Source organism: Rhyacophila brunnea, unplaced genomic scaffold, assembly GCF_057557595.1.
Source record: "Rhyacophila brunnea isolate RB1 unplaced genomic scaffold, BYU_Rbru_1.0 scaffold_17, whole genome shotgun sequence".
Taxonomy (NCBI): Eukaryota; Metazoa; Arthropoda; class Insecta; order Trichoptera; family Rhyacophilidae; genus Rhyacophila; species Rhyacophila brunnea.
The window spans coordinates 25,463,505-25,527,221 of NW_028232827.1; the positions used below are offsets into that span (position 1 = coordinate 25,463,505).

At 33.1% G+C, this 63,717-nt stretch overlaps 2 protein-coding genes across 4 annotated transcripts; one reads left to right on the top strand and one right to left on the bottom strand.

Annotated features, from left to right (window-relative positions):
• Positions 1–500: 500 nt before the first annotated feature.
• Frl (formin-like protein) lies at positions 501–42,407 on the top strand. Of its 3 annotated transcripts, XR_015070403.1 has the most exons (17): positions 501–802; positions 8,242–8,412; positions 11,051–11,130; positions 18,646–18,785; positions 21,425–21,645; positions 21,874–22,122; positions 23,361–23,504; positions 24,886–25,002; positions 25,433–25,561; positions 26,023–26,134; positions 26,248–26,600; positions 28,861–29,068; positions 29,720–30,292; positions 31,807–32,087; positions 32,761–32,874; positions 34,245–34,387; positions 41,257–42,407. XR_015070403.1 is itself a non-coding variant. In XM_085944938.1 (16 exons), the coding sequence occupies exons 1-16, from the start codon at positions 641–643 to the stop codon at positions 41,467–41,469; spliced, it is 3,267 nt and encodes a 1,088-aa protein (XP_085801064.1). In that variant the 5' UTR covers positions 501–640; the 3' UTR covers positions 41,470–42,407. The 3 variants fall into 3 exon arrangements, 2 of the variants coding, with proteins under 2 accessions (XP_085801064.1, XP_085801065.1); XM_085944938.1 differs by lacking the exon at positions 34,245–34,387; XM_085944939.1 differs by lacking the exons at positions 11,051–11,130; positions 34,245–34,387.
• A 4,146-nt stretch (positions 42,408–46,553) lies between these two features.
• On the bottom strand, positions 46,554–54,222 carry Ppcdc (phosphopantothenoylcysteine decarboxylase). Its single transcript, XM_085944953.1, has 4 exons — positions 53,996–54,222; positions 52,050–52,200; positions 49,691–49,894; positions 46,554–48,935 (listed from the first exon to the last, which is right to left on the bottom strand). The coding sequence occupies exons 2-4, from the start codon at positions 52,176–52,178 to the stop codon at positions 48,684–48,686; spliced, it is 585 nt and encodes a 194-aa protein (XP_085801079.1). The 5' UTR covers positions 52,179–52,200; positions 53,996–54,222; the 3' UTR covers positions 46,554–48,683.
• Positions 54,223–63,717: the final 9,495 nt, after the last annotated feature.

Below are 63,717 nucleotides of genomic sequence, written 5' to 3' on the forward strand. Positions count from 1 at the left end.
ATAGTTAATTAAGGAACTATAAAAACCATTAAAATACAAAGCCACGGGCTTACCAAAAAACAAAGACTTTTATTTAATCTAATTTTGTGAATCCTGAGTTTAACCAATACCCTGAGCTAGCCCAGAACTCGGGATATCTCAGTACCTACTATCTATTATCTTGAAACTTCAACAAAAATAGAATTTAATAAAAGTTTTCCTAAAGTATATTTTCGAAATAAAAGGAAAACCGCGCGAAATTTCAAATCAAGTTGTTATTTTAAATCCTGTTCCAACACTTCACTGATTGAAAATTGCACAAAACGTATTTATAATTAACAGAACGTCTAAACAATAATAAAACTGCATTAAAATGAATATCTAACAATTTTACGCACAACTTTTGATTAGATTTTATATGAAGGAAAAAATAATTAATGACCAGTGAGCAGTGACTGCAAACGCAACCTTCTGATGTCATATTTAAATTTGACAACGATGGTCGATGAGTCAGCCTCTCCTCATTCGGTTAGTTGGCGAGCGAGACGTTGGACCTGTTGCTTATTCCGCTGTCTAGTGTCTATGGGCAATCGCAAGTCGCGGACTTATAATGCGATCGTATTCGGTATTGTTTTGATGTGATCTGTTTAATTGTGCCACCATGGGGTTGATCAGTTCCAGGACGGAAACCCCTCCTATATTGGATATTGTGCCCTTGTCCTGTAATAAAAATTACCATGTCCGCCAAGGCTCGGCGAGGAGCCGCGCCAAACAGCCGATGCCAGACCCTACGGAACTTGACAAACGTTTCGTCAAAGTTTTGGTATGTATTAGCGTTGAAAATGTAAACAAATATGATCAATCGATATGTCCAAATGTCAGTCATTGTTTACGTTTCATATATTAGCGTCTGAATAGCCGCGATATTAGAAAATCATCAGATCTGTCGCTTGTAGTTATGACAAAACAACAAAAAAAAAGTACGTGGGCACCCATAAAAACAAATTAATTCGGCAGTCATTTTCTGTGTGCACCGAATGTTATTTTATTATCATACCCATATCAATGTTTCATTTTGTTTTATCACCAAATGCATACTGGCTGAATTGTTTTACTCAAACGATAATAAATTATGAAATATGTCCATTTTTGACATTTCATTCATGTACCAAAGTAGGTACCTAACATAGGTACGTGCTCGGATGACATTAAATTGACAACAAAAAATGTTTTGGAAATAGACAATTTATTTATGTAGGTATGTACCGATACCGATAAAATAAACAGAAAATGGAACAATTTAAATGTAGTTTTTATTAAATAAACAAACAGCGTAAAGCTTGTATTAACAATATGTCTTACGTATGCCTACCGATAATTTTCTGGCTTTTGTCTGTTGTTAAATAAGATATAAACATAAAAATCAAATAGGTACAAATTAAATAAAAATAAATAAAATAGTATGGACTCGTGGAGAACATTTTTACGAGAATTGATTTTTAGTCATTCTCACGGCCATTTCGGCATGAATTAAAAAGGGTGAATGTCATCAGATAATATGCTTGCCTAAAATACACAATTGTAAAACAAGGTTATGGTAGACTTGAATCCAAGATTTTCCCTACACTAGCCGGATACTCAACCGACGAGCAACAATATTAGGTACCTTATACATATTGTGCAACTTTCAAATCATCCTTTTTTCTATATTATAATGTCTTATAATGGAGCAGTCATAATGATATGCGGATCCAGGGGGCGTGGGAGGGGATGTAGGTCGAGCACAAAAATGTTGTACATCGATGCTTTATAATAATTATAATACCACTGTTTGATCGTTTAAAATCACCCTTTCTTTGTGAATATATTTCTTGTGAATTAAGTAGGTACACTGGGTTTTTTGATTGACTCATTGAATGAATGGCTAGCAAACAATTCTCTTTAAACAGGATTGTTAAAATAATTCCACACTGAAGAAGTCCATATTATGCACCATCGTAGAAATAATGAACTTATTTTATTCAAACTGCCCATTGAAAAGAATAACAAACACACTTAGATAATGATCAATGTGTTAATATCAATACCTACAGTTAAGTAGATAGTAACGCCAAGTAAGGGGCAGCAATTTGCTCTTGCATATTTGGCTTATCCTGAAAATTTGATATTATGCCATGCTAGTTATAGCTAGATACTTAGCTAGTTTAGCCACGCATGATTGTCGCGATAGTTTATTAAAACACGCACTATAGTAGCCAGTAAATCCATGCATGTGCATACAACATAAGGACGGAACTGCAAAATGGTAACTTTTCAGTAAGTAGTACGATTTTAATCACAACGTTAATTTAAATGCTGGAATCGTATTTTTTAGTTATGCCTATAAAAGAGTGATTGAATTTTAGTTTTTTTTTCTCGATATCATCGTTTCAATATCTTTAAATTATTTAATAACAAGCAATTAAGTTAAAATAGCCAGAAACACTGTTCCGACCTTTTACATAGGTGGTGTCGATCTGTGTAATATTATAAAACACAGAAGCCAGAAGATCTACTTACAAGTTTCAAATATCTACATTTCCTGGATTTTTTTTTCAAGTGCATAATACGTATTATTATCAATTTGTATTGCCATGTCTAATTTGTATCTTACATTCAAGGTCTGTGGTTATTTTTGGAGTATTAATAGTGTTTTTTTTTCTTTTTTTAATAATTAACACGTTCACCGACAGTCCAGAATTTGAGGCACCACTTTGCTAATTTTCGATCAAAGTCCTAAATGTGAATCACCAACATAGTTTGACAGCTATAATCGTCATTTTTATTATTTTAATGAAGAAATTGAATAATTCTAGGATATAACTTATTTTGGTTCTTGTCGGTTTACACGAAGCCAGTGACAAACAAATTTTGAAAATAGCCAGTATACTGGATTATTTGTTAGGTTAGGTTTTCATTCTTGAATTCATGAATTTTGTCAAAATCGGCTATGAAAATTGGTGCAGTTTCCGCCTGGCTTACTTTAAACCGATGTGTATCCTTATTTTCAATATAACAATGTGGAAAATGTTGCTACTGCTGCACACTGTTATGGTCTATCATCAGAGCTTAGGGTAAGCGCATGGTCTCACCACTTCTTCTGGCTTCTGCTATTTGAGACCAGCGTGTAGATTGCTTTTGTAGCATTGTTGCAAGGAGAGGAATGGTCGATGATATGAACACAATATGAGGAGTAAAATTTATTAAGGCTATACCTCAGTTGAGGCATGGTCTAAAAAGATCGTGGCTAGGCGATGCGTGGATTGCGGGTCGCGGGTGCAAATGACGCATGCCGAAATAAATATAATTTGTCATATAAATCCAACATGCATCCATTTAATGCTCTGTTTATTGTTCTATTAGTAACAATAATAATATATTCATTGACATGTTTTCTTTTTCAAGTAAATGGGCAACGTTTTTAGTAATCTTTACAAGATTTAAGAATTAATACCCCCGTCGCCATCACGAAACAGATTGACGTATTCACAACTCGACGTTCTCTCTCTAATATTTGCAAAATTGTTTGCTAACTATTCTGACATTTATTATTCTTGTGAGTATGGTGTTTATAAATTTGTAATAATAAATAATTTTTATGATCATCGTTTATTTAGTTAAGTGGCAAACTTTAATCTTTGCCAGTAAAATTGTTGTTTATTTTGTCATTGACTTACTAATGGAAAAATAATAGATAGGGAGCCCCTGAATTCAGGGGCTCCCAATCTAGGATGCACACACCCCCAGGGGGTACTAGATTCTTACTTTCAACCAAGAAAGATTCCATATTCCTGTAAGTATTTAGTGTAAACACAATACCTACTATAAATTTGAAAATAGAAACAGAAATTCTAATGGATTCAAGCTCAAATTCCATCAAGTACCTTCAGTCGATAGTATTAAAACAGAAATATTAAAAATCATATTATTGTAGTACACGTAAAAATAAGTTTATGGATTCTGGAATATTGGGTGGACTAGTCCGATATCTGTGGTATGGGATTTTTTTTTGCTAAAAAATGCTCTCCAATTTGATTCGAAACATTTTTTTTGACGGTATAGGCTTCTGATGTGCTTCTGATGCATCACAACACGACACGTCAGTCTAGTATGAATCTGGCGTTAGCAGCAATCTGTAGAACTAAAATCCCCCATCATTCACGTACATATTTAGACCCGACCCTCGCTTCTGTCTTTTACACCACTACGTAAATTTTATTTTATGATTATTTTTAATGTGTTTTCTTCATCCTGATAAAAATACCTATTAATATATATGTGGCAGCGGGGTCACAGGTTAGTTGACTGTTCTAAAAGGAGACTGAGTCTCGAAAAAGATTGGTCTTCTTTTAAAAGTCTGTGACTCAGATAAAAGCATTTAAATAAAACCTGTTGGCATCTTTTCGTGGGGGATTTTCATTACAATCGGTGTCTACAATATCGTAGTAATCGTGTTTCACAAAAAAACACTGTAAAAAAATCTTGTGTTACCTTAGAAATACGGCATGCCTGACCGATTACAAACAAACCTGATACAATCGTTCTCACGTAGCAATCAATGGTGCATTACACCTTGACCAGTTGTACTTATCAAACGGAATGACTAATCAATGCTATTTTCTTCAATACTATTAATTTTTATCAATGTCCACCTATATATTATGCTAGCTGTCAAATTTAATTCACAAGATGTGCAAGAATTTATGAATAGCTTATCAATTCTCAGGTTACAAATAATATTGTTTACTTGGATATTAATTTTATCTTTATTCTAGATAATTAATTTAAATTAAACATAGTATCATAGGGTTACTTACTGCCGAAAGTTGTTAAGTCTCGAAATCATGTTATGGAGTATGGAGCAATTTGAAAGTTTGACATGTCCTCTAAAACAGGCATAATGCTATTTTTTTGGTGCTTTATGTGCATGTTCTATATATCGGATGACCTTGATTTTTTTTCTAGCATACATTTTTATTTAGACACATAATCTGTTGTTAACTCTAAATACCTAAATTATTGACTTACCAACTTTTGGCAGCAACCCCACGGTTGTACTAATTCCTCTTAATTTAATAATAATCAGAACCGATTTCGTCCGCTTCAAAGGGACATTGTCAAGTGATACAGAATATAGAATAGTACAAATATATTTAATTTTTGACACTTTTACATTTTATAAAGGTGGATGCGAAACTGACATCAAAAGGAGAATTGGAATGGCAAAAATACTATGTCGAAACTGTAACCAATCTGGGAGAGCAAAAACATTACGAAAATGACTAAATCAGTCATCAGCAAACTACAGATATGAGACGCTCTAATTTTTTGTCATGTCCACAAGTAAGATAGTAACTTGAAAAACCAACGATATTTGATCAGGTCCAACGTTGGAAAGGATGAGGAAGAGCTCTCTACAGATAGACAGACTAAATCAATCAGCCAGATCATCTGTGTTATGGTCTTCAGTCCAAACAAGAAGAAATTTCATACAAATTAAGGAATATTTTGAAAAATTTGTCACTTTTTAAGTCATTTATTAACAGCTTGTTTTTTCCTAATATAAAGTTGGCCATGGAGATAACCAGATTGACTCCAGACCATTGGACTTCTCAGTTCTTAACCGAACTCGGTGATTTTTTCCTCCAAGCTCTGTCAGCTTGGCCTCCGACTTGCTTACGTGGCGAATTGCTGGATGTCAATCATACCCTCTGGTAGTGTTCCCATATGTCGGGCTGAAAGGGAAGAGGTTCTCCAATTTGGTCCGACCCTCAGTTGGACTGATCGGCTATTGTGAATCAGCTTTCAAAAAGTTTGCAGCATTTTACAGCAAGCAAATAGGTCTTTTCTCATTTAGGTGTGACCGTAATATATTATATCGGAATAGGGATCACGTGCATTGCATTCTAGTGCATGATAAGTTGCTCCTGGGACACTCAAAACATTGAAAGGTTTCTAACGTTTGGTATATGCTGAAGTGTAGAAACATGGTGAATGATGGAGGGAAAAGCATGTCATTTATCAAAAAAGATAATTTATTTGAAGTTGCATCAATATTCTCATAGTGAAATAAGTGATTATCAGTTAAGAAAAATTTAGAAACGCTATTCTGGCATATTCTAGTAGTTTCACTATATTGTGTACAGTAAGATAACACCATAGATTGATTACTACACCGTATTATAATATTATGTTGAATTTGAGGAAAGTTCCCTAACCATGCAATGCGTATAGATAAAAAAATATAAATGTTGCTATATTGTTTAATAATTAATAATAGAAATGACTACTTATCAGTGTGTTAGTCACGACAGGATGTAAGAGCTTTGTTTTCGATATTTTGCACATAACTAGTTCCCCGTTTTTGATATTTATATAATATCGTTAAAACCCATAGTCACGTTGGTGTGATTGACGTTATTACCTACTTCATTTTATCAACCACAAGATTTATTTTACTGCATCAGAGTTTCTCAAACTTATATCATGCTAGTACCGACCCTTTTAGAGGCACACCACACTTTTATGCCTATGAGTCCTTTTTTAATGTTTTCAGCAGTCAATTGAAAGTAGATTTAAGACATTTTTCTAGCTTTTACCGACTGTCACTTAAAAATTTCTCTTCGCTATTAGATTAGAATTTTTTTTAACATATTGCTAGGTACCTGCAATCAACAGTGAGATTTAGTGGAAAATGTTGATTTTGAAATTAGTATGCAATCGATTGTTGAAAGCTATACCTGCCTACATAATGAATCACTGAGATTTAAAAAAAATGTAATATCTCTGAGCCGAGCTAACTCGTCAAAGTATGTATGTCGCATCAGGTCATGAACGAGTTAACTCGTGCATTCTTGGAAACGTCATAACTTCTGAATAAACTTTTTGTGTATATTTTCTTAACAATATTTATCATTTTAGTGTGAAAATATTCATGATAAACTCCAGAAACATTTCTCAATATGTAAAATTGACCTGGGCATCTATTCTATACACAAGACTGCTTTCGGCCGCTATCTAGCGTAGGAAAGTATCCAAGAATTAGCACTTATTGTAACAATTACAATAAGTTAGTTGTAATTGTTACAATAAGTGCTATGTTTTAACAGCACCTCTCATGGCTGTGATAAATTTTAAAGTGAGATAATACAGTTTTGACAGTTCAGACGGCTAACTTATTGTAATTGTTACAATAAGTGTTAATATTTCGATACTTTCCTACCCTAGTTAGCTGTCGTAAAGGCCGAAAGCAGTCTTGTGTATAGAATAGATGCGCTGTACTATATCTCGCTCTAAAAGTTAACACAGCGACGAGAGGGACTGTTATAAGATTGCACTTTTTGACAGTTCAGACAGTTAACTTGTTGTAATAATTAACTGCCTGAATACATAAAGTGATAAATGCGATATATTTATCACATGTAGCTCTTTTTGGATATGAAGTGATATGTTAGAATAGGCTGAGGTGTTTTAAAATTATGTATACAGTACACTCTCAGTAATCCGACAACTACTATAATCCGCCGTTATTTTTACTAGTGAAAGCACAAAATCAAGCTCTATAATTCGCCGGTATTCGATTGTCAAATTCAGTAGTCCGTCACATACAAGTATACAACACAGATGAGACGGGTTTATTTTGGAAACTCCTCCTTCGTAAAACGTACATTCATCGCGAAGAAAGTAATGTACCAAGGAGGAAAGTGCCCAAGGACTGCATCACAATTATGCCGTGCTCGAATGATATTATTTATATACTATGATTTACTATATTTGGTTAATAAACTTAGTTTATAAATATGTATAATTTAGTAAATAGGTACCTACTTGATTTTGATTATAATTAAAACCGTAATTTGCTAGTACAAATTTCTCAATAAAACTGTTTTTACGAAATACCTGTTTTAATTTTTACCATATTTTGTATGTATGCACTATAATCCGCCGCTTTTACTAATTTTACTGAATGCATATGGTCCTTGTGAGACAAGTCAAAGTAAACGACCTAAATTTTAAGCTAGAAACATATAATATACCAGACTGATGACATTTTGACACCACTAGTTGCATGCTAATAATTCAACAAAGTAATTCATAGAAAATTAATTTGTTTGTTTGATCAGTTACCATTGAGTTATTAAGAAAACAATATGTTGTCTCCAGAAATTAATGTATTTACATTGAATTGACTCATTGTTTATTTTTCCGTACTTTGTTTTCCAGGCGTCGATGGACTTGCCCGCAGACAAAGCCAAGCTACTCCGAAGTTACGACAACGAAAAAAAATGGGAGATCATCTGCGACCAGGACATGGTCCAGGCAAAAGGATCTCCCGCACATTACCTCAACAAGCTGAAGACGTACCTCGATCCGAAGGCCTCAAGAAGCCATCGGGTATGTGAAACACAAATTTGCCCCAATTCCCAATTCTTTGTTCATTGTGGGTTGTTGAGAAATAATGATGTGGATTATAACTAATAGTCTAGGGCCCAGATACATAGAATGTCGACATTATATTAAATCGAAATAAAGATGAAAGCCATGCATGTATCAAAATAAATGACAGATGCAGAAATCTTAATTAGCAACTCAACACTTCATTCCACGATCAACAATGTTGCTATTTTTTAATTTTACTTGATAATTACTAAGTAATATATTTTAAAATTATATAATGGTTTAAGTATGAAAACTGTACAGTATAAAATGCATATTTATTAATTCATATAATTTATATTAATAATTAGATAATTGCTGTCTTTTCTTATTCATAAATATTTTTATTGACATGGCAATGAAATTCATATACTATTAAGATGTTTCCACAATCGATATCAATCTAATGTCTACAGTGGGCGGCTCTCGTGGTGCAGTGCGTAAGGCGCTTGCCTTCCATCCGAGAGTTCCTGGGTTTGATTCCCGGTCAGGACACACAATATTTATGTGTTTTTCTCAAAGCCTGGGTGTTTGTGATTGTTCAAAATTACTAACAACCACCTTGTACGAAAAAGCAAGGACATGGTTATTAATAATTCTATAAGAAAAAAAATGTCTACAGTGTGAATAATAGTTATAATAAGACGTACCTATTTAATTCTGCTAATCTTTCGTGTTTGCATTTATAATCGGTACCTATACTTAAATTAATTTTCTTTTGTCAGAAATAAGTAACGATTGAAAAATTGTGTTTATTTCATTTGGATAAAATATGAAGGCTGTCATATTTGCAGGTTATCCATTTATATGTAATTTGCGTGTGCGCATACTCATTCTCTATTAAATACTTTAACACTATGTACAAATAACGGCTATAATAGTGTTTAGGTCATCAGTGATATTCTATGCATCTCGGCCTAATAGTAGTGAATTACATCACATAACGCAATAATAACATTATAATCAGAGCTCATCCCTAATTTTTTTTAAGGTTATCCATTAACTCAACAAAACCAATAGGTATACTTAACGTACCTGGTTTTTTCTCAAAAAGTAGTTGCCTATCAAAAGTGTTGAAGACACCCTTCTTCTGACAGATGCAGCCTTCTGTAGTTTCCCTATCAAAATCACTGAAGCAAGTCCCAGTTTGTTCTAAGTCCTATTTTTCTATACAACAACCTTCAAACTCCTACACACTACTCAGTTTGTATGAAAATTAGTGAACCAAGGGTCCTTTTTTTGTTTCACTTTCATATAATGTTTAAGGCTCCATCTCTATGGATAAGGGTTTTTTTCTTTGATAATATCTTAGCTGGTGTCTCTAATGGTTCCATGAATAAACAGAACATGAATAAACAGAACGTGATAAAACAGAACATGAAGAAACAGAATGGTGACAAAACAGAACAGTGACAAGCGATAAATATAACTATGACCTTTCAGGAAAAATATAACATTTAATATTGAAATTATCATATCTCTATACCAGTGTTCCCCAACCGGTGGTCCGCGGCCTGGTGCCGGGCCGTAAACAGTATGCCAAATTTCAAGAAATTCGCCGTACAAAAATATTAAATATAGGATTTTTTTCGCCTGCACGTTTACTTGTATTTTTAGTTTTTGTTAAATAATAATAATTGGTAGGATGATGAGACACGATGGTCAACTGTTTTCATTTTGGAATGGACCGTTTAGAAAGTGAATTTTACAATAAATAAATATTCATTTTATGGTTTTACAGAGATTTGCAAAGGATATAATCCATCTCATATTTACCGCCTATTCATATATTTTTTTTGTTTCATCTAAAATTTATTTTTTGCATCCGTTTCTAGTGGTTAGAAACATGTTTACTTTAAAATTATTTCAGTTGCATTTTTGAATTGAAATAACACACGCTTAGTTATTCGTCCTTTCCGGAATGATTTTTTCCTTTTTTTACCGGTCTGCAGGTGTAAAAAGGTTGGGGAACACTGCTCTATACTATACTATGTTGTATAGATTTTTAATAACACAGGTTTTCAATACGCTGTAAAAAATCAAATTATATAATTTCTGCATTCCTAATCACTGGAAAGCTTCCATTAAACTAATTCTGTGAATTATTAATCTCATTATAGAATAAATTGAGATTTTTACGCCGAATGGCCAACATGCAGTGATTATATATATTAAATATTTATATATATTTTGTTTATAAACCTAAGTTTTATAAGTATTTAATTAATAAATAGAAACAACAAAAATGAATGTTTTATTTTTCCCCTGGCTGTTCTGTTTTATCATGTTCTGTTTTGTCCGGTTACCGTCTCTATTATTATTTCAAGATGTCATTGTTAGAAGAAGTATATGTACTTGTATCCCTTTAATCATCAGCTTTACAAATAGTTTATAAGAAATTATCAGTAGATTTATTAATTATTATAATATTTAGATTAGCCTTATTGATGAAAGTGGCAAATTGTTTTCATCTCACCCTATTGTAAGCAGCTAAACCCATTAACGCTTGTCTATATGCTGTTTGTCTGTTTTTGTTTTGACCCCATGTCCTGTGTGTCGCTTCGGCGTGTGTCCCGTCCACTACTCGCTGTTGCAGAAAAGAAAAATGGTCGGGGAGTCCACTTCCACACAGGTCTTGAGAGATTTGGAAATTTCACTGCGCACCAATCATATTGAGTGAGTACCCCCATACGCAGTCGCCTGCTTACCGTCTCCTCATATGATGTCTAATAGATTACTTTATTAAAAATCACCTGTTTTGCTGGAAAGGAAAAGGGGCGTAATCCACACAAATCAAATTTTAGAGGAGGCACTACGACATTTTTGTTATGGTTTTCGGTCAAAGTTAAAATACAAAATAGATGTCACCTTAAAATGCATGATAATTAATAATTTGGTTTATATATTCCTAATCTGATATTAATTATTGAGTTAATTATAAACAAAAAAATGACAAAAATTATGGTTAAGTCGTTTTTCCCATGTGACTTCCTTCTTTTTTTTTAATTGTTAGCTAAATTTAGATACTAAACCGGCATTTGCAGCTTATATCCTTTGGACACAATGTGTATTTAGTCATCTACAATGTTATTATGCAATAAAACCTATTTTGAAAAAACTGAGGGTTACACCCTTTTTCCTTTCTACAGTCAATATCTTTTGTGTTTTACGAGAATGCTACTGTGTCGTGGTGGAAGGTAATTTTCTCTGGCGATTATCAACGAAATGGGCCGAGGGATCAATAGAATATATCAGACACGTCGATCGCACCATATTTAGGTCCATAGGAATTGAGTTGTAAAAATGAAAAAAAGCATCTATGATATTATTGAGATTTTGAAATTGAAGCATTTTAGCCATTACTATTTTTATTTCCTTAACCTGCTTACGAAAAATCAAATTATTCATTGCACAGCAATTAGCCATTACTATTTTTATTTCCTTAACCTACTTACGAAAAATCAAATTATTCATTGCACAGCAAGGGAGCGTTGATGATGATGGAGTACAGGGCTAGATTTTCAATAGGGCTTTTAAGATTTTCGAAACACTGAGAATACCTGCTACTAATTTCCAAGAAAAATTATTCTTTACCAATATCGATTTAGAATACCTGCGCTCTAATGTCAATAGAATTGGAAATACTAAAAATAATAGATTTGGATCAAATAAGTTATTACTATACGAAACAAAAAGACCGTTAAACTATTTTTTAAATTAAAAATTCATAAGATGCAATAAAGAATGTAACATTCTTTATTGCATATACCTACATAATTTGGAAACATGAATTTTTATACACCCAAGACAACAAGAAAAATACAATAATAATTATTTGAGAAGTGTTTCAATTTGATGACTATCAGATAATTTTGTCGTAATTATGGAGGGTGCAGGTGGCTAAATTCGTAAAGCACAAGTAAAATACTTTTTCCTATTAGTTATGTTTCTGAGGTGTTTCCGAATTAAGTACCTATGTCCGACAAGTTTTTTTAAACTATCTTCTTTAAGAAGTTGTTTTTGGGCCCCTTAAAGCATAAATCCGTCCCTGCTAGAGTGGAAATTGTGGTTCACCGTTATTAAAGGAAAGGAAAGATAAAGTTTCATAGGTCATATTCAATCGTTTATTTTGCGCACAGCCAGCAGTCAATTGAACGGTGCCACAGCAAATATGAGATCAGCTGTTGGCCAGACATCACAATAAATAAATCAACTTCACTTCCATGTCCAGATGAAAGGATACAGAAGTTATTATGTATTTGAGCACTTGACGATTATCCAATAATAATATTGCTCGAGTACAGTATGCAAATTTTTCATTAGGTACAACACGACCACTGTTTTCATTCATATACATGTTGCATGGCTTGTTCTGAATATGTTTTCACTATCGACATTATATGTTACTATTTATAAATCTACTTATAACACTCTCATGCCCTTGAAATTATTTGAAATAGTTATTGTTTACTTGCTGAGCGTTTCTACAATAAATAGAATTGTAAATTTATGATAAGGGTGCATGTATCCGATATGTGTTCATGTAAGTAAGTAATATCAAATATTTAATAATGTTGAGTTCTAGGAAGAATAGAATTTATCAGATATTTTTTGGTATTAGTTTATTCACAATGTTATATATACCGATGTTATTTCCGTTAAATGATTTGATATTTGAGGCGTCTAATTCAATATTTTCGGGAAACAACGTTTTTATGTTTCAAGCTTCAATTATTTGTTTTAACGTGAGATTATTTTTTCCGTTGTATTCTATGTCGGAATTACAACCAAATGGCAATTATTTTCAGCCGATAAACTCTTAAATGTAATAAATATAGGCATAATAAAATTGGACGTAGCGCTATTTGTACCTCACTTTTTAATTTATTCCGCATAAGGCACATATTTCCGTGGCACTGTCATGAGTTTACCAGATGCTACAGCATGTGAGACGCCCTTTTAAACGTTGACCGTTCCCTTATTGGTTGACTTAAACACGCGCGAAATCAACCAAGCTTTAAATAATATGAAACACGGACTTGGCGCTTTTTGTAATAAATCAAGATTTAAAATATTTTTTTTCGTAGGGTTATGTCATGTTTTGGAATTTATAGATCAATACATATTGTGTAAAATTATACAAAGAATACGTGCGTATTCTTTTCTCGGTTTTGACCAATGTGGACATATCGCTTTTTGGAATTAGACGCCTCATTTCTTATTTATTTTAATAAAACGCAATTTTTTCACACTCCACTTTTATTAAAGTAGAATTTCATTAAAATTAATAATACAATGCATTTCCACCATGAATTATTGACAGTTAACACAACACCATAAAAGAAATTTGATATTTCTTTAAGGCTATAACTTCAGCTGAGGTATGGTCTAAAAAGATCGTGACTATGCGACGCGCGGATTATGCAAACGACGCGTGCCGAAAAAAATATAATTTGTCATAAAAATTCAACATGCGTCCATTTAATGTTATGTTATCTAGCAGCCTGAGATGGTGTCGGACGACTTCCCGAAGGCCGAAATCCTAAATGGCCAGAATCCAAAATAGCTAAATGTTTACGCATATGACCCCAAATTTATATTGGCAGTAACGACTTGCAAATCGTAAAAGTGACATCAATCAGCAAAATTTCAAACTCCGAGGTGAGTGAAAGTTCATCCCAAAGCAAAAACTACAGTGCCACTGACGTATATATTTTTTTTAGATTTACTTCACGAGTATAATAAAATCTACCACATGTCGATAGGACGCCAAGCTGTCTGCAAGACCTAGCGAGCCGGCTCTGCTAGTATTTATTAATAATTATTGATTAGATTCAATCGGAAAATAAATTGCAGCAACATTATCAATTGCAATCTGACTCTGCTCTATTTACTTCTTCGCAGAATTATCACTAAATTTTAAAAAATATTCCTTAAAAAACTCCATCCTTGCACTCAAAAATAAAATCATTACATTCAATAGTAAAGTTGTCCTAACATGAAAGTAATGATAAAAAAGTACTAATCTCTTATATTTGTATGTTTGGGTATACGCATTACAGAAAATTCCACGACCAGTGGGCGGCCTTAAATGTTGAATATACAATGCTTATCAATCATAAATAGTTATTTTATCGACTTTGTACTGTATTTTTACTTTCAATATTTCCACCCAAGCAGAGATAGAGATTGTGGTCACCGCGTTGTTAGTTGGGGATTTATATTTAACTTTAGTTATTATCTCGAGAGTCAATATAACAACCATACTTTCTAGTAATTTTATTCATATTAACATATATGTGAAATTTGATTCAGCTGATAATCGAATCCAGGATCTTCCACAAGCTAGATTTCTAGTTAGATATACTATTAACGTATCTTCAATAATCATGACTCATGATATTACGAATACTAGATAAAGTATTTATATGATTCTAGGTATGTGATAGTCATAAGCAATGACAAATAGTCTATCAATGAGAAATTCTATGGTGTGAGGACTGTTAAAGAAAGTATCTGACATTTGTTTTTCCTGCTGAGATGAATAGTATAGGAAGTTTCCACCATTAAGGAAATAGAGCTGACTTTCATGCACATATGTAATTTTTTTTTCTTTGAAAACAGGAACGTGACAACCCAGTGTGGTCTTAGCTTCCTCCGAAAACTCTCCACCTGTCCAAAGTAGTCCCTTCCACTATTCATTATTAGCTCTATCTTGAATTGGCCTACATCTTCTTCTGCGTCCTATTGAATTGCTCAACGTTACTCTATTTCAGGGGTAGTCAACTTTTTTATACCTACCGCCCAATTTTGTATCTCTGTTAGTAGTAAAATTTTCTAACCGCCCACCGGTTCCACAGTAATGATGATTTATAAAGTAGGGAAGTAACCTTACTTTACAAAATTTATAAAGCAGAGTTACAACAAGTTAAAGCATATAATAATAATTACTTACCAAATACTTTCGCTTAGTTTGGCAGAATAAATCTTTATAAAACACTTACTGTAGCTAAATCTATATTTGTATTTATACTTTGCATACATAGAAGCATGAAGTCTGATGAAATTACATTATTTAATTAAATTATTAATGAGATTCCTGAGGCTGATGCTGCAAAACTAAATACTGGATATCTGGCTCAATTTTTGTGATGAACAAACGAAGATCTCCTCTTTCGGAAATATTCAGGCGGTTTCTTTCTTTGGTCATAATGTGATTAACAACACTAAAGCCTGATTCCACAAAATAGGAGGTCGGGAAAGGTATCAATAAACTGAATATTTAAATTGTCACGGGAAATTTTATGAAAACATAATGAAAATGTTTTTAAAACCCCTACCGCCCTCCCTTCCGACTACCCCTGCTCTATTTGATTGTCCTTAAACCATTTGCATGGTGCTTGTGATTTAGTCAGTGTAGTCTTCTGATTTAAATTGATAGAACTGTGCTGCAAATTCCATGCTGACCATAGAGTTCAGCATTGTATCTGCACCTTCAAATGTTGCCGTCCCTGCTTAGCCCATAGATATGGCAGAGAATATTTCTTTTGAAAAATGGTCAAGATTCATTCATTTCGCAGGTTTGATGTCCAGGTTTCCAAGACATAGGCGTGCACAGGCTCTACAGTGTCATGTAAAGTGTGCCTTTAGTTGGGTAGAACTGAAAATGTATTATTACATAAAGTCAAAAAAATCTACTCTTTAATACAAAGAGTAGTAATACTAATAGGAAATAATATTAATCAACACACAATTTGTGTATTGTAGTATGTGTGATTGTTACCCGCACTAAGCGAAACGAAAGATATAAAAAAATGTCTGTAGACTGGCTGAGAGTTGTAAAAAATCTTTTTCAATTAGGCCGGCGGCGCAGCATATTCGCTTGGACACACCTCCAATCAATTTAAATCTGACACAGTGCCCATTCTTTGGAGTCAAATGATTTTTGCCTCATCATTGACCTTACCCTTTTGATGCCTGCCGTTTTTTTTTTAATTCTTAGAATTTCAGAATGACATCCAAATGTTTTTTAACAACAATTTTATTTGGAAGATTTTCTAATCTAAATCAAATTGGAAGTATGTAAGAGTCCATTTCGATAGAGGAATCAAATTATATATATAGTATTTATAGATTTAAAAAAAAAAAAACACCACATCAGGCTCATTGACAGTAGTATACTAGTAGCAGTGAAACAATCACATAAATAAGGAATATGAAAACTCATTGATGTATTGTGATGCTGGAAATTTTATGATACGATTTGTCTTTGAGATCTTAGCATTGTCTGCTTCATTGGTTCTTCAACGGTGCTTTCATGGTGCGGTGCGGTGCTTCAACGGTGCAACATTTGAGCATATTGTGTATGTCTCCGGGTGGCCTATGGATAAGAAAGCCAACTAATGAGGCCGTAGAATGTTATAGCGCAAGTTTAAGATTGAAATATGTAAAACACTGAAGATAAAAAAAACTCAAGTCCTGTAAATATGACTATCGTAGAACCTTTTTTCAGTTACCTACCACAAGCCTACTTCCTTCGAACAGGCACCGTTTGCTACTGAGTCATAGCGACCGTAGACAAAATACGAATCAGTCCTGGCAGTTTCTTGCATATGGGAAGATATGTTTATGCGCCCCTACTTACTCACCAGTTCCACTCGGAGATAAATAACTGGTAGCCATTCACTCTACCCATTGAGGCTATACCCTGTATTAATTTGACACTAGCCCGAATTCAAACCTATGACTCCACATGTCAGGAGCCTCTGTTTCACTATCGACACTAAATAATGTATGATTTAAATTGAAAATTAATGAACTGTGATGACTTGATCTCTGACCTGGAAAATGTCAAAGACAAAATTAATGTTTAGGTATATTGATCAATTATTATTCATGCAGTGCGGCAATAGAGGCATGGTAATTCTCAGCGTCAGAATTACTTTCATTAGAAGTCTTGGATTGCGGCCAAGAAAATTCATTGCTGATAATGTTTTTTATTTTACAAAAAGAGAAAATGTTCACATGGTATTTATTGAGTCATTTAAAGATAAAAATGCTGTGTATAATTAAACAATGAATCTCAATTTAGGAATTCCAGATTGTTTTCCTCTGAGTGGCGACTTTTTTTTGGTAAAATTATAAACACAGATACGGGAATTTTTCGTAGCGAGGAAATATGCATATATTCAAAATCTCATATAGCTGTCATTTTTTTGAAATTAGTATTCTCGACACCGTTATTAGGATTGACAAAAACACATTTTGTCACATTCTTTTTTGTACCACCTACCTAAATAGGTGGGTAAAATGAAAATCAATACAATTTTTTTTCACATTTAGTTTTGATTTAAGTAGGGAAACAGTTTTAAAATTATTCAATAAAATTGCTTGTCCCGTAATACTGAGGAAATAAATATGTAAAATATTTGATTTAAGACATTTTTTAGTTAGGATGAATACTTATAATTTCTACTAAATATGACAGCAATGTAGAAGACAATATTAATTGGAAATAACGTAAAGTCAATGTTATTTTGCGATAAATAATGATTTAAATCAAAGTTACCATTTTTTTTAGAAATAATTATTTTCACTATCAAACTTATTGGGGAAACATAGTATTAAATTTTTTTTTCCGACCATGTCTGATTCTAATAAGATCATATGGGCCTCCACAGAGTAGAGGTTTGTGATAACAGATTTTGTTTTTATGAGAAATGGATGTCAGCCACTTGCTCAACCTATTAGGTCCATACTCTGACTCATACACAAATTGAAAAACAATATGCGTAGTTGTCAGACTCAGGATTCGTACCTGGGACCCACGACGTTATAGGCCGACGCTTAAGCCATGCGGCCATCATAAATAGCAATATTAAAATTTTTTGTACCATATCCAAAAATTATTTATTTACTCCAGGATCGGTTTCATTTTACAACATCTTCAACTGAAGAGAGGAGTGAAAAAAAAATGTTTGGATGGCTTTCATCCCATAGTGGATCTGACGATAATAAAATATTATTATTTTTTATGAAGTATTATTGATATTTCAACGATTTGTGTCTTTAATAAATAAATGATGTTTCTTAAGCACCTACCTATTTCTAATGCACTTGGGTTTATTAAGAAGAAATGTGCTTTGCTTCCATAATAATATGGTGTTAATGAATCTGTGTGTTGATTAAAAGGTGGGTGAAGGAGTTTCTGGATGAGAAGAACCAAGGTCTGGACGTGCTGGTGGACTACCTTAGCTTTCGCCTCAGCATGATGAGGCACGAGCAGAGAATCGAGGAATCCCGGACAGCTTCTAACGACGGCATATCACAAGGTATGCATACATTCTCATACATTTCATATTTTGGCTTTCACTGTCTGACGCTGAGCTCAATCAGTCAGAGATTCTTGAGCCAGGATATTTTTTATCTGCCTGGCTCTCACTTTAAATCTTCCCTTGAAGGATATAATGCGGAAGTCGTGTTTTTTTTTTTATTTCACATGGTAAAAATCCCGATTTGGTAAAATAATTATCTGTCAACGCTGCTGTATTCGAAAACTTAAGAACATTGTTTCTGTGAGTGTCCAAGTATCAGTAGCGAAGGGTGGAAGTAGGCTGTTAAGATCCGCCATAAATAGTGCACATTAAACTTCGTCAGACATACGTATTTGTTTTTATTAAACTAAGCTACGTTTTTATTAGCTAAGTGTTGGTTAGTTTTTATAAATCAATTAAATCCTGCCTAAACCAAACCATAGTAGTTTTGATATATTTTGGGCGATATGACAAAATTGTGCACACTATTTAATTCCAACTTATTTGTTTTCGTTGGATTAAGAATACATGTTTGGTTCATTTTTTTAAATTCATTAAACCCTGCCTGAATCAAACTATAATAGATAACAAATATTCTTCTATCTATAAAATATCCAAGCTATGGATGATTTAATTGGATAATTTTCGATATTTTATAAATAGATGAGTATTTTTTTTACTGTTACCTATTATGGTTTGGTTTTCGTGAGGTTTAATTGAATTTTAAAAACTAACCAACACCATCTGTAAATAATTGTAGTCTTGTTTTAATGAAATCTAATATGTATAACTGACAAAGTTTAATGTGCACTGTTTATAGCGGATTTTAACACCCTACCTCCACCCTTCGTCACTGCTCTGTATAGTAGTATAGAACTATCTCCGAGGGCACTTCATTCCTTTCACACGCTCTGTCCTCAGTTCACTTGGCGAAACCAATTAGCCAAATTATTTTTTGTTAATGTTATTGCAATTGGTATGTATATTGTCAATCTATCTTGTAAAAAAACTCCATTCCACCACTCCATAGAATTCCATTTTGGTCAAAAATCATATTTTTATTGAATATGCCAGTAGTTTGAATATCTAGCACCGTAATGTAAGATTAATCATTACAAAAATCGATCTACAAAAACACATTACTTCGTGTCCATATAATAGATAATTTTGCAAACCTTTTAAATAATACCAATTATTGTTGAACATACATAATTTTGAAAACACTTTATACAAAATATATTATAACTAGGGATTCCAATCCCGGGATCCCGAGTTATTTTCGATACTTGGAAAATAATATAAAAACGAAAATATAACAGAAAAAATACTTTTAATAACAAATAACTAGATTAGAAATAAACTGACTTTGAATAAAGTTTGATTTATACCCATGTGTAAGTTGCCGATTATTTTTTCACATAAATTAATAAAAATGAGAAAGATTGGAAAAAAACAATGCTTCGCACCATTAACAAAGTAATTCCACCATGATCTCATACGTTTTACGGCAGTTTCATATTTGGCTGACTAATTAGATTTATGAAGCGGAAAGGCCATAAGTACACCATGATTTGCTTTACTATTTTAAATCTCGCTAACCCATTCATTAAGTCTTTACTATCAGAAACAGCAATCTCATATTAAATTCACATTGTTTTTTATATTACAATATTATTTACTCCATTAAACTTATGTATTTCCAAGATTGAACGTATACAATATTAACAATAAATGTCTTATTTTACTTGATTTATTTTTGACTGATTTTATCAATGATATTTGTAAATATAAAAATTTTATATAAACAATGGAAAAAATGCCAATTGTAATCCTGTAATCCTGAAATTCTGGGATCAGAATTTTGGCTCGGGATTGGATTCCCTAATTATAACCGATAGAAAAAATCTTTTTGAAAAAAGGAAGACACCACCCCGCAGGAATCGAACCAGCATCTCTCGGGTTTCGCGCCCATGCAAGACCACTAAATCTTAAATCTTGTGAATTATTTGTTGAATAAAAAAAGTAATTAATTAAATACCTACCAATTGTCCTTTTGTGTCTGGGGTTTGTTTTTTGTTTTCATTGTTTTAAATTTAGAAATTAATTATTACAATCTCCTGAAAAAAATATACAGTTTTCATGTAAACATTATGCGTAGAACCTCCTAAATCATGTGCATACAACGGAAACTGCTAAATTCCAAGAATCGTTAACGATATTATACGTGTTGTGATCTACATATACATATATTGTATTTGGTTTGTTAACACAGGCATCAAATTGCAAGTTCTTGGCTTTCTTATATGAATATTGAGATGGAAGGCTTCACAACTTCTTGTAATCTAATAAATAATAAATAATAATAAATATTAGGGAGTCAAATTTCCAAGATTTCAGTAAATAGCAGTGGCTAGGGGTGGAGGGTATGCTGTTAAGTTTCAACATAAATAGTGCACACTAAATTTTGTCAGTCATACTTGTTGGTTTTCATTGAACTAAGAATACAATTTGCAGATGGTGATGGTTAGTTTTTTTTAAATTCAATTAAATCCTATCTAAACACTATGAACAATATCCAAATAATATAGATGGTGATTGAACACCATTGTCTCAATCAATTGGGTTTAAAGAAACCTTCTTTCAACTCTATTTTACAGCAAATTCTTCATTGGAGCCTAGCAGCATTCGTCAGTCCTTTCGGCCGCCTCTAACGTCAGCCCTGTTGAGTGGGGTGGGGGCTGGGGGAGCGGCTGCACCGGATGGCAGTCCCTCCACTGTGAGACGCCGCACCAAACACGCGGCGAGGCTCAACATGGGAGCCAGTACTGACGATATTCATGTCTGCATCATGTGTATGAGGGCTATCATGAACAACAAGGTACAATTTTTCTCCATGTGTTATATACTCCAAGAATTTGAACTAATAAAGAGGGGGGCCTATCAAACTCCAGATCGTTTTTTATTTAATATTTTTACCTTTTTCACTCCTACTTGGAGTCAATGTGCTGCAATAAATGGTATGAAGGGCCCCGACTTCAATAATTTATGACATCAACTATTCCCGAAAAAACTTTTTTGTAAATCATGGTTTGAATAATTATTTCAGTATGGATTCAACATGGTGATCCAACACAGAGAAGCGATCAACAGCATAGCGCTGAGCCTGGTGCACCACTCGCTGCGCACCAAGGCACTCGTCCTGGAGCTGCTGGCGGCCATCTGTCTGGTTAAGGGCGGCCACCGCATCATTCTCTCCGCTTTCGACAACTTCAAGCTCATCTGCGAAGAAGAGCACAGATTCTGCACGCTCATGGAGTTCTTTAAGAACTTTGAGAATTTCCACATTGAATTTATGGTTAGCAATCTATACAACTAAATTTACACTTTCTAAATGAAACATATTGATACCATTTGGGGGTCTTTTGCGGCATGATTGCCTGACATTCGAGATCCCTCAGTGCCAGAACACTAGGGTTTGCAATCCGAGAATCCTTGGTTGCTCTATTTGTTGATGATTTTCCTTGGAATACAGGATTAGCTTTCATATGATTTTCAAAAAATATTCTCAAGAAACCGCAAGCTCTATGGCAGGGGTGGCCAACCTTTTGCATACCATGCGCCAATATTTTTCACAGACGAGTTCAGATGTGTCATACAACTCAAGCACCTAGTAGCACAAAATAGGGATAGAGGTAGGATATGCTTCGCTTAGGGGAGGAAAAGGAATAACTCCATCACACAATTAAATTAATTAATTTATGCCAGTTCAAAAAACACACATTTATCAATCTACAATAGTAATAGTCAGAAATGATCTCTTGAACGAGCGGGTGATCGCTGTCGTGGACTCCGCTGATGGTGCTACAGCTGCCGGAGAGTCTCGTTTGATGAAGATAACTCTGGACCACAGTTGTTGGATGTGATGAAAGAGAGAGAGAGAGAGAGAGCTCTGAGTGGGATGGAGCACTGAGAGCTTTTGAGTGTTTGGATTTCGCTAGTCTTTCAATGTTTGGTGTTTAATTTGTTACTGAGAGCAGCAGAGAATTCTTCAAATTTGAATCAGTTATTCGCGACCTTTTTTTTGCTTTCAATCAGCACTCAGGTGTTGAAAATATGAATATGGATTCAGTTATGGCGCCTACTTCAAAAGAATAAGTAGGCGCAAAGATGCAATGCGCCACTTGTAATCATCCAATGCGCCACGGTTTGGCCACCACTGCTCTACGGGCAGTCGACTTCATGTGACACACTATTTCACCCAACACACCTACGGATAATCTGATACCAACAAAATTGGCCCAAACGACCAACTAAATCAGACTGTCTGGAGAGCCTATAATTCCATATATACATTCATTCCCATATGCCATCACAAACAATTAAATGTTTCATTCTTGCTTGGTATATTCATTATTCCATATTATGTCGGTAGGTTGTGATGTAAAAAAATTCTTTTATAATTGATAAGATTTTAGACATCATGGACTCTACTTAATTACAGTAATTTCATTCTTTTGACAGCAAAGAGTTGTCTTTGAAATGTAATCTGTCACTTTTGAAACTGCACATCGTTTAATATTATCTCATTTTCAGGTTGCCTGCATGCAGTTCGTAAACATAATAGTGCATTCGGTAGAGGACATGAACTTCCGAGTACATCTGCAGTACGAGTTTACATCTCTCGGTCTCGACCAATACCTTGAAAAGCTCCGACTGAATGAGAGTGAAGAACTTCAGGTTAGTGAAGTTAATAAACCAATAATATCTTGAAGAGATGGAAGATGTTACAGTGTGACTTATATATCAAGTCTTGGAATTAAAACCCGTTCCCTGCTACTACATTCCCCTCACTCATAATTCAGCGTGTGTTCGACATCATGTCGAGTTTTATTAACATTATAATGTTTAAACCTTTGAGGAAAGAGACAAAGAGGAATATTTCGAATGTAGAAGTATTGTGAGGAGGAGAAACAGAAAAAAAAGCTTTTAACTCCTCTTGCCAGAGATAGCGTACAGTAAAACCTTGTTAGTGAGAACACTGATAATTCGAAATTTTCGCAAAAAAAAAGTCCCTTGAACATTATTTTCATATAAAACCATACCTTTAATTCGAATTTCGTAATTCGAAATGATTTCAAAGTCTTGGCATACAAAAATATTCAATAAATCATAATAAAGTACATTATTTCATGAGCCAGTCATTGAAAATTGTGACAGACTTTTCTTAAAACATCATAAATTACTTATTTTATGAAGGTAATAAGGAGGTAGGAAGGAATTATATCGGAATTTTGGTAGGCACATTTATGATTGTAAACAAAATTAATGAAAAAAAAAATAAAAAAAAAATTCTAAATTTTTTATATTTTCTCCCATGCATTTCATATTTTGTAATTCGAATTTTTTTTCGATTATCGGTCCCTTGGAATTCGTATTAACGAGGTTTTACTGTATCTGCTATGACAAGTTAACACAAATACACAAAGAGCATGTGATGTAATAGTATTAGCGCGTAAAAACCGTGTAGCGTAACAGTGTCGATGCATTCAGCGCTGTGATGTAGAAGACTTGATATAGAAGTTGGTCTATAGTTATTTAATTAATTAAAATAATCTGTGTCTTGGTTACTCCTCAACTATCAAAAAGAAACATGGGATGAATTATTAATTGTAGCAGTAGTTGTTCTCAAACTCCCTCAGCATTATAATGATTCTTTCACGACGCCCTAAAAGTGTATTTTCTGAGCAGCTGATTGAAAAATTTCTTTTTAGAATCAGATTCAAGACAGTTTTAAAAAAAATAGAAAGCCAACGTAGGTTTTTGAAAGAAAAATAAAACTAAACACCATAGCTAAGATAAAGGACTAAATTGTCCTCCAAAATAAATGACGTATGATCACCATAGAGATAAGGGAAGAGCAGTTTAAATTTTGATATATTTTTTGTAGTCCTGCATTGAATTAGAATAGGTCTGGAATGAATCTGTAATGCGAAGTGACTTGCTGTTAATTTTAGCAGTGGCTATGAGTCCTTTTTTCAGCTTCATACTCATATATATTATAGTCACCGACCTTGGTCATTACAGTGTGGTGTTATAAATTTTTTGGTTGTTACGACAGGTTCAAATATCAGCCTATTTGGATAATGTATTCGACGTGGCCGCCCTGATGGAAGACAGCGAGACCAAGACGGCCGCTCTGGAGAGAGCTGCCGAGCTGGAAGACGCCTTAGGACATGTAACTAACTATTCTTTATTTCGATATTTACAAAAATCTAATCAGGATAAGAACCATTATTATCAATATTTATGTAGGTATGTACTTATTTTTGTGTTCATTTTTAAAACATTCAGTAACTAAAAATCACATATGGTTATATCGACATAACATCAAATCAACTTCTTAGTTCATATCCGGTCCTCAGTTGGAGCGTATGGACACCATGCAGCACCTCCGGGTAACCCTGTTGCTCATCAGACTCATGCCAGCATCCCGTAGCTCTGCCGTAAATGGCGTTTGTATTCCAACAGTGCTGCTTTACGGTAGCAAGTCATGTCACTGTACAAAGGCTCCCAACAACTACCCATTGTGTATTATTTTGTAATATAAATATAAGTTTATGGACTGCTGTCTTAAAGTAATTATCATTATTTGGATTGTGTTATAGGCAAATGAAAGAATGAACATGGTGGAAGTGGAAGCGTTGAATAAATTGGCCAGCCTGGAATCAGAACTCGGAAGATTACGAGGGGAAAGAGATCAGCTCGATGAAGCCAGGAGACAAGTCGCTGAAGAGGTATTAATTTATTATTAATAGCTACATATAAATATATATTATTAACTTAGATAATTATGTTCAAAACAAGTGTTGTACGTTGTGTAAAATTTTCCATTATCATTATATCATTTCGTTTACTCGGTGAACATTTAAAGATTAAAACACCTTATGTTGTAATGTGTACATAACTTTTGATTAGGGCACAGACACACTACACTGCAGTTGGTGTGGGTCAACGCAGATCTTACTTGATTCTGAATGCATCCAATTATAAAATTTTATAATAAGTATTGTGTGTCTGTGCCCTTAGTTTGTCATGGTCTCACTGGCTGGGTCAAATTTACTTATTGTTTAGCATTAAAAGTTGACAGTAAATTTCATCTCTACTGTGTGGGTATCTTGCGGTATTTCTATATCAATGTTTGATTTGTTGTATCGGCAGGAGACGATTCTTATTATACGGTGTTTTTAAATTGTAGGTGTCAACACTGAGACGAGCGCAAATGGATTCAAGAAATAGACAATCAATGTTAGAGAACAAGATACATGAGCTGGAGACTGTTGCGTTAACTCTTCCTAGAGGTTCTTCAAGTAAGGTTTTTTTTAATACTGAATGTGTTATTGATCACTTTGTATTTATTGTCTGATGCCAGAAAGTGCCAAATCAAATTGCAAATATTATGTGTTATTGAATTCTATTTTAGTGGGCTCAATATCGTCGCATCTAACGGCAATGAATGGACATAGTACGCTGCCAAACATGGACACGACGGATCACTGCGCCCCATACTCGCCAAACCACCAGCAGGTCGCTCCAAGTTCGCACGTCATGCAATCGAATATCAACTCCTACCCTCTTCCGCCGCCTCCTGTTGCTGTTTTACCCCCTCCCCCGCCTCCTCCTGCTCCGCCAGCACCCCCTCCGGCTCCACCTGCGCCCCCTGCTCCCGGCTGCATGGCGCCACCGCACTCCACCGACGCCATGACCATCAAACGGAAAGTGCACACCAAATACAAGCTGCCTACACTCAATTGGATTGCTCTCAAACCAAACGAGGTCAGTAACAATTTTTGAACAGAAACTTCTTTGATCATGGTATTGTAAAATCGTGTGAGAAACGTTAAGTAAAAATTTCTCACAATATATGGGGGAAGCATGATATGTAAGGACTTGTTCAATTCGATTTGAATATAGCGAGTCTTGCCGCAGTGGGCATACCAATGCAATCAATTGGTACTATTGTCGAATGCACTTTGAGGTTATTTTCACTGCAGGCACTGGTGGCACTGTAAGCGTTTGTTTTCATGACCATTCTATTCTATCCACCAATATTTACTTTAAAGTGTGTATATAATACAATTGGTTTATTAGTAATTAACAACAGTTGGCACCTGTAAATGAACAAATTTTGTCGTTTCTGTACATACAAATAATGTAATTTTTATAACATTTTAATTTGTGTTTATTCGGTATATCAACCTAATACATAGGTTGACCAAGTGGCTGACATCCATTTGTCGTAAAAATAAAATCTGTTTATACAAACCTCTACTCTGTGGATGCCCATATGATCTTATTAGGATCGGACATGATAAATCGTTTAAAAATCAAATGTACAAAAATTGCAACCCTTTCGATTCTCCATTGTCTGGGAAATTCTTTACTTAGGAATAATTTCATTTTTACGATCATTTGATATGTTAATTTAGTAGATGAAAAGTAAGTAACTTTTATCTATATCAGTTATATATTTATCATAGATATACATAATGCCTGCAAACGACAAAAGGATCTGGATCCAATAACATCAATTCAATTTTAATTTCAAATTCAATCAAGTACCTACCATCAGTTGATATAGTATAGTATTGAATGATTAAAACATTGATTCTATAAAAATAATACCAATATTAAAAAGTTTGGACTATTACTAGAGGGAGTCATATGGACGTTTTGGATTTTTCAACATTTTTAGTGTGCTTCAATTGTAGACAAATTAATATTATGTGTGGGTGACTCATTGATGAATGGCAGTTATAATCAATATGCATATAATATGTAGCTTCAATCTTTGGCCTCTCTTTGCGTTTCGATAGCCTGCATCCAATTTAATTATCGTAGTCCATCTGCTGTAAGAAGTTATTGGTAAAATCGGACAGCTGGCCCTGTCTTTTGATGTATGTAACATTGTATCTACATATCTTTGACGTAACATCCATAGATCAGTAAATTACGCAATTTAACAATGAATTATTCATGACACTGTTTTTTATTAATCGATAACATTATCAGATCACAGCACAAGAACTAAAATTAAAATACCACCGACACTCGTAAAATCTTAAATCGTACTGATCAATGTTGAAATCAGATACTATTTGTTACTGTACTAAATTCTTATATTATTAGCCATTGCACTAGGGAAATATCAAAGTGGGACAGTATGTTTATTTCAGCCCATATTCAGATCCTAAATTGGATCGGGTATATTATTTTTTTCAGCTTCAAATATTTAGGTTCTGTGTTCTAGGTAAGGTTTTCTGCAACATCTTTGATCAATATAGATTATTTGTATTTGTTTTATGAATGTCATCATGTATAAAAGAATTTCTTATTACCTCATTCTTATAAAAAGCTACTTTGACTGTTTTTGAATTAATTTATTATCATATCCTAATTAGCGATTGCAATACCGAATGAATATATCAATACCGGTATTCGTTAAACATATTATAGAAATAAAGAAGTACTTATAAATAAACATAACTATTAAAATCTATTTCAAACACTATTTTATACCAACCTGAAGTACCTACCTACATTTATTCTGTTGAAAGTTGTAAATATGTATAAATCATAATATCTTAGAACTGCTAATTATTACAAAAGTCCGGGTACAGAAAAATCTTTCTATAAGTTATAGAATAATTATAGAATATATAGAAATATTTGCCACAAATGTTTTCTTTTTCTAAATATGTTAATTCACGACAATTATAAAAGTATATATTTTGAGGAATTTTGTTTTAATTTTTGTTGATTTCAGTCAATATATTTTGAGTTTTGGCAGCATAAAACTTATAAACTAAATTTAATATACAATATAGCAATACCTAAGTAATGAAAACTAACATTTAATTCATTTTTAAAAAATGTATACGTACCTGCTTTCTACCAAAAATACCGGTATTTTGAATTTTTGAAACCAGTATTTCGGTATCGATAAATAATTGAATACCGGTATTGCAATCCCTAATCCTAATCTTGTATCAAAACAGTGATTTAATAATCTGACTGCTGTGTTGTTCTTTGTCAGGTGCGAGGCACAATCTTCAACGAACTCGACGAAGAGAAGTTGACCGGAAGAATAGACTTTATGGAGTTTGAAGAGAGATTCAAGATCGGCATATCCATGGGGATGGGCAACCAGACCAACACTGACATAGATGGAATCAATTCCAGCAAGAGATCCAAGAAGCTCGACAATGTCTCCTTGCTTGAACATACTAGGCTCAGAAATATAGGTGAATTTCTTTTTTTGAATTTAAGCAAATTTATCATGTGCAGGGCAGGGTGTAACTTGGAGAAATAAAATAGCTTTCATAATACAAAATTTGTATTTTCATTTCGACTCTTGCAGTCGAATGCGTCAGGTACTGACTTTTCATAAATACGAATTCCTGGTGAGGTTACACTACATTGATGTGATTTTCTGAAGCCTGAATGTTTCTGTGATTGTTTCACTACTATTACCACACTGCTGTTTTATTACTATAGTGAAACAACTTAACCATGAAATTGCACAGGTTGCGATTTCTTGTACTGCGCATGGCATGAATTACATATAGCAATTTTAATTATTGTTACCGTAATTATTTCCGGACTGCTCGTACATGAAGCCTATTCCATCGGTTTCTCTAACTCGGCGTCACTCTAACTACGTCATATTTTCTGTCAAAACTATCGAAATTCACACTTATGTGCTATGTTTATATAAACATACCACATAACATGTTTGATTTTTTTTCTTTTATGTATTTTGATTTCAAATGTGCCTTTACACCAGTGATCAATAAACTATCCAGACATAATAGCTACATTAAAAAGTCTTAAATTTTATATATCATATTTTGGTACCTAACAGTTCAATCAAATATATTATTTTATTTTCTCAGCCATCTCAAGAAGAAAATTAGAAATCCCTGTAGAAAAAGTCATAGCTGCAATAAACGCTCTGGATCTGAAGCAACTACCTCTGGAGAGTGTGGAGATACTCCAGCGGATGGTGCCCACAGAGCAGGAGTCGAAGGCGTACCGAGAGTATGTCGCCGACAAAAAGAACATCAACCTCTTGACAGAGGAGGACAAATTCCTCTTGCAGTTAACCAAAGTGGAGAGGACGTCCGCCAAACTCTCCATCATGAGCTACATGGGCAACTTCTTCGACAATCTTCATCTGATATCTCCGCAGATCCACGCCATCATTTCCGGATCGTCTTCCGTCAAATCGTCACAAAAATTGAGGAGCGTCTTGGAAATAATCCTGGCTTTCGGAAACTATTTGAATTCTAACAAACGGGGGCCAGCATATGGCTTCAAGCTTCAGTCTCTGGACACGCTGCTGGACACCAAATCCACCGACAAAAAGATGTCTCTGCTTCATTACATTGTCAGCACCATCCGCGCCAAGTTTCCCGATCTGCTCAATTTTGAATCGGAACTACTTTACATTGATAAGGCTGCACAAGGTTGGTAGATGCTTTACCTACTTTACACTAGTATACACATGTAGTTGGACTATAATAAGCAACGTCATGAAATTTTAGTATTACAACATTTAACATTTAGCTGGCTCGCACATCAAAACTTGTCTCGTCTGCAACGTATTGAATACATCGATGTGACATCATCGTTATTCACAAAACACACGTTGCCAAATGGAGCTCCGCACATTGGTGGAGTGCGACTTTTTAGTTTGAAAAAAAACATTTAGTGCTGCTAACAACAAATCTCATGCGTCAGGCTGCCAGTCGAAGGCGCCAGAACGCATATGAAAACCTATGAATTGGTTATTCCTATACCAGCTCGCCGATCGCTGCATCCAAATATCCACATTTCGAGAGGTTACGCGTGATTGTCGCTAAGTGCCTATGTGCGCGTTCTTCATATACAACATCAGATCTATGTTCCTAGAAGGTTTGATTTATGGCTGTGCGGCAGACAAGGCGAGTTTAGATGTGAGAGCCGGCTTACTGGGTTTTGTGGAACAGACAATTTGGTAACCAGAGTAAAAGTCTTAGTGGCGAACTGTAAGACTACAGATCCCCCAACATTTTTAATATTAAGCGTAATAAAATCGCAGCCTAGATATTATGATCGTTCTAGTTCTAAAACAACTTCAACAGTCCTCTTTTAAAATAAAATATGTACAATTACATATACTGTTTACACTACAGTATAACTTTTTCATAATTCTCTCCGACACTTCATCATGGGTAGTCGAAAATCTCTTTTGTGAATAGAAAAGTATTACATTAAATCATTTTGTTAATTTTATTATTTGCTAGTAGTTATTATTTTGTTGAATTGTTTTTTAAAAACTAAAATAAAATATGTGACGTTAAGGCTATACCTCAGTTGAGGCATGGTCTAAAAAATCGTGGCTAGGCGATGCGCGGATTGCGGGTGCAAATGACGCATGCCGAAAGAAATATAATTTGTCATATAAATCCAACATGTGTCCATTTAATATTCTGTTTATTGTTCTATTAGTAAAATAATATATTCATTGACATGTTTTCTTTTTCAAGTAAATGGTTAACGTTTTTAGTCATCTTTACATGATTTAAGAATTAATACCCCCGTCGCCATCACAAAACAAATTGACGTATTCACACCTAGACGTTCGCTCTCCGATTGCCAGCGAGTCCAAAATTTCGTCGCGCCTATAGTTGAAAATTACTTGCCGTTTCACTGAAGAATCGTCTTAACTTAATTAGTTCATTTGAAGACATTTGTCGGCGGTACCTATAAAAATTTTAGAATGTATAAAAAGGCTGAGAACTTTTTTTTTAATTTGCATGAAAATTATTTTATGCCACTAAATTACTTTATTTAACGTGTTGCCAGCTACAGGATCCAATACCAACGGTTTTCACTATTGCATAATATTATGTTATTTGTATTCGTAAATATGTTATTTGCGGTGCCACCTTCGGGTAACGATTGGACAGTAGCTTTGATGTGAATATTTTCTTTCTAGTATCATTGGAGAATGTTGTGACTGATGTCCACGAATGCGAGAAGGGAATGGAGGCGGTCCGCAAAGAAGCCGAGATGCGCGGCAACACCAAGAGTGCGCACAACATGGTACTACGTGATTTTCTGTCCAATTCTGAGGAGAAGCTCAAGAGGTTGAGGTCAGAGGTGCGGGTGGCGCAGGACTCCTTCCGGGAGTGCGTTGAGTTCTTCGGGGAGGCGCAGCGGTCTTGCGATGCCAATTCTTTCTTCTCACTGCTCGTCAGATTCTGCAGGGCATTCAAGGTTACTGCATGGACTATTAAATACATACATATATATCGTCGTTGCGCCTTCACTACCGGCTATGTGTTTTGGCAAAATTATAAATGCAAGTGAAACACAAAGATATTCAAATTTTCAAGTCGCTTGTTTTCATAAAAAAACATCATATAAATAAAGACAGATAATAATATTATGTTTATAATGAATATAAAGTATTTTTTATACATATTATATTATTTGTTTTATTATCTAGTTTTCATAGGTTAATTTATAACCCAAAGCAAACAAAACAACAAAGGTTTGCTTAGAATATTGAATAAATTAAAGCAGTAATCGTCTGGTTTTGTATACCTACTATATCAGTGGTGCACAACGTATTTGAAATAAAGGCCAATTTATCCATTTTATAATTTTTCACAAGCCGTAGTGGGTAAGTGTTGAAAAGTAATGATGTAATATACTAGACGAGCCATACACTTTATTATTTTGAATTCAGTAGTTACATATCAGTTACTCCAATCACTCTTCACTCGTATACTTATAGGAAATTAGAATTTTGTCATATTCAATGATATATTTTGGGCCGCAACAAATTCCACTTTGGGCCGCGGCTTGTGCATCACTGTACGATATCGTAATAATATTGAACTATTGGTAAGCTATTTTATTATGTTTATTTATTGTACTGTTCCAGGTTGCCGATCAAGACAATGAGCAGAGACGTCGGCTAGAATTGGCGGCGTTAAAAGCCTCTCAGACCCCCAACCAAAATCCTGCCATCAACAAATTTACCCAGAAAAAACAACAGGTAAGCACTCCGATTCAAATGTCCAACAGTCATTGGTATTACGAATAAGTCAAGCAATTTTTTTGACATACAAGAGATAATTCATTTTAAATTTTATTAATTATACAATGGCATTAAATTCAAAACTATTTTTCGTGATGCGTTGCTTGATAATTTAATTCTTCATGCTGTCCGATTCTCTCCGATGTTTTCGACATGACTTTGTAACCCCAGTGACCTGGCAGGTTTCTTTATTGTCGTGGATCATGTAAATGATAAAATGTCCATATAAATAATACTGTAATGTCCTTATATTAATGTTTACCGTTGACTCTCGATTTACTGTGGTAGATTGGAGAATCTATTCCCAGGATAAACAATATCTTGGTTAATCCAAAATAATCAAAAGTTGACTAATTATCATAATTAATTTAAGGTTTACAATTACCCCCCCCACAGGAAATGTCATCTTTCAATATACTATTATAATAATCATGGTAATTCAAAAGCATAAAAAGTATTTTTCCAACTGTATATGTAGTTACTACTGTATTGATGAAATAATTCTGTGGAAATGTGAAACGCTTCGCACAATATTGAGATGGGTGTAATCAGCTTGGCAAAGCCTTCATCCAGCAGTGAATACATTCAGGCTGATATAATAATATTATGTGTTGCAAATCTAATCGTTCGAAGTGCGGAAACGATGATTATCATGGATGTTTTTTTGTCATGATTAGCCCACTAATAAATTGACACAACCCCGGTAAATCGAGAGTCAACCGTAGTTCTATTCCAGACTTTTCAAATCTATCGTGTAAAATGATAATAGCAAATCGCGAACCTAATACTACAATGTTCTAAGTGTTCATCCTTGAGAAAACAAACCCAATAATGAAGTAGTGGTCTAAGCTGCCTCATTGTTTCTTTTGTTTCACCAAGGACAAAAACTTCGAACCTTGTAGTTCCTCCACTCGTGAAATGTCTCAGAAATGACCATCGGAATAATAATTTGAATCTGTATTATTATTTGTTTAATTTACATACTTATGTACTATTTTCCTTCTTATAATATTTCTATTTTTCTCTAACCATTATTTGAGGTTCTTTGGAGTATGGTATTTTTTTTTTATTAAACACAAAACATGTACATATCCCTCACCAATAATATTAAAAGGTGCCCATCACTACAGTTGTACAAATCTATTAATTTATCATACTATCAAAGTAGATAATCACAGTGTATGTAAAATACCTTACGATATATTACGTATGTTTATTTCCAGTCTTCTCCCGATTAAATGGCTAAATACTATTGGTCATTTGCTTTTTGGTGAAGGTTTCTGAATAATTGATGAAAATGGTGTTGCTTTTTTTTTTTATAACTGTAGAAGTTTAATATTGCGGCGATGGACGGTGGTCTTGTACAGCAGACGCTGCAATCGCAACTCTCCAACCATTCCTCCCATTACCACAATTGACTAGTTATCGCTAGTTGCGCTAGTTGCACCGACAAAACCGTGCACTGTTTATTGTAAGTTGTCATTTGATCATTGGCCATGTCTAAATGTTTTCCACTACTAACACCATCCTGCTTACAAATATGTCCCCTGTAAACTCCTCTTTTTAGTATTGCCGTAACTTGCACCGTTCAGATATTAAAGTGTGTGAAGAGGTATGTAATGTGCCGCTATTGCAGCAGTAATGTTTCGGCCACAACGGCCGTACGTCACTCTCATTATGATTTCGTTAATTCATCTACAATGTTGTTTGAGGTGTCTATTTCCAAAAACCGTTAAATCTACATAATATTGTCTATGTAAGTTCAATACCGCGGAAGAACCATTTGTCAAAATGTTCAGGAAACCTTAAAAACCTTGCCAATAAAAAAGATATAAAAATAAATTTAAATGCAGTTTATTGTCTTCCTGTTTTATATTAGAAAATATATTTTTACTATTGTATGCATCTGTGCAAATTAATTGCCATAGGATTTTTTTGTAAATCAGTTGGACCTTACGCGATATTGCTGCAACTCTCCGCTCATCCGCTGTATTGAATATGGGATATACGCGGTCTTGCTTGCTTCTTTAGTATTTAGATTTTAACCGAGTGCAAGTAGTCTATTGGTCAATTTCAAAATTTGAATGCACCAATCAATGCGGCTTGTGCCATTTAACCGAGAGCATCAAAAATACGTATTTTGAACATATTAGCTCATACCCGGTATTGAACTTACATAGACGATATGATCAAAAAATATGTACATATAAAACTCAATTTCCCACATTATGCAATGAAATAGAACCCTTAATCCATCAGAAGCATACAGAAAAATGTTAAAAAAAATAATGATTGCTTTTCTCTCCACCACCCGCCACGTTACACATCCGTTATGCAATTTAATGTTTGAGGCTTTCATGGTTGTTTTTTATCGTAGTATATTCTTGGGTTTTCACCGTGTCTCTTTCTTCCTTCTTAACTCGACGTTTCGGGCTCGTTGCAGAGGCCATTATCAAGAGATATCAAGAGATATCTCTTGATAATAGCCTCTGCAACGAGCCCGAAACGTCGAGTTAAGAAGGAAGAAGGAGACACGGTGAAAACCCAAGAATATACTACGTTATGCAATTGTTTACCATAACATAACGAATGTAGGGCGGCGCCCACCAATATTGTGGTGAGTGTCCCAGGAGCAACTTCCCAAGAATTTGGTTGGTGTGCACTAGAATGTGCGTGATTTCTATTCTGGGCAATCCTTTATGAGAAAAGACCTTCTCGCTCGCCGTAAAATGCCGCAAACTTGTTGAAAGTGGAGAAATTTTTAGCGATAAATTAAAAAGACAAACAGACATGTCTAATTTTATTTTGCATATATTTATTGCAATTAAAGGTTCGTCGGCTGATAAGAATGGACGTACATACTGTTATAATTTGGAATTTTAAAATAACTAACGTTAAAACTAATAATTTTCTCATGAAACACAAAAAGTCATTTGTCATAAATATTAGATAGTTAAGGTTTTGGAAATAGATTCCTCATTTTTAAATTATGACATCACTATTAACACTTACAACACAGTCAAAAATATTGTTAAATAGATATTGAATTTATTTCCTTATACATGTAAGGTGTTTAAAATAAATATAATTATACTATTTTTATCTGCTGTAGTAGAAAATTCTTGAAATAGCCATTTATTATTCAATACCTGTATGTGCAATGAAACCTTGATTTTATGTGTCCGAAGTATACGTTTTTTGGTTTTTGTATGTAGTTTCTGCAGTCCCATTTAATCTTAGTATATACGTACGTGGTCTTCTGTTATTTCCTGAAATTTACATTTGAATTTTAAAAAATTCGATTAACATTATGCAAGTATTAAAATTTAAAAATAATTTATTTGACACATTGCTTAATGCATGACATCATTAAAATGAATTTATTTGAGACACTGCATTCTATTTATAGATGTCATGTCTCTAGTGCCCAATCAATTATTGTATGAATTTGTTTTATGTTGTTTTTTTTTTTATACCCATTCAAATAATGCCTCAGTGAAGAAAACAGTTCAAGTGGCAATACATTTATGTTTTTGATTTTTTTCAACGTTAAATCAAATCGGGGTTTCACTGTATGTATTTACGTAATTATATTAAAAGTGAACTACTAAAAATATTGCCAATTAAAATTTACAAGTCAAGTGATTACCTTTGAGAGTTTATTACCTTACTTAATCAAATCTTATTTAAGTGTTTTTGTGTTGGTCATTTTGAAATGATACTATACATAGGAATGCGAGACAGTCTCTCACTACACTACACACGCACATACACACTAGCTGCACCATGGCAGACGCATATTAAAAATGCAATGGTCGCACCGCACATTATATTGACTCACTCTCTTCATTTCTGAATGTCCTTTAAGCACCATTGTTGTATGTGCTAGTCGGTGCATTCGTTTGTTTTTTGTACTTCTGAACAATTTACTTTGGTATTATACCTACATTCCATTATCCCATTTACATTTGTAAAAATAGAGCATATTGATTTCCACAATTTTTGTAATTATAATTGATGTTAACACCTCGATCAACTCATTGGCTCCATGCGCTAAATACAAATTGATATTCAAGAAATTGGGTAAAAAAATAAGTATTGATTACCATTTCACTCCTAACCTCTTCAACAGGTTTTTTTTAAATAACAAAAGTTTGTTAACCATTCACTTCTATTTAATGTGAATTTTCAGATGTTGGATTAATCTACAGATTTTACAGTTGGATACACCGCGGAAATGAATCTTTGCTAATAATAAAATTGCCATGTGTCTGTTTGTTTGGTTATATCCAAGGCCCTCTATAATCAGGCCGCGACACAAAGCTGTGAATTTCTATCATAGTGCTAGTTAGCTTATAATTTGAATGTAATATGGTAAACAGCTTCAGCGCATCTATTCTATACACAAGACTGCTATCGACGGCTGTCGAGGAAAGTTTTTCATATTTTTGTATTGAAGTATTATAATTTTTACAGTAAGTTAGTTGTAATTGTTACAATATTTGCTATGTTTTAACAGCACCTCTCTTGGCTGTGCTAACTTTTAGAGCGAGATAGACAGTTTTGACTTTTAGACGGCTAACTTATTGTAACAATTATAATACCTCGATACAAACATATGATAAACTACCTCCGATAACCGCCGATAGCAGTCTTGTGTATAGAATAAATGCGCAGGTTCAATTCCCGGTGAGGTCACATTACAATTATGTGATTTTTGTAAAACCAGAGTGGTTCTGCGATTGTCTCACTGCTACTAGTACGCTACTGTCATTAGGCCCTCATGGCATGTTATAGTGTTGAAATGAAAAAAGAAAGACATTCCCAATAGCTGTGTATACAAATATATTATATTGAAAACATACTCCATTTTGATTATTTTTGTAAGCAGTTTCCCAATAATGGAAGGGAAACAACTTCTCACACCACTCAATGTTGGTGAAAGCAATTCATTTTATGTTACCAGTCAAAACTTGGGTAGCGCTGTGCATTGATATATTAAATTATGTTTTTGTGAAACCTGAAATCATTAAAGTTTTTGCCCTTTTTTAAATATGAATACGATCAACACAATGACACTGAATTAAAAACTCTCAGTAGCTTTGCCTGATGAAGATTTCACTAACTGTTGGTATTTATCTTATTATTTTTATTGATATGTATTTAGATTCATTAAAATGTGAGCCAAATGAAGTATATCACATTCTCATTTGAAATGTAGATTGCTGAAGGAAAATAATTAAACTAGTTAGTTTTTAGCTTTCCTCTTTTCTTCATCCTTGTCCTCTCCTTAGGTGGAGCATATAGACATCATACGGTTCTAGGGATCGTGATACTGAATGAAATCATCAATACCAGTATTAATTCCGGTATTCATTAAAAATATTTAAAATTAAAAAAAAAAAGAAATATCTATCAATAAAACTATATACGGCTATATCACAGTCCATCATGACTTGTTCTATCGGACACAGATGGCCATGAGATTGTGTTGTTATATACAGTAAAACCTCGCTCACAGAACAGATAATAAATAGAATACCGATAGGCCATATTCAATACACCGCATGGTGAAGCAGGATTTTGAATGTGTGAGTGTCCTACGAAAATGAAGCACGGATTATGCACGTGCAATGGTGTGTGTAATACACCAACATTAAATGAGCGTAAATGCATAAACCGAGAGCAGTTTTCAGTATTCGACGTGAAACGTATTATTGACACGTGTTTAAGTTTAACCCGGATTCTTCCTTACTTGAGTCGGTTACCTGCTATCGCCTTACCCGTTATGTATTTCAGTTCCCATTATTTCTGAGTTCCCTGACCTCGCTAATACGAATTCCATGGGAGAAAATCTGTCACAATTTTCAATGACTGGCTCATGAAATAGTGTACTTTATTACGATTTATTGAATATTTATTTTTGTATGCCATGACTCAGAAATCATTTCAAATTACGAAATTCGAGTTAAAGGTATGGTTTTATATGAAAATAATGTTCAAGGGACTTTTTTTTTGCGAAAATTTCGAATTAAGGCGAATTTCGAATTATCCGTGTTCTTATTAACGAGGTTTTACTGTATTATGTATTCTAACAAATTTACAGATTAAAATCATTTGCTGTAGAACATGTACATATAAACACTAATTAAAGTTTTTAAAAAAGTAAAATACACTAATTAAACTATATCGGTCCTGATTGATATTATATGGCGTGGAATGAACACTACATATTGTTGTGTTTTATTTTAATTAATACTACAATGTTTTCCTTCCAATACTTGATACTTAATTACCATTAAAGTGTAAAGAAAATATATAATAAAAATATTTTGTTTAGGGTTTTTTCACTTCACGGTTAAATGCTCCACTAACAACGCGATCGCAATGCTATACGGCCATTTGCTTCCTGTAAAATAGCTCACAGTGAACTGTGATGGCAAACTGCATAATATGTAAAATTTTCCGGACATACAAAAAAGCTAATTTATCAATATTGGAATCCCAGTCTTGATCTTATCTCCGTGCAAATAAATTTGGATTCAGAAAAATCCTTTCCAGATTCAACGCTTGTTAGATGGATACATAACATTAAATAATTATAAACCGATTGTAAATATTTGCCATGACTATTTTTTGATTCGCACTATTATGTTAATTCATCACCAACATTATTTTTAAATATGTGGTGGATTTTAGACACTTCTTGGTAATATTTCTGTATGTACATAATATTGGTCTTTTTTTGTTCAACAAAATTATATTTCTCCATTATTATTTGCTATTTAGAGGTCAACATTAAATAATTCATCATCATTATCAGCCAGGGTTGATCCACTACCGGATGAAGGCCTCCCTATGCTTATTATAATGATAATATCCACTAATAATCATTTACAAACAACCAGTAAAATTCATGAGCAACAGCTCCCAAAACAAATAATTTAGGTAAATAACTTATCAACAAGTGTGCATTACATATTGACACGTACCACCAAGGATAAGAGAAGCAGCCGTCAATAATTATTGTACAGTTGTCATGTTAATTGAAATACATTTGGTTTCTGCTTTCTTAATACATAAAATACCGGCATTTTGGATTTTAAAAATGGATATTTCGGTATCAATAAATACCGGGATCCCGGTTTGTGACATACCAGTATTGCAATCCCTATGCAGCGTTTCCCAGAATCCTTCTCTGTGTTATTTCCTTGTTGCCTTTGAAACACGCTCCGTATTGTAGTTAATAATATTATTGTAGTAATGTACAAAGGGCTTACTAGAATTCCTAATAAGGTGATGGTTTGCTTTCAAAATTTATTTTTCAATTGTGTTGGATTGTATAGGAGGCCTTCTAATATTATAAATTTACATCCTGATTAATGTTAGTGAGATAAAGTATTAATTTATTTTAACATGACTACATAATTTTTTTTTTGGTGAATAATTAGGTAATTGTTAAATAGCCTGGCACAATGTGAAGCAAAGTTTTAGTGTCTTATTTATTTTGATATACCTACATTTTTTATCGTTGCTTAATTTCAGGTACCTACTAACGTTTCCGTGCTCAGATATATCTCTGATTTTTACTAATTTCACCTTGATTATTTACAACCACCGTGGCAGCGCGGCTTTAGCGTTGGACTATCACGCCGTCGGTCTCAGGTTCGAATCCTGGGTCTGGCAAGTACACATATTGTTTTTCAATTTGTGTGTGAGTCAGGGTATGGACCTAATAGGTTGAGCAAATGGCTGACATCCATTTCTCGTAAAAACAAAATCTGTTAATACAAACCTCTACTCTGTGGAGGCCCATATGATCCTACTAGGATCGGACATGGTCAAAAAAAAAAAAAAAACGTTTCCGTGCTCAGATATATCTCTGTGATTTTTACTAATTTCAACCATCTGAAAAGTTTACAGTGCTGACAGCTGTTTTGCATAATTCGTTCTACTGATCGTTAAATTTCTTTGTATGGTCATAAACAACAGTTATGGCATGTTGTAGTGTTAAAATAGAACCATTTCGAAGTGACGATGGCAGATTTCTTTGCTGTGAACGCGATTCATCCACCTTGGAATAAATACGCAAAATTGAAATATTATCTGTTACATGTAGCTTTACAGTACGTAGTTAAAAGTGAGCCGGTTATATTAACAAGTACCAAAAATTATTATATTCACTAATTTTTCAGACTCAATTTTTTTAATGTATTTTACACATTTGAAAATTATTGTTATGTCAGTAGTCCGAGAGAGAGATGCTCCTATATAATCCAGCGCTGGTGAAATTAATATATTTCTTGCCATATTCTTAACTCTAATGTTTCTTCTTCTCAGGATGCCGTGATCAATGAGCTCAAGAGCAAAACTCATTTGGTGTCAGAGAAAAAACTGTTACAGCAAGATGAAGTGTACAATGGCGCTTTGGAAGACATTCTTCTCGGATTGAGGAGCGAGCCGTACCGAAGGGCTGATGCGGTGAGGAGGTCGCATCGCAGAAGAATCAACTCGCACCGATTCTCCAAAGGGCTTGATGAACTCGACGTTTGAAGCGACCACTATGCGTAATTACCATGTCAAATCTTTCTCCATTACCATATCGCGTGAAGCAATAAATTTATAATTATTACGGATATTGAAGTATTGCCGTATTCCAGGATTGACATATTCACTTTATTTAAGTCGGCGACTCTCAACCTCGTATCGCAAATACAATATGCATACAGTTCCCTACGATTTTCGGTATAACCGGTATGTATGTTTATTCTGTCAAAAAATTTATGTTTTTTGATGAAAAGTTTGCAGAACGCAGAGGCTAAAACTTGTGTCTTAAATCAGGGTCTTAAAATTTTATCAACAAATTTAACATTAAATTTATTCTGGCCAAAAAGTGCTTTTTTCAAAATACTGTCCAAAATTAAACAGTGAAATTGATAAGATTATTCCATAAGCATTTTGAATTATATATTATATGTATGAATGTAATGGATTTGAAGCCTTTTCGAGAACATATTTTGTAGAATTAAAAAAAATGTACATTATTTTGTACTTTGAATGTAATATTTTGATCAAACTAATCTATTTGAAAGGAAATTGAAAATGAATGAGCAAAATATTTTTCTAAAATTTATACTGGGTGTAGTAAAATTATCAATGAAGGAATATTCTATAATGAATAGATTAAATCCAATAAATTGACAGTTCTGCTTAAATGTATTTGTGTCAATATTTTTTGTATAATAGAGGTTAGCCAATGGATGATTCACGTGTACGAATACCAATGCATTTAAGCAAGACTGTTAAATGTTTGCATTTGTTTTATACATATATAATAAATACACTGCCTTTTATTTAGTGTGTGTATATTTGTCCACATTAAATGTAATTAAGCCTGCCTTGAAAAATTGTTGTGCTACATTTTCGGACCATTGGAGTGATAGGATACAAATAAGAGATTTTTGTATAAATTTTTGAAATGCAGGTGAATGAAAAAAATTTAAAATCGTCTGCTTAATATTAATTTATTAATTATTATTTTATGAAGTAATGAAAAATTAATATTGCATAGTGATGAATCTCATTATTTACAATTTAAATTAAAGTCAATTTTTTTGGGATGCATGCGAAAATCTAATAATTTCCATCTAAGAGATGGAATAAAATGCTATTTGTAATAGATTCTCCCATAATAAATAATACTACATGTGATATCTCAATAAATTGTGAATATGGCATCGATAATCATGTTTCTAATATATTGGAAGTATAATCCATTATCTAATTAGAGATATAATGTCAGTACGCTGACCACAATGAATGCCGAGAATGAATCTATATTAGGATTAATATTCTTTTAATATTTAATGCATACAAATGTGATTTATAAAATCTCTCGCACAAACACATATAATTCAAAGACTGTTTGATATACTCAAAAATACCATGACATTTCAATTTTATTATAATTTATTTTATACAAGCATAATATTTTCAAAACCAAATTATTATTTGAAATTGTAACCTCTATGTGTTTATATTAATTATAAAATATATCGTCGTTTTATCTCGTGGAACTCGTAAACCCGTTTTGACTCCTTATGTCCTATTCTAATTTGAACCATATGGGTCTCCACAGTTTAGAAGTTTGTATTAACTGATTTTTGTTTTCACGAGAAATCGATGTCGGTCACTTGCTCAACTTATTAGGTCAATACTCTTGACTCCAACACAAATTGAAAAACAATGTGTGTATTTGCCAGACTCAGGATTCACACCTGGGACCCATGACATTATAAACTGCTCGGCTGTACGAACTGTTCAATTTTCATTATAAATAGAATTTCAAAATTTAAGACAGTAGGCGCTCTGTAATCCGGCACCCATATTTTTTCACCTATGCCGAATTATTGGATTTCTATAGGAAATAATAAATAATCGGGCACCGAACTGCCAAGTGAACGGCTCTCCGCTCTACAATCCGGCAGTTTAATGTGAAACCGGCCGGATTATAGAGCAGGAGAGTTGAGTTGCAAAATGCTGGACTATTGGACGTGCCGGATTGGTGAACGCCGGATTACCGAGCGCCTACTGTAATTGAAAAAAAAATCTACATGTATACAAAATGACAACAATTCTTGATAATTATGAGGTTTGCAAGAATCTTTCCGTTGAATTGACACGAATTACAAGATTTGTCGCGTGAAGTGGTGACTAAACGTGTTATGGGTGCAAGAATCTTACACAGAGGTAGAAATCTGATTTTTTATCGAAACAGTATTTGTGAGTTTCACAAGATTGATTGGTGATATGAAAGATTGAGTCGTACAGGAGAGTGTGGTTTCGGATGAATTTATAGGGTACGATTTTGCACTATCGCAATCTCAAAATATATCAAAAGCTTGGCATTTTTATATTGTATTGAAACTAATTTTACCTATGAAATTTACAATACGGACTTTATTTTGTAAGTATTTATATTAAATTGTATGTATATAATTATCAAGATCTGATCATTTCCACTGTTATATCAGCAAGGCATTTAAAAATTACGCTAACAATAAACACAGATCATATTATTATTTATAGATATATGTATGTATATTAATATTATTTAAATCATTATTTTTTTAACAATTTTTATTGTCAGTATGTTTTTAAAAATTGGTTTGTTTAATCAGTTCTCTGTTATAATGAGTAGGATACTGTATTATTATAATATGATATATATGATTTTTATTACTTTACCACTTAACTAGTAAGAAATTTATTTGAATTTATGTATAATTCGTAGATTTTAAGTGAATTCGAGTGTAAAAAATAGTTTATCAATGATTTTTTATCATGCTGAAATATTACTTTATTCAGTTTTAACGCTAGTGTATAGGTAGATGGCTTTATGTCAACCTTCATTTGTTTGGATGGGTGATTTACAATCGTTTTAGTTACCTGTTTAATTAATTTACATATTTCAACATAACTTGATTTGGGCTGTTTTTGAAAACACTGTTGAATTTGACGCATTATTTCCTTATCTGCATAATTAACAGATAACTTGTAACTTAATAGTAGCCGTTCATGTTATATGGCACGGTTTTCCAAATAATTTTTGGCTCAACATCCCCTTTTATAGGTATTTTTTTCGGACAAAATTCAACAAATAATAAAATTGTGAATAAAACGTGGTTTCTGTATGTACTAAGTTTAAAATTCAATAGCCCAATAATGTTAAATTCAAGGTTATCTAGTTGTAATATTGAGTTAACGAATTGTAATATCAAGAAAAAGCATGATCTACTAACAATCAATTGGTACAGGATAATTTTACAATAGAGAAAATTAGATAATTATCGCCAATTACGTATTAAATTGAAGGTTGACTCTATGAAATAAGGACATAATTAGTGAAGTTAGACGTCTAGATTAAATGTAGTAATTACGCGCAAAACTAACCCATATCGGTGCCACAATATTTAGACATATATTTTTGACTGTCACCAATTTTATTAATACCCAAATGAACTGTGTCATGTAATTTTTTAACATATCTGTTTTTAATTATAGTTACCAAAATATAAATTATAATACAATCACAATAAGCAAAAAATTATGTTTATTGTGTCGGTATTCCACTTTGAACCCGAATAGTTTCAAATTAATGAATAATGAATTCTTTTTGTTCCCAGATTTTAAATAATCAATAAATTTCTTTGAGGTTTGTCGTATACTATTATATTAGTAATAATAAATTATTTTAAGTTTCGTTTTTAATACTTTACAGCATATTGTATTGTTTATGAATATTATTTTTTTTTATTATTATGAACTCACCAAATATTTTAATGCGTAATTTTATCCATTGGTTTTATTAATATTATCTGTATCCATCTTGTGATACGTACTATGTGTTGTTGATAATAAATGATATATTAAGTTATTTCCGCCAAATTCATTCCAGATTCAATTGTTTTTCATTCGTCTGACCAATATTATGTGTAAATATGTTCACTAGTTGCTTATAACTCTTTCTAGGATCTCCACTTAAAGCCTATACTAAATTTTAATACTGCAGGTATAATAATTTAATTACTTTACTTCTCTGTTATGCAATTAAATAGAAAAAAGTTTATTGCAAGTATGGTATATAATATTATATTTATAATATAACAAGAAAATTTAGCATAAACATTTTAGCATAGCACAGATTTAATCAATATTAGATAATATATCAAAATGTAATCACACAAAGAATTTGAACTATATAAAAAAAGAGTTGTATACACTATTTCTATTATGTATTACATTTGAATACATTTATCAAACGAATGAAGCATTGGTAAACTGCAAAGATATTAAAACATTGCTATAGCTCACATGCACGAACAGTAAATTGAAGACTCCCGTAAACTGTCAGTATGTAATACAATATTATTACTAGTTGTAAAGGTTCGAAAAAAAGATCTAATTACCACATTTAATTATGCTAATAGTATCTAATGGACATCTAATGCAAACGCACCAGTCGCGTTGCCAGCACTAAATGAGTTAACTGAGTCTAGAAAGCTAGGTGGAGGTTTGCCGTATGTGTGTCAAGGCTATAAGTTGACATATCTGATTTAAGTTATCATAATTAGTACACCAAGGGTCTTCTTTTTGCTTCACTTTCATAATTATTTAATCTCAGTATATATAGGAGAAGGTATCTTTAACATCTTTACAACATGATTCAGCTTTGATTTTCTGTATAAAATAAAACTTACATAATATGTACTTGCTAGAAGTCTTTTTAATTGCGGCGTGCAATCTTATTTTCTCCAAACAGTTTTTATAAAAAAGTATTTGATAAGTTGCCTCTAAAAATATATGCAATATTTTAATTATCTTATTAGATAGTTTTTTGACTAGTGTATATTTAGATTTTTATATGATACAGTATATACTGATGATAAAATGGCACTGATCTTCTTACAAGCCCTCGCTCTGTATCGACCATATCTTATGTGAAATACATATTGTTTAATTAACGATAATCCTGCAATATTACTATCTAAGAATTACCACTAAGCCATTTTAAGCTAGATTTAGATTAGGCAGAACTATGCACAATTAATTCTAAAGGAGAAATAATAAGTCTCATTGTATACAAATTGATTTTTATATAACGGTTTATTGAAATTTATCATAATCAGTAACAATTATTATATACATTCACAGCCATAATATAGTCCCTATACTACGATGTAAAAGACAAAATATAATACACAATGAATATATTATTTAAAATGTTGTTTTATTTATCCATCAATTATCCCATTTTGTTAAAGTTTAGTGAAAAAACCCACTGTCTGGTGGGGCATTGCTCAAAACACACAAGAATCAGACCCTCCTCATCCATGTTATTACATCGTCGCCATAGTATTGGTTTGTCCAAAGCGACAATATGTGAAGTTTTCAGGAGTTGAAAAAAAAGGTTCATTACTTTATATTTCAATGCTTGAAGATCATTCAAATGTGTAACGTGGACGTAGTCAGTAAAGTTAGACAGCGCTAATATTTCTATTATTTTGTTAACTGTCAATTCATGGTGGAACTGCATTGTATTGTTGTTTTTATTTAATAAAATGCATTTTTTTTTTTGTAGTACTTATTCCACTTTTAATCAATAGATTAGGACCGGTTTCGTCCGCCTCAGAGGGACATTTTCAACAAAATATTAAAAAAGGATAAGCGATCCGTTGACCAATCACATCGTAGAGGTGGCGGTATCCACATACCCTCGGCGCCGTATGGTCCACACGTTGGACAAACCAATACCGAATGATTGTTTTGTGCTGTGGTTTCTTGGACATTTTTGAAAAAATATCTTTGCTTCTAATGGAAAATATATTTTTTTGAACGATTTCGATGCGTTTATATAAAAGAAAATGAACTGCATTAAAAAGTCAATTTCGCCAAAAATGAAGCTTCACAAAACCAATACTAGGGCGACGACATAGTATCAAAGTAGCGATTGTCTTTTATAGTTCATTATCTTAGAAAATTGATCGACAGCATATTTTTTTTACATTAAAGAAAATATGGCAAAAATTCTGATCGATAGGACATTATAACAAAAAAACATTGGAGGTGGCTTGGATAATATCACTTCTTAACCAAGTCTCTAGCAGCGTAAGCTAAATGATCTGACCCATACCGAATAAAACACGGTTCTTGTCTGTTTACACTTTACAGGAAGCCAGCGGCAAAACAAATTTTGAAAATAACCGATATACTGGATTATTTGTTAGGTTAGGTTATGTTTTCATTCTAGAATTTTGCCAAAATCAGCTATGAAAATTGAATTAACGTTCATATTATATCTAATAAAATTGGAGACCGTATAGTATACGGTCATCTCTTTCCAATAGAAAATTCACGGTGAAAAGTTTTACGTACAATTTACATGTAACCGACCCATACACCATGCCAGGTATCCAGTTTTAAAATAAAAATATAAGTTTTATTTTCATTTGTGTGTTCACAAAATTAGTTACATACAAATAATACATTGTGTAGATAAGTTACCTTTTCTTCAACTTTGTCACTATTGAAACTAAAACTCATTACATTCGTTATTTGAGATAAATATTAATCGACGGAATGTATTCAAATAAAAAAGGATCGTTTGAAATCAAATGATAAAAAACTAATTATTAAAGTACATGTGAAGCAATACGTCATAAAAATATCTGCGATCTTCTAGAATTGCGCACACAAATCCTTGGAAGATTCTTCCATTTCTCCCGGCTGATTCGCGACGATTGCTCTTTGAAAAGAGGTGGTTTTTTCCTATTCATGTCACCCATGCAAGTGATCACTTGTTATTTCCTAGTACAGCGTTTCCGAAATGGTTCCGTGAGGTAAAATAGAGCAAAAAAAAAAATTTGTCTGCCATTCTACCAAGATGACATCGTTTGCCAGAGTGATACCCAGCAAATTCATAATCAGCGTAAAAAACCTTTTGTCCCTCGACATTTCCAGGGCATGCTACAACATTTTGATTTTGATAACATAACTATCATCATTTTTCCCCTGAAACATAATACAAGCCAGCTGTATTTATTTATGGGACATGAAAGAGAATAAAACGTCTAGTTACCTTCTCCCTGGGAAAATATAATTTCAATTTAAAGGTTTTGACTTCTACCAAATTTATTTTTCACATAAGGCACATTTTTAAAAATATGTAAGCAGTTGCACCAAAATCAATATGTTTGTAAAATAATGTTTTAATCCAAAAAACCAATCACTGAATTTACAATAGTATCGACCTCTGCCATGGCACCTAGTCCAGTGTCTCCGCAAATGAGAGTCTTGCTGACGCAGCTAACTTCAGTGTGGCCCCAGCTCTTTAAAGCGTTGACCTGTTGTGCGGTTATGGGATGTTCCCACATCTTTGTGTTCATTGCGGGACAAAAAAGCAGAGGTTTATTCATTATCCACGCCCTTGTGGTGCAGGTAAGTAAGTTGTCACAGTTGCCCTGAAAATGTTCACATATTGTAGCAGACTGACAGTAATATAAGCAGTAATCTAGGTCAGAACTCCTTAACCAGTATGCCTTGAGTAATTTGTCGGATTAACCTCGTCAAACAATGCTATATTAGTCTCCAAAAATTTCTGAATAACCAACCACGCCCTGTCAAATACAACCAAAACAATACTTCTGTAAATATCTTACGCTTAGTATCAATACATAAAACAGAATGCTGGGCATTCTGCAAACAAGAAGTGTAAACAATAGTTTCCAATCGCATGTTTTAACTTTGAAGTCCATTTACTGAACTCAGTTATATATCAACCGTGTTTAGGAAAAAGGGTGTAACCCTCACAGAACAAAAATTTTACAGAAAGGGCAAAAAACGTTTTTAGAATGATTTTGGTTTAATATTAAAAAAAAAATAGGCACAGACATTGGGTGCACGATGATTGATGAATTGGTGTAATATATTAGATATAATTAAAAAAGTTATTACAGAAAAATCATTAAAATTGAGGGTAAATGCTTTTTTCCTTAAATTAAAATTTAATTAATGCACAATTAAAACCTGAATTTAGATAATAATTCGGCATTTGCGGCTTACTTCCTTTTTACAGAGCGTGTGTTTTGTTGTATACATTGTTAATATCTAATAAAAGCACTTTTCGTAAAATCGAGGGTTACGTTCCTAAACACAGTCGATATGAACTTGAATCCTATAAATACTCAGCGTGTCAATTTGTGCATTAATTATTTACCTGTGACATTTTAGCTAAGGTATTTGCATCTAGTGGTGCAATGACCATGAGGTCAGCCCACTTGGCGAGCTCGATATGAAGAACGGGATCCCCTCGCTTCTGCCACATGTTCCACTCATCTTCATCAGTGTAAACTTTCACTTTACTTGGTATTTCGTGTTCTTTATAAAAGTGCTTCGCATTAGATGTGGTTATTACTCTTATCTAGAATTAAAAACTTTTTTAATTCAAAAATATATAATATATATATTATTATGTTCACTCCTAAGGGAAGCGTATGGGCCTCTACATAGGGCAGGTTGTATTAACAGGCTTTTTATACAAAGAGTGTTTGTTCACCATTTCCCCAACCAATTGGATTCTTGCTCTGGATAAAACACACTTTAAAAAACAACATGTAATTCTTGCAGTGTGGGATCAAACCCAGGTACGGAGACAGGCGCTCTACCAACTATGCCACCATGTTGTTAATATATGGATAGAATCAACCAATTGACGTTTCTGGTTTCAAGTATTGAATTGAAATATTCGAAAATGGTCGGTATAATATTATTTACTCTTAGTGTGAGCAAGACAAGGTCAGCGAAGTTATGCTGGTTCATCTCTCCCCGCCATTGACAAGAAAGGTAAATCACGATTTCTGTTTTAAAGCATGAGAGACTTCCCAGAATGTGGGACGTTGGTTAAGGATCACTCTCCTTTAGACGATAGACAGGAAATCATGGGACAGCTCAACATGAGAGATTTTATTTTAATATTGTCCATATCTGAAGAAGAAAAATACATCAAAAATCAGAAAAATTTATAGAATGGGGATTCCATAAAGATGACAAATTTTTCGCCTGCCGTGCCAATGAACTAGATGGTTATGGATATGTATATCAGAATTTTAAAGATTGTGGTTAGGTGTATTAGTTTAAGATAGCTATGCAGAAATAGTAAAAAGCATTTACATTTACATAACATTTGAAACTGAAACTATAAGGGGCGGCGGCATTAGGAGTCTGCACATTTCCTAGGTGTGACATTGCGTAATGCAACGGCATTCAAACTTTTTCATCTGCAGTGCCCTTTGTGTCTTAAAAATACCAATAAGTGTGATAGGTGAACATGCTCTTCTCCAAGCTGTTTCTCAAATACCCAGTGACACACACAAGTAAAGTTCCGCTCCATATTATTTTTAGTCTCAAATTTTCTTGAGTCATTAAGTACTTACTTCTACAATGGTATTTTAATATGTTAAACACTACTTAAACGGATCCACAACTTTCTTTTAAGTTTTGATACACACAGACGACAATATAAAAATAATCTAAAGAATTATTGTATTACGTATCCGCATTCTTTCCATAATTTCCTGATATATATACATAATACATGTAACTGCAGCTATCTTCATTTCTATCAAATCTTTTATCCACATTATGTGCCTCTACATATTATCTTCCTGAAAGAATTTTTGAAACCAGTTGCTAAGGTGAGATAGATGCTCTTCAAAAACAATGTTATTTTGTAAAATAACACATTGGGTCACAAAATGGTGCAACAATGGGATCTATTCGGTGACGTCCCTAGGCAAACTGCCACCCTTAAACAGACTTAGAATTTGTTAGTTCGTTTAATTAACTTGATTAATTTATAAACTAAGATATCGATACTTTCTAAGGAAGCTGACAGCATCGTATACTTCATCAAAAACCGCCACCACTTTCAAAAATTGTAATTGTAATACTTATATTCATTTCTTCATTCGCCGCCCTTTATAATGTGCTGCTCCTATGGAATGCATTACCTGTCTACCCTCACGGGACGTCACTGGATCCATCATTGTGGATCAGTCCCTTGTATTAAGACTGGGGTTCAAACAGTACAGTTTGAATACCACTGGCTAAATACTTTATACTACAATTTTGTAATTACCTTTCCGGACCAATGTGTCAGGCAGGTAAGGGTACTCAGAGATTTTACAAAATGTTTTCATTGTTTTGCGGCAACTGAAAAAGCTGATTTTCACACTGACATAATACAGAAGATATTCCGCTAAGACCCAGGCCACACCGGGCAACTCTGGTTGCGCGACCAGACCAAATGTATGCAGTTATATGGACCATGCCACACCTGGTTGCCCAGTAGTCGCGCAACTAGTTTAATCAGGCGATCAGTAAAATCTCGTTCTTACATTCGGTCTGGCCACGCTTCGAGAGAGAACGTATTTTTTGCTGCTTTGACGTCCATCTTGAAAGTGAATGGATTATTGGCTGCCTCCCTGGTTGCCTGCCCGAGAGTCCACAGTCGTGCGACTGGCTGCGCAACCAGAGTTGCCCGGTGTGACCTCGCTCTAAGGATTATTAACACTCACAATAATGTCTTCTCTAGCCTGTAAAAGAGATGCTACAAGTTGTGGTAGCTTTAAAGCTGCAACACTACCCGTACATCCAATGAGAATCTTTTTCTTTAAAGACTTCATATCGCTCTCGCTTTGAGACATTTTTGAAATCTATGGAACAAACCTGAAATGAAAAATCGTAGACGTGGTAAATTAATAGAACAATGAAGTCACGTCACAGTATTCCTGTGTTTTTCTTTTTAACCATGTCCGATCCTCCATCACGCGGTGGAGGTTGTATTAACAGATTTTTGTTTTTAAAAGAAATGGGTGTTAGGCACTCAAACTAATAAGTCCATACTCTGATCCAAGCACACATTGAAAACCAACATGTGATTTTTTTGTTGCCTAACCAGCGATTCGAACCTGGTACCCATAACATTATATATAGGCTGACATGTTATCTGATCGGCTTAGGGTTCCCAGACCTCCTCTTTTACCAGGACGAGTCCTTTTTTTTGAAGTCAAGGTCCGTGTCCGGTATCTTTTATATTTTTATCGAATAATGCATAATGTCCTCTTTTACCGCTTTTCATATAAAATCATTTTTTATTTCAAAGAATTGAAGGGCTTTTTCACAGAATCCCATTTGTTAAAAATTGAGTCGAATTAATTAATAATGCAGATTTGTAGATGGCGTTGGGGAGCATTTTTCTATATTCAGAAACACACTCATTCACATGTCTGGAATATAAGGCCATGAAAAAACATTGATTCTCACAAAACACCACTTGTCAACAACAATTTGCTGATAAAATCCCACTTGTTAATGACATCTTAAACGATAATAAAACTGGATGAAACAATATGCCTATGAGAAAGTTTTTTCTCTCTCCTGAAAAATCGGTAAATTTGATAAATGGGATTCTGTCAAAAAGCCCTTCAATTGTGGTACCTACCACCTTACTATATTTAATAATTGCAATATTTACTTGATACTAATTCTTGTTTATTAATAAATATGATTATGAGAATACATGAATGTAAAAGTACAGTCGAACTTGGTTATTACGAGGAAGATGGGACCAACTGAATTTGCTCATTATAAGCGTTACTCGTTATATCAGAGAATAGGTATTTTTAAATGAGCGGTCACATAACACAAAAAGTCGCAATTTAAACAAAAACAATTAGAATTTTTCTCCGAAACAAGCATGGCATTCATAACTACAATAGAAGTTATTTATTGTAATGAACGCTGGTAGGTACCTACTTACTTTACAAACCTTGGATATTTTTTCAACCGTATGAGTAGATACTTTTTCAATCTTGTCGGTGAAAACACCAATTAGGTAGGTACTTAGACACTTAACTAGTGTCATAAACGTAATCCGAACCCGGCGGCATTCTGTCCGGTCCGATTTTATTGCTTAGGGTCGAAATGTTTTTAAACGATCCATACATTAACAGTTTTAAGAAAAATTTTATCGATATTTTAGCTCGGTATATCCAATAAGGAGCTCGTTATAAAAGTGAATAAATGTATGGAGAAAATCATAAACTAAAATGTCAACGAATATTTACTCGTAGCATCAGAGATCTCGCTATATCCATGATCATAATAACCGAGCTCGACTGTACTACATTTCGGGGTAAATTATCGAGATTTAGCAATCATTGGCATACCATGGATTCAATTACAATGGAAAAATACAACACAGATACACAATTGAGAAAATCATATATATGTATTGTGAGATCACCGGATTCGAACACGGATACACAGTACGACATTAGACTATGGGGCGGCTGCTAATGATGAAATATGTCCCCCTTTTGTCATTGTCAAATATGGGAACCCTAGCTCGGCTATCGTGGCCTTTGTTATAATAATTGTATAATGTCTGTAGGTATATGTTACTATCTTTGAGTGGCTTGGGTATATCAGAACCGGTGTAAAAATACTGTTGTCAAATTACTTGTTTCAAAAAAGTGTTCCTCCAAAATATCAAATAATGTATTGCCTGTATATCTCCTTTTCAGAATTAAAATAATCATCTAGCACTAGTACGAAAGTAAATAAGTTGGAAATAACTACAATAACATTTTTTGAGGTTATCTAACTGTCAATGTCATAGATTTACGTCAAGTCAATGTACCAGCTGATTGATTTTTAATATTCTCGTTGTTGGTACCTACCAAAGAGAAAACTCATTAAATTTATCGATTCACACTGTTGCCAACCGTACTACAGCACAATAAATAAATATTTTTTATTCTGCGAAGATGTAAAATATTAACGTATAATCTCTATATATATAAAAATCTCGTGTCACGATGTTTGTGGTCGAACTCCTCCGAAATGGCTCGACCGATTTTTATGATTTTTTTTATGTATATTTGTTAGGTATGAGAATAGGTCAACAAGTATATTTCATACCGCTAGGTGATTAGGGTATCTCTATCCAGAAAAATTTTCTTTTATTTTTTTGACAATTTTTTTTTTGTATCTTTTTATTATTTGGCATAAAAAAATACCTATAACCTCAAATTTTCACTTTCGAACCCCCATTCTCCCATTTTTTATTCGCAATTTTATTAATTTTGTATGAACAAATTTAACCGTCGTTCGTATTTCAAACAGAACGAAATTATTTATGTTGTTGAATGACAGATGGCACTACGTCCGAGAAGAATTCAAGAGAAGCGTCGCGTCATTTTGACATTTCATTCGGCAAATCACAACGCAGTGCGTGCAAAATTTTGTACGATTTATTTTAATTTATCTATTTTTATGTGCGTGTATTACAGTGCACAATGCCAGCAAGACGCAAGGGGGCCATTTGGGCCGTCGAACGAATAAAGCAACAAACATGCGAAATAGTAGAGTAGAAAGAACAGACGAACAAATTCAACAAGATAACAAAAACGTGCGTGTAAGCATGTCGCAATTGCGTGCATCTCAATCACAAGAGGCACGAGCTGAACAAAATCAACAACGACAATTGGAACGGAGCCAAGCGCGCCGGTTCGTAGTTAACACACGCAGAGCAAATGACCGACAACGCCAACAAGTACATCGAACATTTACATCCGCTTCGTTCCTTCGTCTCGCATTCGAGTACAAGCCAGATATTGAATATTCCACTCATCCGAAAGTGCTGATTGGTGTGTTATGGGTTGGAATTATTAAAAGATATTATTAATTATATTTAACGTTTTCCTTTATTTCCGATTTATAACACAAAATCACATAACATATTATTACTGGTATACTAATATAAGGTTGAATATTACTAAGTACAATACGTGTTTCCTGTAAGGAGTCCAATTGAAGAGTGTTTTGTATTCTGAGAGAATGAACAAGATTTAACATGTTTCAGCCGGTCGAATCCACTGGCTGACTCACTAACAGTTACAAATTTGAATGGCACATAACAAGTGCTATGGACAAAGAATGTCCCCATTGTCATGCGCTCAAATTCAAACATGAGTCAGCCGGGATGTGTTGCGCATCAGGAAAAGTGCAACTACCAGAAATTGAGATACCACCAGAACCATTGAACAGCTTGCTCATTGGCACGGTTCCAGATTCAAACCTGTTCCTGAAGTCCATTCGCACATTCAATTCATGCTTCCAAATGACTTTGTCCGGAGCAACAGAAATAGTTTGTTAATCACTATTAATGAGGCCGTTTTTCTTCAATTTTGTTTTTTAGCTGGTCCAATAAAGATGCATAATAATCCCCTGTTATTGTTTTTCCTTTTTCCAAATAGTCAACGAAAATAATTCCACGTGCATCCCAAAATACAGTAGCCATAACCTTACCAGCTGATTTTACGGTTTTCGCCTTCTTTGGACATGGTTCGCCTTTCGCAATCCACTGCTTTGACTGTTCTTTCGTCTCGGGAGTATAGTGGTGTATCCATGTTTCATCTACAGTCACAAAGCGACGAAAAAATTCATCCGGATTGCGTTGCATGAGCGACAACAGGGCTTTAGAGGCCACCACCCTATTGCGTTTATTGTCGACTGTGAGCAAACGCGGCACCCATCTTGCAGAAATTTTTTTCATGCCAAATTTGTCATGTAAAATAGAAATGACGCTACCTTTTGAGATCCCTGTAACCTCAATTATCTCACTCAACTTTAATCTTCGGTCACTTAACACCATATCGTGGATTTTATTGATCATTTCTGGTGTAGTCACCTCTACAGGACGTCCTGAGCGTGGTTCATCCTTTGTTGATGTACGACCACGTTTAAATTCATTTAACCAGTTATAAATAGTTGCAAGTGAAGGAGCAGATATGCCGTGAACTAAATCCAACTCATTTTTTATTTCCTTTGCTGTTAACCCTTTTATATTAAAATGTTTAATAACAGCTCTAAACTCAATTTTCTCCATTTTCCATTTTCCACAAGCAAATTTTTTTTTAAATGTACGAGAAACACACAACAACCCGACCAATCTGATTGAAACTTCGCAGCATACTGAATCGGTAGTGCCGCTGCATGAAAACAAACCGCTTACAGTACTAGTCGCGCCACCTGTCGGCTTTTCTAAGGACTTATTGACCCACCCTCGTATTTACAACTTACTACGCCAAAGCAGTTGTTTTGCATTTACGTTTGATTAAATTTAAATTATATAATCAATTGTAAACGTATATTATCTATAAGAAAATATATCATTGCTCACCAATATAAATCATTTATTACAAAGCAGTGGTTTCCTACAATAAACCCGGCTATAGCAAACTTCCAGTTACAATGAATTTTAAAGGCTGGATCAAAGTTCCGTAAGAACTTGATATTTTTGTTCATTTATAGCAAGCCAGGTTAATGTAAGCTTTCAGATAATAATCTCTTTGGATAATATAAAAAAAGTTGATTTCCTATCTAACACTTTTCCATGCAAACTTATAAGCATGGCCTCCATCAGGATCTTTAGCGGGTACCCATATCTTTCACTAAGGTTAAAAGCAGTGTGTCGCTCGCAAGTACTGTTGTCCAAATGGTGTTCGAGGTAAAATTAAGGGTATTTACTGTTAATTTAGCATTTTTTTAATATACAAACCATTTGAATTATGGAGTATTGATATAGAATAGTCAAAAATTGCATCGCACAACTAGATATTTTAAAATATCAACATTAGTGAAGCACCGCTGGTGACTATTTTTTACTATTATAGTTAATTTGTGATGTGTGTTTAACTTACTTATCTTGTCGACCCGCCACGCCGGGCCTCGAGTCTTGTCAGCTCCTCTTATGAGGGCTATGCTTATAAGTATACAACTTTAGGATGGTAGTATATTCTTGGGTTTTCACCGTGTCTCCTTCTTCCTTCTTTACTCGACGTTTCGGGCTCGTTGCAGAGGCCATTATCAAGAGATATGTTTTATGATGAAACATATCTCTTGATAATGGCCTCTGCAACGAGCCCGAAACGTCGAGTAAAGAAGGAAGAAGGAGACACGGTGAAAACCTAAGAATATACTACGATAAAAAACAACCGTGAAAGCCTCAAACATTATATAACTTTAGGATGATTATGAAATTGCAATATCTGTAAGTGCTTATCAAACTGTTGATGAGAATGAAGAACACGAATATGATGAAATTGAGAGAGAGGAATGCATAACACCTCCAGTAAATGATAGGTGTTTTTTACTGCAAAAATTTTAAATATCATTCCTGATTGCTGGCTAAACTAGGATGTGTAAAGCCTTATACGTTTGGTAATTTAAAAAAAATATATTGTATTAGAAAATATGTGTACATTGATGTACATACTGTGTATCTTTTAAGGGGAAATAAATAAAAACATACATACAAAAAAACGAGTTTATTTACGAGTGTGTTAGCATGTTACGTTAAAAACAAAAATAAAATATTTTTTGTACATTGACTAGATACCTAAAATTTCCATCACCTTTTTTTATTATCAATAGAAATTATGACGATGACAATAAACAGAATGCGGAGGTAATTTAAAAAAACTATAAGTCTAAAAATCACATGACTTGTTAACAATATAACTAACAAAATTTATAACAAAAAACAAGAGATAGTGAGTGCGGTGCTCAGCATGAAGGATCAGTAATAATAATTGAGGAAACGGGTACAAGTGACATAATTAATTTAAAGAAATTGTAATTACAACTGGGCACTATAAATACTGATTTTTATCGTTCTGTTGGAGTACGCCGATAGCCAAGTGGTAAAGAGGTCAAACACGGCGCTGAAATTGTGTTTGCTGTGAGCATGGTATTTAATCTTGGCGATTAGGTACATCAAAGATTTTTTAGATGTTGAAACAAAACGTGACACATATTCTTTCACCTCACCACATGCTATCAAACGTGTAACTGTTTTGAATGAAAAGTTATAAGCTTTTTATTGCCAACATTAGATGTTATGATTTTCATAGACACGTACCTATGTAGATTGAAAGTTTTATTGATGATATTGATGAAAGTATTAGAAAACATACAAAAATCTCAAAAATTATTCTTGGAATAGTAATAGTGAATCATTTGAGAGTAAGACCTCATTTATATAATATTGAAAACAGTGTATGTAGAATAATGTACAAAAAGTAGTACAAAAATGTATGTAGAATTAACAATCACATATTTAACTTAAAACACTTGTATTTTTCTTTCCTCGATACCTCAATTATTAGTACAATACAATATAGTACAAAATACCTCAAAACTATATGAGATTTCTTCTGATAATTAAAAAAAATGTTAAAATAATTTTGATCTAACATAGAGGTTTTTTCCAATGATAGCCAAACACCCTAAATTTCAAATTATAACCAAAATAAATAAACAACCAACCCATTGTAATTAATTAAATTATATGAAAGAAAAATGATAATTGACAATATCGTATTACATAACACAGTGCAAATTATTCAATAGTATTTGGTATAGCATAGTACTTATTTGAATAGCATAATTACAGTATAGGTAGTATAAATAAAATGCTTGAATTACTCGACAAACAAATTCATGTAGTTAGAGGCCATAAAATACACATACTCATTTTTTTTAAATGGAGGTTAAAACTATTGAATAGAAAAAACGAAATTATCATATAAAATTTACTCGAATACAATGCCTTGCAAATAAAATATCCATTCTATAATGATTGTAAGGATTTTTAATAGAAACAATGGTGTACGAAAGCATTCTGTATAAACAAATTCAAAGTTTGTTATAGAATATTATAAATTAGATTTTTAAAATATTCAAAAAATAACAATGTTAAAAATAATGTAAGAGAACAACATATTAAAACCTAAAGAGATTACGTAGTATTTCAAAATAAAGAAACATGTTTAAAAAAACTAGTCATCAATTTCAAAGAATTTCATTTCATTTAAGAAAGTAAAATAATAAATGGCTATATTAATTGCAAAGAAATGAATTTGAATGAATTGCCATAGTGAATTTTTATTTCTATAACCAATCATTGTGGCCAGATTTTCACTTTTAAAATAATCAGAGTAGATGTTAAATTAAATTAATTAATTAATTATTCGAGATAATATACATTCGTACCTCACTATACGACTTTTCGCTATAACGGCTTTTTTTATAATTATGTCCCAATTTTTTCGATATACGGCCAAAAAGACATTTTTCGACACCGGGAAAGAATATTGTTGCCGTAAAAATATATGTATATTGGGAAAATAAACAATGGGAAATATATGGACCGGATGCATAACAATGACAAATCATTTTTTTCCAATCCTAATAAGATCATATGGGCCTCCCTCCACAGAATGAAGGTTTTATTAAAAGATTTTTTTTTTTACTAGAAATTGATATTAGCCACTTGCTCAACCTAATCATGAACGAATCATAAAATTCGTCAAATGACACATAATAAAAAATACTCAGCCGACAGTTAACCATGGGATTTGTCAACAGTGTTTTCTCATTTCAAACATAACTTTCTTCAAATTGATCCCAATAAACAATGTATTTATTTTTGTAACACAGATATGATATTAAAATAAATAAAATGTAAACCGGTCTTCGTGGATATTGTACGGATGTGTACAGCAATAAATGATTCATTATATGGCATTCTGATTTACAGCCGACTAACCGAGAACGTGTCTCAATCGTAAAGCGAGGTACTGGTGTATTGTGATGTAAATCATAAATAAGAAATGTATTCTGAATGTGTCAACTTTTGTTACAACCTTAAATATAACTAGCGCAAAAGTCGTTGAAACGTGAAAATTGCTTTAGGCTTGAAGAACAATTTTTGTTATATTATTATCCAATATCGTCAGCCTCCTTTTTCTCTAATACAATGTGATACACTATACTCAATAGTCCTATAAAAATTGTGATAATACCCCCTAAACGTACTAATACTTCTCTACGATGAAAAAAAATGTTTACAATCAATCTAGTGACACCTGTAGGCACATATTAAAAACTGCCCGACTTCATGCGTATAATGAATGAATTAATGGCAGCCACCGAAGACCTTAATATTTTCAATTAATTAATTTGTGAATGCACAGCACGATACCTCGTGTATAATATATATAGCAATAGCTGTGACCGATGCCAGAGGTTGATAATCAAAAGGCACATTTTAACTGCATAGAATTCAAATGATAACCACAGAAATAAATTACTCAGGAAATGCGTGTATACTTTAACAATACTTGTACAGATCCCTCCGTTCACTTAATCTTATCTTCAATTCCAATTGCTACAATTACTAATCACATTCAGAAAATATAATATTTTTTAAATGATAAAAATAAATATATAATTACAAAATCTTTTTAAAACCATTTTTTGTTTATTTTATGGTTGGTGCAGTATTCAGGAACAGATTGATGTAACCCATTAATTTGCCTAAGTGCTCGAAATATTTCCAATTATAAAGGAAACACTATTATAATTTGTGATTTTAAATAATTTTTCTGGTGAAACCAAGTGGTTCATAGACAATTACATATTACTGTTTTGTAATGTCATAGTGATTTATCAATTTTATTGAACATCACGGTCATCAGGTGATATTTTTGAATAAATGTTATAAATCTGTCAGCCTGATCAATAACTGTATGGCTATGGAAATATAGGCACCTATATAAACATAACAAGACCAAATTAAATGATAATATAATCATACTAAATTTATCTATGGTTATCTCAGATAATTAATATTTTTTTATTTCCCCTATTTAACTATAAAATATACTGCATACTGGCAGTATTGTTTTCGCGTACATTGTATGAAAAATGGTCTAAAAATACTCACAATTAGTTGTCATTTACACAATTCTACATTAATTACTATTCGATTTTTCAGCCATTTTAACACCGTCTCTACAATACAACTATAAATTTCTATTTCATTGCATTTTTTATATAAATAAATTCTTTTCATTTCACAGAAAATAAATAAATTTCAAGTTTTTAAACAAACGGAGGATCTGTACAAATACTATGTTTATTAATATAAATCTGTAAAGTTGTCGTGTTCCAATATGACTCCATTTCCAACATCATCACAATATTATGTATTACTTCCCCTTAAGTGAGAGCGGCAATTGAGCCACCCTCGTTCTATCTTAATTAATGCATTCATTATGTCTAAATCTTATAAAATTACACCTACAATACTTTATTATATGCTATAAGTGCAAAAATGGCGGCATTCGATTATTCGATTACATAATATTCTCTAGAATTGTGAAAAAAGGTGCTAATTTGCTTAAATCAAGTATGACAAAGTTTTACAATAGCGTAAATATTTGCAAAAGATGCTGCAAAAGCCTAATTCAAAGATATCTTATTAGCCATAAAAAGGAGATTAGCTTCATATTATGTATATAAATATATTATTTTTCAATTAAAACTACAATTCTAAGATTAATATAATAAATTAACTGCAGTTGAATTGAAAATGAATTACGCAAATACATAAAAAACCGCCAATATACAATAAAGTAACAATATATTCACAAAAGTAAACCAACAGAATCATTAAAATTAAAGTTTCAAACAACCCAACACGTTGTTTACAAAAATATAATATAACTTTTAACGAGGAACAGAAATAAAATTATCCACACAAAATATTGACTGTTTGTCTGTAGACCGTCGGTTTTAAAATTATTGTTAACCAACATTGCAAAACAATGAAATTCAATTCCATTTAATATTGAGTAATTTTACCTGCTAATTACCTGCTGCGTATCACAACAATTGTGACACGATGACAAGAAATCAATGCGTTGATCAAAATTTACTATCTATTATTTTTTTTTCAAATTACAAATTTTGTTACATTTTTTGTGTCATCAATTTTTATATTAAAAGATCATTTATAATATGTACTATATCGTATAATATAATAATATGCTAACTTTGAATGAAAAGTGTCATTAAAAATCACAGAATATGCACATACAATATTCTTTGCACAATCTATACTGACAATATGACTCTATAAAGTTTATTAATGTATATTTTAATGATACTATCTTTTTATGAAAATACATGATTCTGATTTTTATACACGTGATAAATATCATTTTTAAATATGTGACTTTGTTTTAAAATAATTTTGAACAGTCTAGATATGTAAACCCGAGATATTTATAAAAAATACAATAAACTATGTTTCTATGATTTCAATAATAATTGCGGCAAATACTACAAACTGAAAACAGGCAGATGCTGTGTAGTCATAGAATCGAGATCAATGTAGGATTTTAGAAAAAATATCAAATTATATTCACAATTCCATAAATGAAAAATGCTACCCATACCACTGATAGACAATAAAGAATTTATTTAGGCCTGACCATAAACAAGGTTTTTATTTCAATTAAATGGTAAATTAATTACCTATAGACATACTAGTGTCTTAAAAGAATCTTAAACAGTTCTTTATTAATGTAGTAGCCAAATTCTCAACTGATAGAATTATGAATAAAATTGTATATTATGTTTTAATAGTTGAAGTATAATTTTATTTAAATAAGTATTAATAAAACAGCATTCAAAAATATAAATTATGTTAATTTATACAATATAAAATAATCTAAAGCATATGCATACACATCATTATCAGTCAGAGAAATAAAATTATTTAGAAATACACAAGTGAATAGAATAAATTACCAATTACAGAATGATGTACTAATGGCATCATAGCCCGACAACCGTAAGCACCTATTACAAGAAATCAATCACAGAAGCGTACTGTTAGTGAATACATAGTTATTTAAGAGAATTAGCTTTACACTGAGCGTTTCAAAATTGACATGTGTTTGATAGAAGCTAAAAATAGTTTTCTAGCAAAATGCAAATTGATGACGATCCCCCATATACCGAAACAATTGAGATTCATTATTTGCATATCGTTTGAATATCACGCAAAAGAACATGATGAAACTGCCTTGGTATTGTGTATTTTTTTTTATTCTATAGGTACATTTTAAAGGGAGGCAAATAAAGGAAGGAATGTAAATATTATAACTTTTAGCTGGCTCTCACACCTAAACTTGCCTTGTCTGCAACATGTCGAATACGTCGATGTGACGACATCGTTATTCACAAAACACATGTTGCCAAATGGAGCACTGCAGATTTTTCGTATGCGACTTTTTAGTTTGAAAAAAAACATCTAGTGCTGCTATA

Coding starts and splice junctions, on each gene's coding strand:
- Ppcdc (XM_085944953.1), bottom strand. CDS start 52,178: ATGTCTCAAAGCGAGAGCGATATGAAGTCTTTAAAGAAAAAGATTCTC. Junction 49,895..52,049: donor AGGCTAGAGAAGACATTATT/GTGAGTGTTAAT, acceptor TTTTAATTCTAG/ATAAGAGTAATAACCACATC. Junction 48,936..49,690: donor CCTTAGCTAAAATGTCACAG/GTAAATAATTAA, acceptor GAACATTTTCAG/GGCAACTGTGACAACTTACT.
- Frl (XM_085944938.1), top strand. CDS start 641: ATGGGGTTGATCAGTTCCAGGACGGAAACCCCTCCTATATTGGATATT. Junction 8,413..11,050: donor AGGCCTCAAGAAGCCATCGG/GTATGTGAAACA, acceptor TCGCTGTTGCAG/AAAAGAAAAATGGTCGGGGA. Junction 25,003..25,432: donor TGGAAGACGCCTTAGGACAT/GTAACTAACTAT, acceptor ATTGTGTTATAG/GCAAATGAAAGAATGAACAT.